The sequence below is a fragment of the Arachis stenosperma genome, chromosome 9 (genome assembly GCF_014773155.1).
Source record: "Arachis stenosperma cultivar V10309 chromosome 9, arast.V10309.gnm1.PFL2, whole genome shotgun sequence".
In the NCBI taxonomy this organism is placed as follows: domain Eukaryota; kingdom Viridiplantae; phylum Streptophyta; class Magnoliopsida; order Fabales; family Fabaceae; genus Arachis; species Arachis stenosperma.
In genome coordinates, this window is record NC_080385.1 from 42,761,204 (window position 1) to 42,833,292 (window position 72,089).

The 72,089-nt window shown below is 40.4% G+C and overlaps 2 non-coding genes across 2 annotated transcripts; one reads left to right on the top strand and one right to left on the bottom strand.

Moving 5' to 3' along the window:
- Nucleotides 1-22,471: 22,471 nt before the first annotated feature.
- LOC130953699 (small nucleolar RNA R71) lies at nt 22,472-22,579 on the bottom strand. The gene has a single exon (XR_009075860.1). It is a non-coding gene; the product is annotated as a small nucleolar RNA R71 (small nucleolar RNA).
- An 8,225-nt stretch (nt 22,580-30,804) lies between these two features.
- On the top strand, nt 30,805-30,908 carry LOC130953718 (small nucleolar RNA R71). The gene has a single exon (XR_009075879.1). It is a non-coding gene; the product is annotated as a small nucleolar RNA R71 (small nucleolar RNA).
- Nucleotides 30,909-72,089: the final 41,181 nt, after the last annotated feature.

A 72,089-nucleotide genomic window follows, 5' to 3' on the forward strand; every position in this document is an offset into this window, starting at 1 on the left:
CCAAGTAATACCTTACGTGAGTAAGGGTCGATCCCACGGAGATTGTCGGCTTGAAGCAAGCTATGGTTATCTTGTAACTCTTAGTCAGGATATCAATAATTATCAAGGTTGATTGTAAAAAGTAAAAGAACATGAAATAAGTACTTTGTTTTGCAGTAATGGGAACATGTTGAGGTTTTGGAGATGCTCTATCTTCTGAACCTCTGCTTTCCTACTGTCTTCTTCTTCAAACACGCAAGGCTCCTTCCATGGCAAGCTGTATGTAGGGTTTCACTGTTGTCAATGGCTACCTCCCATCCTCTCAGTGAAAATGTTCAACGCGCTCTGTCACAGCACGGCTAATCATCTGTCGGTTCTCAATCGGGTTGGAATAGAATCCAGTGATTCTTTTGCGTCTGTCACTAACGCCCAGCCCTCAGGAGTTTGAAGCTCATCACAGTCATTCAATCCTTGAATCCTACTCAGAATACCACAGACAAGGTTTAGACCTTCCAGATTCTCTTGAATGCCGCCATCAATTCTAGCTTATACCACGAAGATTTTGATTAAGGAATCCAAGAGATATCTACTCAATCTAAGGTAGAACGGAGGTGGTTGTCAGGCACACGTTCATAGTTAAGAATGATGATGAGTGTCACGGATCATCACATTCATCAGGTTTGAGAACAAGTGATATCTTAGAACGGAAGCAAGCATGATTGAATGAAAAACAGTAGTAATTGCATTAATCCATCAAGACACAGCAGAGCTCCTCACCCCCAATCATGGGGTTTAGGGACTCATTCTGTAGAAGATACAATGAGAAACGTGTAAAGTGTCATGAGGTATGGGTACAATGTCAAAAGATTCTATTAATAGTGAACTAGTAACCTAGGGTATACAGAAATGAGTAAATAACTAAAAAATCCACTTCCGGGGTCCACTTGGTGTGTGCTTGGGCTGAGCATTGAAGCTTTTATGTGTAAAGACTTTTTCTGGAGTTAAACGCCAGCTTTCATGCCAGTTTGGGCGTTTAACTCCAATTCTTATGCCAGTTCCGGCGTTAAACGTTGGGAATTCTGAAGCTGATTTGCAACGCCGGTTTGGGCCATCAAATCTCGGGCAAAGTATGAACTATTATACATTACTGGAAAGCCCAGGATGTCTACTTTCCAACGCCGTTGAGAGCGCGCCAATTGAGATTCTGTAGCTCCAAAACATCCACTTCGAGTGCAGGGAGGTCAGAATCCAACAGCATCTGCAGTCCTTTTCAGCCTCTGAATCAGATTTTTGCTCAGGACCCTCAATTTCAGCCAGAAAATACCTGAAATCACAGAAAAACACAAAAACTCATAGTAAAGTCCAGAAAAGTGAATTTTAACTAAAAACTAATAAAAATATAATAAAAACTAACTAAAATATACTAAAAACATACTAAAAACAATGCCAAAAAGCATATAAATTATCCGCTCATCATAGTGTATATCATTCTAACTCTCAAGTGTCTATGGTCAATTCTCTCAATTCTCTACTAATCTTGCTTTTTATAGCTTGCTCTTCATCTAACAATCAACAAAAATTTAATGCACCAATACACAAATCAAGAGGTCTTTTAAGGGTTGTAATGGGGTTAGGGTCAAGGTAGGATTGTATTTGGCCATGTGGACTAAAATCTGAATCCTTAATTAACATAAACTTTCCACCTAACTCAAGACAATCCATTTAATTAAAATACAAAATCTAACTTCCCATCAACTGTGTTTACTACATATTTATGCATTCTAAGTTTTGAGTACAGCTCATATGCATTAATTTCACTTATTTATTTTGGGGCATTTTGTCCCCTTTTATTAATTACTCTTTTCTTTTTCTTTTTCATTTTTTTTCTCAATGCATATAATTAAAGTATTGAATGGCAAATGTGTGCCTTATTATTGGTTATTGTAAATATTTAAAAAAAATATTTCAGATTTTTATTTTAAAATTTTTATCTTATCTTATCTTATTTTTCAAAATTTAATTTTTTTAAAAATCATCTCTTTTTCAAAATATTTTCTTTTTGTTAATTTCTGTTTTTATTTTTCTCTCACTACTATGAACTCTCAACCCTTTGGCTATGAGTCTGGTTACAACTATGTTGCAGGAAGATGAGATTATAATGAAAACCAGCATCAAGGTTGGAACAATCAAAGATGGGAGGAGCCACAAGGATTTAATCAACCCTCATGGCAACAACCACCTCCAATGGACTATCAACAACCGTTCTGTGATGCATATCAAGGCAATGGCTATGGTGAGCATTCTTCTGATTATCAACAACCACGACCATACGCCTATGAGCCCCCTCAACATAGCTTTGGACCACCATACTCATGAGCCCCTTACTACCAAACACCCTCATACGATCCTAACCCGTACCCACCATACCAACCACCTTATGAGCCAAATGAACCATACAAAGAACCACCACCTCAATAAACACCATCTCCTATTCATTATCAAGATGAACCACCTTCCTACCATGAACCCTTTCTCCCAACAAATGAACCCTTTTATCCACCCCAAACCTCCATGGAGAAAGCATTTACCGATCTAAACTCTACTATACAAGCTCTCGCCGCCCGAATCGGACCACCAAATACCTTCAACAATCAACCCTCAAACTCTAGTGCACTTCCTTTTCAACCACATAATGATCCACCCATCCTATCACCACCATCCATGGAAGAGCACCCACATCCATCAATCCAAGAGCAAGATGATCCCGATAATGCTATTGATATGGAACAAGAGAGAGAGGATCATCTTCGCAAATCCATACTTCATAAGGAGCTAGAGGAGGCACTAAAGATGAAGGTAGGAGAGACCCTTGAAGATGAAGGAGTAATTGAAGGGAGTTGTCACGAAAAGGTAATCATCAAGGAGGAACAAGAGTCAAGGGATCATTTCCCGGAAATAGTAGATCAATTTCATGCAACCCTTCAGCAATTGGAGCAAGCAATATATCAATTAGCTTCCCGACGTTCGAACACTCAAGGAACCCCCACGGCTTCATGTGGACAATCTAATGAAGAATGTAGCATGAAGGAGACATTAGAAACTCCGGTGGACAGTAAAGAGCATGAATTTGTACTGGAACAAGTGGAGGAAGCCGAAATTATTGAAGAAGAAGAAGTGGTTGAAGACTTAGGAGATGCGGAACCTCCATGGGAATGTCAAGGCATAGAGCTTCCTTCCAAGGCGATTGAAATTGATGCTGAGGAGGGTGTACAACCTCCAAGGCATATCACAGTCGAAGACTTGGAAGAGGTTGATCAAGAGATGGAGATTCAAGAAGAAGAAGCACAACCTCCCATGCCCTTGGAAAGCAATGAAGAGGAGATTAAATTGGAAAAAAGCTACCAAGAGGAAGAGGTTGTAATTGAAGAAGCTTGCAAAGAGGTGGTAATTATCAGAGAAGAGCACAAGGGAGTGGAGCTTGCAATTTCATTAAAAATACCTCCCCCTAAGTTGCCATCATCCTTCACAATATTTGTTCATACCCTGACCGGGCTCCTCCAACTCGGAGAATCCATAAAAGGTCCGACCTCGTCCTAAGGCTCACGCCTCAAGGTCGGACCTCGGACAATAAAGCAAGGAAGGCCCATCAAAAGGAACGCAGCCCAAAGCCTAAAGGCCGAAAAGGCCTAGAAAAGGCGGTTCCACAAAGATAGAGATAAAACTCCCAAAAAGATAAGATAAGATAAGAATATCTTATCTAGGGAAGATCACGGCCAACTACTATAAATACACTGGAGCACCCAGGTATGGCATTCATTCACGTTCTACACATATCTGCTTGGACCCATGCTAACTTAAGCATCGGAGTGTCATTGCAGGTACAACCACCAACCGCTCTGTATATCAAGCTCGGGCCACTGACCCCCCACCTCGGGTCTCTCCAGACGACCGAGCTACACGTTTCAGGTAACCCTCGGAACATTGGCGCCGTTGCCGGGGACCTGGAAGTCATCCCCCTACCATGGCGGACGATCCTCTCAACAATGACCACGCAACATCTGAGCAAGAGGACGAAATCGATACCGGAGAACGACCGGACAGCCCTCTATCACCACGCACTCCAGGAGGAAACAAACAGAATCGCCCAAAGACATCACTCCCAAACAAAGATCCACAAAATTCCGAAAAGAGAAGAACTCGGAGATTCTAGAAACAGTCCGGGCACAACAAGACCGACTAAAACAACTCGAAGAGGACATAAAGAAGCAGAAAGAAACTGAACAAGATCTGAGAAGGGAGGCTCGAAAGCGCAGAGAATTAGAAGAAAAACTACGGAAAATAGAGGCCAACCTGAAAGACCGGACGGAACGCGGCACCACCACCGAGGGCAACCACGATCCCTTCACACAAGAGATCATGAAGGAGAAGGTACCGCGAAACTTCAAACCACCCGATATGGACCTCTACGACGGCACCACCGATCCAAGTCATCACCTCAGCAACTTCAGAAGCAGAATGTACCTAGTCGACGCCTTCGACGCGATTCGGTGCAAAGCCTTCCCCACCACTCTCACCAAATCAGCCATGAAGTGGTTCGACAACCTGCCACCAAGATCAATCACCAGCTTCGAAGACCTAACCAAAAAATTCCTAACAAGATTCTCTATTCAAAAGGACAAGACAAAACATGCCCCCAGTCTACTCGGGATCAAACAAGGTAACCAAGAAACTCTCCGAGAATACATGGAGCGATTCAACAAAGCCTGCCTGGACATACAACACTTGCCCACTGAAGCAGCCATCATGGGACTAGCAAACGGCCTAAAAGAGGGACCGTTTAGCCAATCCCTATCCAAACGATACCCGACCTCCCTATACGAGGTGCAGGAGCGGGCAGAAAAATATATCAACATGGAGGAAACCTCCCGGCTAAGAGACTCTTCTAGGAAGGAATCAACCTACCCACCCCGAGATCGGGATCGGGAACAGAAGAAAAAAGAAGAACCCAACTCGGACAAGCCACGGAAGTACCACAACTACACCCCCCTCCGAGTCTCGCTGGTAGACGTCTACAGAGAAGTATGCCACACCGAAAAGATCCCACCGCCCCGACCGCTAAAACACAAGAAAGCGGGGAGAGATCGGTCCGAGTACTGTGAATATCACAAGCTCTACGGTCATTCTACTAACGACTGCTACGACCTAAAAAATGTGATAGAAAAGCTAGCCAGAGAAGGAAAACTCGACAGATACATAGCAGAGAAAGGAGAAGAGACCAGGAAGAGAAGGCGGGGAGACAACGAAGATCGGGCCGAACAAACCCCGCGAACCCCTGAAAGACATGTTCACATGATAAACGGAGGTTTTGCAGGCGGAGGAACATCTAAATCTTCGCGAAAAAGACACCTCAAAGAAGTCTATCACGTCCGAGAAGACAGTCCCCTGCCCGAATTACCTACTATCTCATTTACCCGAGAAGATGCTCAAGGGATAATTCCCGGACACGACGATCCAATGGTAATCACCATTATCCTAGCAAACGCCAACTTACATCGAACCCTGATTGACCAGGGAAGCTCAGCAGATATCCTGTTCAAAACGGCCTTCGACAAGCTTGGACTTGAAGAAAAAGAACTAAAGGCCTATCCCACCGACCTATTTGGACTAGGGGATACCCCGATCCATCCCTTAGGATACATCTCGCTACACACTACCTTTGGAAGAGGCGAGCAATCCAAAACATTAAGCATCGACTACATCATAGTCGACGTCACTTCAGCATACAATGCCCTCATTGGGCGACCAACCCTAAACAGGCTGACAGCTATAGTCTCGACCCCACACCTCTGTATGAAGTTCCCTACCGCAAAAGGAATCGCTACCCTAAAAGGCGACCAAAAACTAGCGCGACGATGCTACAACGAAAGCCTAAGCCTAAAAGGGAAAGAGGTCAACACAATCGAACTCGGACGAGTTCAAGCCCGAGAAGATCTTCGACCACAACCAGAGGGAGAAACCGAAAAGGTCCAGATTGGGAACACACCTGAAAAAATAACAAACATAGGAGCAAACCTGGAAGCAGGCCTAAAAGAGGAACTCATAACCCTCTTAAAGGAGAATTCCGACCTCTTCGCCTGGAAAGCCTCCGACATGCCAGGCATAAGCCCCGATCTGATGTGCCATAAGCTATCAGTGTACCCGGGATCCCGACCTGTCCAACAAAGATGCCGGAAGCTCGGACCTGAGCGCATGCAAGCAATAGAAGAACAAGTACAAGCACTGCTAGATGCAGGGTTCATTAGGGAAGTAAAATACCCCCTATGGCTCGCAAACGTGGTCCTGGTAAAAAAGCCCAACGGAAAATGGAGGATGTGCGTCGATTACACGGATCTCAACAAAGCCTGCCCCAAAGACCCATATCCACTACCAAACATCGACGCCTTAGTAGACACAGCCTCAGGCTATAGATATCTCTCCTTCATGGACGCATACCCGGGATACAATCAAATCCCGATGTACGGACCCGACCAAGAAAAGACCTCGTTCATAACCCCAAGGGCAAACTACTGCTACGTAGTAATGCCCTTCGGGCTGAAGAACGCAGGGGCAACCTACCAGAGGCTGATGAACAAAGTGTTCTCAGAGCACATCGGATTACAGCTGGAGGTGTATGTCGACGACATGCTGGTAAAGACACAAGAAGACAAAAACTTGCTGACCGACCTCACCAGTATCTTCGGTACCCTCAGAAAACACAACATGAGACTCAACCCGACAAAGTGCACCTTCGCCGCATAAGCCGGAAAGTTCTTAGGCTTCATGCTTACTCAAAGGGGCATCGAAGCAAACCCGGACAAATGCCAAGCGATACTCAATATGAAGAGCCCGACGTGTGTCAAAGAAGTACAACAACTGAATGGAAGGCTAGCCGCCCTATCAAGATTCTTGGCAGGATCAGCAATAAAGTCACTACCTCTCTACTCACTCCTAAAGAAAGGGAAACCCTTCTCATGGACCCCGGAGTGCGAGAAAGCCTTTCAAGAATTCAAGGAATTCCTTGGGCAGCCACCAATCCTAACTCGACCTTTAAAAGGAGAAGAACTCGTACTATACCTCTCGGTCGGAAATCGAGCAGTCGCCTCAGCGTTAATACGAGAAAATGACCAAGGACAACACCCCATATACTTTGTAAGCAAGGCACTACAAGGGGCCGAATTAAACTATCAGAAGATAGAAAAATTCGCCTACGCCCTAGTATTCACAGCTCGGAGACTCCGTCCCTACTTTCAAGCCCACACCATCAAAGTTCGGACGAACCAACCCATGAGACACATCCTCCAAAAAACAGACCTGGCAGGACGAATACTGCAATGGGCGGTGGAACTGTCCGAGTTCGACCTCCACTATGAAACCCGGACTGCCATAAAATCTCAGTATCTAGCCGACTTCATCGCAGAATACACTGAGACCCCTGGAACCCCACTCTCATGGAACCTATATGTCGACGGGTCCTCAAACAAAACTGGAAGCGGAGCCGGGGTTATACTCGAAAGCGACCAAGGAACGCGGATAGAACTGTCCCTAAAATTCGAGTTCCAGGCTTCGAACAACCAAGCCGAATACGAGGCCCTACTAGCAGGTCTAAAGCTAGCCGAAGAGGTCGGAGCCCAGAAAGTCACGATCTTCAGCGACTCCCAGGTCGTCACATCACAAGTAAATGGAAGCTACCAGGCCAAAGACCCAACTATGAAAAAATACCTGGACCAAACACAGGCCCAATTACGCCACTTTTCAGAGATACAGATTCAGCACATACCTCGGGAACAAAACGCCCGGGCAGACGCCCTCTCAAAACTTGCCAGCACCAAGCCCGGAGGCAACAACAGAAGTCTCCTCCAGGAAACCTTACAATCCCCCTCCGTGCTAAGAGAGGAAGAAACGCTAAATATATCCAACCAACAGCAAGGATGGATGACCCCCATACTCAACTACCTGAAGTCAGGAACTCTCCCCGCCGAAAGAAAGGAAGCTAAAAGACTCACGAAAGACGCCCAGAATTATACACTAATTCACGACGTATTATACAGAAGAGGATTCTCAAAACCCCTCCTTAGGTGCGTCCCGACCTCAGAAACAAAAAGCGTCCTTGAAGAAGTCCACGGAGGCATGTGTGGAAACAACCTCGGAGCTCGGGCATTATCCAAGAAAGTAGTCCGAGCCGGGTTCTACTGGCCGACCTTGCAAAGAGACGCAACGGAATTCGTGAAAATATGCCCCCCTGCCAAAAACACGCCAATTTTCACAAGGCACCACCCGAAGACCTTATCAGCATCACCGCACCATGGCCCTTCGCAAAATGGGGACTTGACCTACTCGGCCCGTTCCCCCAAGGACCGGGGCAAGTCAAATACCTCATAGTAGGGGTCGACTACTTCACAAAATGGATCGAAGCTGAACCCTTAGCCACCATCACGGCTCAGAAAAGCCGCAAATTCCTATACAAAAACATCGTCACAAGGTTCGGAGTCCCCTACTCCATCACAACAGACAATGGAACACAGTTCACGGATACAAGTTTTCAGAACTTGGTGGCCGAACTAAAAATCAAACAGCTATTCACCTCAGTCGAGCACCCACAAGCCAATGGACAAGCAGAGGCTGCAAATAAAGTCATCTTGGCCGGGTTAAAACGAAGACTCCAAGAGGCCAAAGGGGCATGGGCCGAGGAGCTCCCCCAGGTACTATGGGCATATCGGACAACTCCACACTCTACAACGGGAGAATCGCCATTCCGACTAGCTTACGGGATGGAGGCAATGATTCCTGTCGAAATAGATGAAGGGTCACCCAGAGTCATCCTTTACAACGAAGAAGGTAACCCGCAGGCACAAAAGGAAGAACTCGACCTCCTCCCCGAGGTCCGAGAAAGAGCTCGGATCCGAGAAGAAGCCTTAAAACGGCGAACAGCCCTCAGATACAATCAGAAAGTAATAAAACGAAGCTTCTCCATTCACGACCTGATTCTAATCCGAAATGACATCGGAACACAAAAGTCGGGAGAAGAAAAGCTAGCTGCAAATTGGAAGGGACCCTACAAGGTAACGGAAGTCTTAGGAACAGGCTATTACAAAATATCCGACCTAGAAGGCAATGAGTTACCCAGGGCCTGGCACGCCTGTAATCTAAGACGATACTACAGCTAGAAAAACTTGACCCGAGGTGTACTCTTTTTCCCTACAAGGGTTTTTTAATGAGACACCCGGACAAGAAAAACACCCGACCTAGCCAAGGGTAAACACTCTGTAAATATTCTTTTCTTTTTTAATACTAATCGAATTTTTCTTTTTCTTTTCTTTTTCCCTTCTCGTGATAAAACAAATCCTGAAAAGTATTCCGCCAAGGCGCATTAATTTATGCTCGGCAAAACGCAAAAAATCATTTGCCAAGAGACCACACAAGGTCGGCAAAGATAAAAGCGACGAGGTTCAAATTAATGTGAGAAGTTATAAAGCAACTCTGAAAAGGCTCAAAAAGCCAAAATAAAAGAAGTTGCAAAAATAACTTAAAGAACCGACCAATAACAAGGTCGGACCCAACAAAGGGAATACACCGAGGTCCAAGTAAAAGCCCGGATACAAGAAGAAGCCTTAAAACGGCGAAAAGGCCAAAGAAAACAAGGATTTCGAAAAACGCTTACTAAAAGGTTGCTATACAAAAACAACTAAAAAGTACAAGCGAAAAAACGAAATCAATTGGTAAAACAAAGTTTCAAAAAGCGCTAGCTAAAAGGTTGTTATCCAAAAAACAACTAAAAAGCATAAAGCGGAACTACAAGCCAAAACGCAAACAAAACACCACATAATAAGCTAAAAAGTTACTACAAGTAGCTAATAGCAAAAAAGTGTTCAAAGTATTTAAACCATCCAAAAAGAGCCCACAGGCCGGGCACAAAACCAAAGACAAAGGATTACAGAGAATCAAGATCCTTTCCGGACTCCACATCAGTAGGAGGCTGCGGAGGAAGAACCATAGAAATCGGGACAGCCTTGACAGCACCGTCATCTCGGTTTAAAACCTCCACACCAGATCCATCCCCGGCCAAAAGTGAAGTCGGGTTCGCAACCGGAACTTTGGGGTCGGACACCGGAACCTCATCCTCGTTGGGAGCAGGAACAATCTTTCCCTCCACAACAACGTTATCCGTACTAAATAAGCTCAGATCCAGGTCAGGAGCAAGAACCCGGACCTGAGCCTTCAAAATTTCAAACATAGCATCCATACCCTTAGCCACATGACCTTCTAGCTCGTAAAAGTCATCCTGAGCAGATTGTAATCTCTCCTTTGTCTCCACAAGCTCGGCATATGTCCGAGTATAATTCTCCGTCGCCGCCTTCGCCATCTCCTCAGATGCTTTCGCTGCCGCCACAGCCGCGGTAGCTTTAGCTTTCTCCTTCTCCAGAGACGCCTCCAGCTCAGTAATCCTAGCAGCCTTCAGTTCACTAATCCTCTCGAACTCAGACTGAGCCTTCTCAAGCCGGGAGCTGGTCGCACCAAGGGGGGATTTCTTAAACTCCCGGGCAATAGCGGCATGAAGACTAGCCATCCGGACACAACTCCGCGCCATATACTGAAAATGATGCTCCATAGACACATCATCAGTAGAAATAAAGGTCTGAGGGAGAATATGCTGTTCAATCCAACCAAGAGCATCAAAATCCTTGTCATTAAAACCCGCAAGCTCTTGAGAGGTCTTCTGTTTCTTGGGAGGAGGACCCGAGGACGAAAGCGGGGAAGAGTGACCGGGTCCAGAGGTCGGATGATCTTGATTTATAGCTCGGAACTGGGGAGTCGGAATAGCCTTCGACCGAGTAGTGACACCCACGGTAGTCTTCTTCGGAGAAGATCGGGCAGAAGCCTCAGCCTCAATATTCCGAGCAGCCACGGACTTCTTCGTCCGACGAAGGAACTTCATAGAATCCGTCTGAGAAGACATCTCTGCAAAAATAAAAAGAAAAGGATTACCACAACAGAAAAATCCACCAAAACAAAGCAAAGCCAAAATACTGAAAAAGATGAGTCTCGGAGAGGTCGGGAACTACCTAACTCGGAACGGAGAAGGCTTGGATCTCCCAACATTTTCTTCGTGTCCAAGTGAGGTGCCCGACCCCATAAACTGCTTACCACACCCACAAAAGCCTGCTCCACCTCATCTAGACTCTCAAAGGTATACTTAGTAGACACTACATTCTCCTGCCAACAAAGAGGAAAAGAAGGCTCCCCACTCTCATCCGGAAAGAAAGGTCGGACGTCTCCAGTAGCCCGGACCTTGAAATAAAAGTTCTTAAAATCGTGAAAGGACTCATCATACAGGGTACAAAACTTCCTTCCCTGGTTAGCCCTAAAAGAGACCCAAGATACCTTTCCTCCACCCGACCCCGGCTTCGTCAACACAAACAAATAGGAAAAAAGAGAAATAGAGGGAGCAACGCCCAAGAACTGACACAAAAGTTGAAACAGCTTTAAAAACGCCCAAGAATTTGGATGGAGCTGCGTAGGAGCAAGATTACAAGACCATAACACCTCAGACTCCAGATCGGTGAAAGGAAGTCGGACACTCAGCTTAGAGAAAAAACAATCATAAGCATAAAAGAAGAGCTTCTCGGAACTATCTAGGGGCGGGAAGCACACTCTCTCCTCAGAATCCGGGGCTACTAGTTCATAATCCCTCTCAGACTCTCTATTTTCACATATGCTACAATGCCTACGGAACCTAGCTAAATACTCAGAATCTACCACAGAAGGGACTTTTAGAGGAAGAGGGTCTACCCAATCAAGACCACATGGAATTTTAGTCGACATCGCTTGAAGAACCTTTCGAGACATAAAAATTCTTACCTACAAAGAAGAATACAACAGCAAGCAAAAATCACATAAAGAAGACAGCGAAAACCCATTCAGCAAAGCAAGAAACAAAAACCCACGAAGTAAATGCGGCAACCCGGAACAAAACATACCAGAGAACAAAAGAGCCCCCCCCATATACAAACAACAAGCAATGACGGCGCCTCTTTTCGGGGCAACCCAGGCATAAAGAAAAAGAAACAAACAAGAGCCACACAAAGAACAGAAGCACATGTACACAAGAAAGGAGAAACATGGGAACAAACCTGGAAGAAAGAAACGAGGACGACGAGCTCTGAAGCAAGGAGAACGACGGCACAGAGGAAATCCCAGAAAGACACACGGAGAGATTCGGGGAAGTAGAGCAAAGAGAAAGAAGAAGCAATGCTCGAAAAGGTAGTAGAAAAACAAAAACGCAGAAAAGAAGAAAAGGGGCAAATAAATAAAGCCTTCACAAAACCCGAACGGAAATCGAGGAGAAACGGTAAAATGCAATAAATGCAGGAACGGCCATTTTTGAATTTTGAAAAACTACTATGCCCGAGCTCGACCTTCCAAAAAAGGACGAACTCGGGCAGGGGCACTGTTCATACCCTGACCGGGCTCCTCCAACTCGGAGAATCCATAAAAGGTCCGACCTCGTCCTAAGGCTCACGCCTCAAGGTCGGACCTCGGACAATAAAGCAAGGAAGGCCCATCAAAAGGAACGCAGCCCAAAGCCTAAAGGCCGAAAAGGCCTAGAAAAGGCGGTTCCACAAAGATAGAGATAAAACTCCCAAAAAGATAAGATAAGATAAGAATATCTTATCTAGGGAAGATCACGGCCAACTACTATAAATACACTGGAGCACCCAGGTATGGCATTCATTCACGTTCTACACATATCTGCTTGGACCCATGCTAACTTAAGCATCGGAGTGTCATTGCAGGTACAACCACCAACCGCTCTGTATATCAAGCTCGGGCCACTGACCCCCCACCTCGGGTCTCTCCAGACGACCGAGCTACACGTTTCAGGTAACCCTCGGAACAATATTCAAGTGGGTAAAATTCATATCCCTTAGCTTTCTAATTCCACTTGAATGTGGGCTACTGGAGACGGATGGTCAACCTAGAGCTCTTTGTGACATTAAGAGTAAGCGGAAGATGGCCAGTGGTAAGAATTGTCCTGCAAGGAAATATGCATATGAGAAACAACAAAACACACAAAACAAGAGAATTTAAAGATCAGAGCAAGGAAATCATCAAGAACATCTTGAAGATCACTTAAGACACATGAATGAATGCAAGAAGAAAAGAAACATGCAATTGAATCAAACTTAACATGAGACACTAGACTCAACAAGAAACATAAAATATTTTTGGTCTTTATGATTTTGTAATTTTTTTGGTTTTTTCGAAAATTAAGTGGAAAAGAAAATAAAGATATCAAAATTCTTAATGAGAATTCCAGGAATCATGCAATGTTAGTCTAAAGCTTCAGTCTAAAGAAATTAGACATGGCTAGCCAAGCTTCAGCAGGACATTGCATTCAAGAGCTAAATTGATGAAAATCAATCAGCTTTGGTGATGATAAGAACATCACCTTGAAACACTAGAATTCATTCTTAAGAACTCTGAAGAAAAATACCTAAGCTAAGCAACAAGATGAACCGTCAGTTGTCCATACTCGAAACAATCCCCGGCAACGGCGCCAAAAACTTGGTGCACGAAATTGTGATCTCTACTTTTCACAACTCAAATAGTCCCCGGTAATGGCTCCAAAAACTTGGTGCTCAATACCATGGTCTAAACATAATTTCACAACTTCGCACAACTAACCAGCAAGTGCACTGGGTCGTCCAAGTAATAAACTTTACGCGAGTAAGGGTCGATCCCACCGAGATTGTTGGTATGAAGCAAGCTATGGTCACCTTGTAAATCTCAGTCAGGAAGATTCAAATGGTTATGGATGATTTATGAATAAAGCATAAAATAAAGATAGAGATACTTATGTAATTCATTGGTGAGAATTTCAGATAAGCGTATGGAGATGCTTTGTCCCTTCCGTCTCTCTGCTTTCCTACTGTCTTCATCCAATCCTTCTTACTCCTTTCCATGGCAAGCTGTATGTTGGGCATCACCGTTGTCAGTGGCTACAATCCCGTACTCTCAGTGAAAATGTTCAACGCACCCTGTCACGGCACGGCTAATCATCTGTCGGTTCTCAATCAGGTTGGAATAGAATCCATTGATTCTTTTGCGTCTGTCACTAACGCCCAGCCTTCAGGAGTTTGAAGCTCGTCACAGTCATTCAATCATTGAATCCTACTCAGAATACCACAGACAAGGTTTAGACCTTCCGGATTCTCTTGAATGCCGCCATCAATTCTAGCTTATACCATGAAGATTCCGATTAAGGGATCCAAGAGATATCCACTCAATCTAAGGTAGAACGGAGGTGGTTGTCAGGCACACGTTCATAGGTGAGAATGATGATGAGTGTCACAGATCATCACATTCATCAAGTTGAGGAACAAGTGATATCTTAGAACAAGAACAAGCTGAATTGAATAGAAGAACAATAGTAATTGCATTAATACTCGAGGTACAACAGAGCTCCACACCTTAATCTATGGTGTGTAGAAACTCCACCGTTGAAAATACATAAGAACAAGGTCTAGGCATGGCTGTGAGGCCAGCCTCCCAATAATCTAAGAACTAGACGTCCAAAGATGATCCTATTTGTAGAGAACTAATAGCCTAGGGTTTACAAAGATGAGTAAATGACATAAAAATCCACTTCCGGGCCCACTTGGTGTGTGCTTGGGCTGAGCATTGAAGCATTTTCGTGTAGAGACTTCTCTTGGAGTTAAACGCCAGCTTTTGTGCCAGTTTGGGCATTTAACTCCCATTCTTGTGCCAGTTCCGGCGTTTAACGCCGGGCAGTTTTGAGCTGATTTAGAACGCCGGTTTGGGCCATCAAATCTCGGGCAAAGTATGAACTATTATACATTTCTGGAAAGCCCAGGATGTCTACTTTCCAACTCCGTTGAGAGCGAGCCAATTGGGCTTCTGTAGCTCCAGAAAATGCACTTCAAGTGTAGGGAGGTCAGAATCCAACAGCATCTGCAGTCCTTTTCAGTCTCTGAATCAGATTTTTGCTCAGGTCCCTCAATTTCAGCCAGAAAATATCTGAAATCACAGAAAAACACACAAACTCATAGTAAAGTCCAGAAAAGTGAATTTTAACTAAAAACTAATAAAATATACTAAAAACTAACTAAAACATACTAAAAACATACTAAAAACAATGCCAAAAAGGGTATAAATTATTCGCTCATCAACAAGCCACCATAACAGGGAGCTCACCAAATGTCTAACTTAAGGACTTTAACTAAAAGTGCTAGGTGGGAAACAACCCACCATGGTATGATCGTTCCTTTTTCAATTTTAATTTTATTTAGTTTTGTTTGTTTTTGAATTTTATTTTATTTTATTGAACCTGGAATCATGCATAGCATTCACATTAAGCATTGCATTCTGCATTTTACAAAAATAAAATTTTCATGCGACGCGACCGCCTCATTGACGCGTCCGCGTCGCATGTGTGGGAGAGAATAATAAAATGAACAGAGAGTCACGCGAGAGCGTGGCTGGAGGCGTGCCAATGGCACAAATCGTCCCACGCAACCGCGTCGCTGACGCGTCCGCGTCATATGGGAATAATGGCCTCCCACGCGACCGCGTGCCCCACGTGGCCGCGTGCCCTGGATTTCGACGTAAAAGGGTGCACAACCAATTTTGTGCTAGAGTGGTGCTGGATTGGTGCTGAACGCACAATTCTACCCACGCGGCCGCGTGACCCACGCGACCGCATCACATTCTTCTAAAGCCCACTAACGCGATCGCATGCTCCATGCGATCGCATCACTTAAAATTTGGCACTAATAATAATTTGAACAGAGAGTTGTGCGAGCGCGAGGCTGCCCTCGCGCCAGTAGCATGAATTGTGTCACGCGACCGCGTCAATCAGTATCAGCGCAAGTCGCGCGACCGCGTGCCCCACGCGATCGTGTCGCTTGCGCCGCACAACTTATCCTAATTTGCCAAATATCTTATCTTTTCTTTCCCAATCCTAATTTTTCCTCCCTCCTTTCTTACTTACTTCTTCTTCCCTTCTTTCCCTTCTCATTCTTCTTATCTCTTATTTTATTTTACTTAATTTATTTACATATTTCATTCATTGCATCTTCATTTTGTGCATAATTTTTATTTTCTTTTCTAAATTCATTATTTTTCCTTTGGTGTTTGATTTTCTTATTTAACTGTGCATCTTCTGTTGAACTATTTTGGGTGCTTAGTGACTTGTGTTATTCTGGTTAGGTAATATTATCAATGCCAATCTTTTTTTTTCTTTGTATTACTTTTGCATTGACATGAATTTATATTAACTCTCCTCTTCCACTCTCTTCCCCATTGTTGTACATTTTGTACCACTGGCATGCCATGACTTCTATTGTTTTCTCACTTGCATGTTGTAGCTACCATGTAATTGAGACCCTCATTATTTGGCATTAACCCACCCATACTTCATTTATTTTCTTATCTTTACTTCTGGGTATTACTGTTCTTCTTTTTCTCTTCTTCCAGGCTGGCCACCGAAGACAGAAAAAGGGAGAAACTTCTAAAAGTGGAGACAAACAAGTCCATCTGCATAATCTTTGAAGGAAAGCATCAGTTGGAATAACCCGTCCACCTGCACATCTCAGCATGCATCGAGGACGGTGCAATCTTTAAGTGTGGGGAGGTCGATACCGATCTCCATGGGTTAGTCACTCTTCTATCTAATACTTGCTTGTCCCTAAGCAAGTTCTGAGTTATTTGAGAAGAAAGTATGAAACAGAAAGCAATTACATTGGCTATATTAGCAAGCATTTGAAGTTCATCAAAAGGGTTTTATGCAGAAAGTTGCAGCATCACTTTTTCATTCTTATCAGGCAAGATTATCACTTTTTCACTGCATCCATTAAACACTGCTATGGCCTCTTGTTATTCTTATGTCCTTGGCACTTTTCCCTTCTTTGTTTTTCTTTTTCTTAGAGCTCCTTTGCTCCTTGTTTGCTCAGTGTCATGTGTTGCACAAGCCTTTGGCATTTTCTTTTTCTTATCAGTGCACTACACATATCCACTACAGGCATTTTAGTTCACATTTCTTCTTGAGACATTGGTGCCCAGCACCTCTTTGTGTGACTAAATGTTTTGTATTTAGGTTGCTCTTGATAATGGACTTTTGGTTGATAATCCCGGGTTAGTTAACCCAAGTTACCAAGTGTTGAAACACTCCTCAGAACCTATTCATCCAAGCATATCCTTAATACATAAACACCACAGGCATTTGTCTCAGAAGTTCAAACCATTGGTGCCTAGCTTATTTTCTCAATTTTTTTTTTGCTTTTTGGTTGCCCTTTTTCAGTGGCTTTTTCTTCTTCTTTTTCTTTCTTTTTCATGGCCAAAGACATTTATTCATCAAGATCCATAGACAGTATTCAAACTTCTACACAAAAATGATAATTCTACACTCAATTTCCAGTGATCTGACTAAACAATCAAGCATGCATACCACCACTTAATTCTACTTGATTTGTCACTAATTGAGCCAAGTTACTTTTGTTCAAACTTTTCTTTTATTTTTGGAAACAGAACAAGCATGGCAAGCATTTGTTTAAGAAGGTGAAGTTATATCCAAACATCTAGACATTCACTTTATTCAAAGCAGTAAACCAACACTCATACTAAAAACTTCACATTCCAGAAAGATTCAACAATTACAGTTTAAACCAGAACAAGCATGCTTTTGTTTGCCTTTTAAAGAATGGTCAAGGAACAACACCACCTTGTGAAATTTCTTGTTTTCTCTTTGTTGCCAGGAAACAATTTGATTTCTCCTTCTTCTCCTAGTTGTTGCTTCATGTTCTTTCTAAGATCCTTGTTTCCTTTCCTGCAAAGAGTGATGAAGTTGCTTGCTTCTGAAGCACTTGAGTGGTTAGCTCAACTATGTATGGGCAAGTGTCTGAGTCTTAAGTTGGTGTGTGAACACCAAACTTAGTCTCCTACTTACTCCTCTGCTCTTTGAATCTTTGAATTCTCCTTGGAATGAAGTTGCTGCTAAGGATTTTAAGCATTTCTGTGATTGCTTAGAATGGTTGTTCCTTTCATATAATTCAAAGGTTGTTGTGTTCAGTTGATCTGTATGGTGAAACACCAAACTTAGAGTCACACATTCCCCTTTGAATTATTGATCCACGAATTCATTGTTTGGTGTGAAACACCAAACTTAATTCTTTGCAATGCACAGAAACTACTTCCTCTTTTTATTGAAACAAATAAAAGAAACAGCAAAGGAGTATTACCTCACGTTGGGTTGCCTCCCAACAAGCGCTTCTTTAACGTCATTAGCTTGACGGTTGTCCCTTGTTAGGGTGGATTGTAGTGCTTGATGTCCTCTCCTCTCACTATGAAAACGTCCCCATTTGATTCCTTCATGATTTCCAAATGTTCCATAGAAAGAACTTTCCTGATTGTGAACACTTGAGGGAGCTGGGAAGGAATGGTTTTTAGGCCAGGTGGGATTGGCAGATAATGACTTGATATCACTGATGAGCGGATAATTTGTATACTTTTTGGCATTATTTTTAGTATGTTTTTAGTATGATATAGTTAGTTTTTAGTATATTTTTATTAGTTTTTAATTAAAATTCACTTTTCTGGACTTTACTATGAGTTTGTGTGTTTTTCTGTGATTTCAGGTATTTTCTGGCTGAAATTGAGGGACCTGAGCAAAAATCTGATTCTGAGACTCAAAAGGACTGCAGATGCTGTTGGATTCTGACCTCCCTGCACTCGAAGTGGATTTTCTGGAGCTACAGAAGCCCAATTGGCGCGCTCTCAACGGCGTTGGAAAGTAGACATCCTGGGCTTTCCAGCAATATATAATAGTCCATACTTTGCCCAAGATTTGATGGCCCAAACCGGCGTTCAAAGTCACCTCAAGAAATTCCAGCGTTAAACGCCGGAACTGGCACCTAATTGGGAGTTAAACGCCCAAACTGGCACTAAAGCTGGCGTTTAACTCCAAGGAGAGTCTCTACACGAAATTTCTTCATTGCTCAGCCCAATCACACACCAAGTGGGCCCGGAAGTGGATTTTTATGTCATTTACTCACTCATGTATTAGTTTCTTATATATAGGACCTTTCACTATTGTATTAGAAATCTTTATATCATCTGATCTTTGGAATCCTTTGTTTTTAGATCTTTTGATCACTTTGGGAGGCTGGCCATTCGGCCATGCCTAGACCTTGTGCTTATGTATTTTCAACGGTGGAGTTTCTACACACCATAGATTAAGGTGTGGAGCTCTGCTGTACCTCGAGTATTAATGCAATTACTATTGTTCTTCCATTCAATTCCACTTGTTCTTTTACCAAGATATCACTTGTTCTTCACCTATGAACAAGGTGACTGACAACCATTCTTGTTCTACAAGCATCTTAGGCTTAGTGAATATCTCTTGGATTTCTGATTGCATGATGCATGGTTGATCGCCTGACAACCGAGTGCTCGCCTGACAAACGAGCCAACCATTCCATGAGATCAGAGTCTTCGTGGTATAGGCAAGAACTGATGGCAGCATTCAAGAGAATCCGGAAGGTCTAACCTTGTCTGTGGTATTCTGAGTAGGATTCAATGACTGAATGACTGTGACGTGCTTCAAACCTGTAACCTACTGGGCGTTAGTGACAGACGCAAAAGAGTTATTCTATTCCGGTAGGGGAGGGAACCAAACCGGTGATTGGCAGCACTGTGACAGAGTGTTTGCATTAGCTTTCACTGCGCGGATGGGAGGTAGCTGCTGACAACAGTGAGACCCTACACGAGCTTGCCATGGAAAGGAGTAAGAAGGATTGGATGAAGACTGTAGGAAAGCAGAGAGACGGAAGGGAAGGCATCTTCATACACTTGTCTGAAGCTCATACACCTATGATATACATAAGTATCACTATCCTTATTTTCTATGTTATTTTCGTTCATCACCATATATATCTGAGTTTGCCTGACTAAGATTTACAAGATGACCATAGCTTGCTTCATTACTAACAATCTCCGTGGGATCGACCCTTACTCACGTAAGGTTTATTACTTGGACGACCCAGTGCACTTGCTGGTTAGTCGTGCGAAGTTGTGTAATGCCATGGTATTAGGCGCACCAAGTTTTTGGAGCCATTACCAGGGATTATGAGAGTTGTGAAAAAGTATAGTTCACAATTTCGCATGTCAAGTTTTTGGCGCCGTTGCCGGGGATTGTTCATGTTTTGAGCAAGCTTTTGGTAACATCAGAGCCAAGATCCGGCAACAACATCAAATTTTTGGTGTTATTGCCCGAGATTGTTTAGGCTGGACAACTGACGGTTCATCTTGTTGCTTAGATTAGGTATTTTTTTTCGAAATTCTTGAAGGTGAATTCTAGAGTTTCATGATGATTTGTTGAAATCTGGCTGGCTGAGAAGCCATGTCTAATCTTATTGGACCGAGGTTTCAACTTATCACCACAAGAGCTTGTTGATTTCGTATCAATCTTGCTTTTGGAGCAGTGATTTGCTAAGGCTTGGCTGACCTTTGGTCATGTCTAGTGTTTTGGACCGAAGCTTTCTTTGAAAGCTTGGCTGGCTGTGAAGCCATGTCTAATTCCTGGACCGGAGCCTTAGACTAGCATTGCACTGATTCCTGGAATTCTCATTAAGAATTTTGATACCTTTTTTCACCTAATTTTCGAAAAGTACAAAAAAAAAAATTACAAATTCATAAAAATCCAAAAATATTTCTTGTTTGAGTCTAGAGTCTCATCTTAAGTTGGTGTCAAATGCATGTTTTTGTTATAATTTTCGAATCCATGCATATATTTTGTGTTCTAATCTTTGAATTCTATTGACTTGAAGTATTTTTTGTGTCTCATATGCATTCTCATATTGTTAGTGTCAGTAGTATACAAACTGCTAAGTTTGGTGTCTTGCATGCATTGTTAATTGATTCCTTTTTGCATTTTGATTATTAAAAATCCAAAAATATTTTTAATTTGTGTCTTTTCAAGTCAATGATACAAAGAATTGAAGATTCAGAACATACTGCAGAGGAATTATACAGAAAAAGCTGAGCATTCAAAAATGCCCAGTGAAGAAGGCAGACTGGCGTTTAAACGCCAGCCAGGGTACCTGGTTGGGCGTTTAACGCCCAAAGAGGTAGCATTTTGGGCGTTAAACGCCAGAATGTATACCATTCTGGGCGTTTAACGCCAGGATGGTGCCAGGGGGAAGATTTTGTTTTCAAATCAATTTTTTTTCAAGTTTTCAAAGTTTTTCAAAATCAAATCTTTTTCAAATCATATCTTTTCAATCAAATGTTTTCAAAATCAATTTCTTTCCTTTTTAAAAGATACTTACTAACAATTAATGATTTGATTGAACATTTTTTGCCTTTTCTATTAAGGAAGGTTTTATGTTTGAATCATATCTTTTCTTGTTAGGCAAGTCATTAGTTTTTAAAATCAAATCTTTTCAAATTGTTTTCAAATCATATCTTTTAAAATTGTTTTCAAATCATATCTTTTCAATCATATCTTTTAAAAACCATAACTTTTCAATCAAATCTTTTTAATCACATCTTTTTCAAAACAAGTTTCAATCAAATCTTTTTGACATCTAATTTCAAACTCTTTTTCAAAAATCACTTGATTTCTTTCTCACTTTGAATTTTCGAAAATTATCAATCAAATTTTCAAAATGTTTTCAAAATCCTTTGATTGAATTTTCGAAAATTCTCTTCCCTCCGTCCCACATCCTTCTCTTTATGGAGTACTACTCCTTCTAAATGCACAATTCGAATTTTATCAATTAAAATTCGAATTCTCCTTCTCCTTCTTCTTTCTATTTCTGTTTTCCTCTGACATTTCAAGGAATCTCTATACTGTGACATAGAGGATTCCACATTCTCTTTTTCTCTTCTCTTTTATATGAGCAGGAGCAGAGACAAAGGCATTCTTGTTGAAGCTGATCCTGAACCTGAGAGGACCCTGAAGAGAAAGCTAAGAGAAGCCAAAGCACAACTCTCTTTAGAGGACCTGACCGAATTCTTCAAGGAAAAAGAACACATGGCAGCCGAAAACAACAACAATGCCAACAATGCAAGGAAGGTGCTGGGTGACTTTACTGCACCTACTCCTGATTTTTATGGGAGAAGCATCTCTATCCCTGCCATTGGAGCAAATAACTTTGAGCTTAAGCCTCAATTAGTTTCTCTAATGCAACAGAATTGCAAGTTCCATGGACTTCCAATGGAAGATCCTCATCAGTTTTTAGCTGAATTCTTGCAAATCTGTGACACAGTCAAGACTAATGGGGTTAACCCTGAGGTCTATAGACTGATGCTATTCCCTTTTGCTGTAAGAGACAGAGCTAGAATATGGTTGGATTCTCAACCTAAAGAAAGCCTGGACTCTTGGGAAAAGCTAGTCAATGCCTTCTTGGCAAAGTTCTTTCCACCACAAAGATGGAGTAAGCTTAGAGTGGAAGTCCAAACCTTCAGACAGAAGGATGGAGAATCCCTCTATGAAGCTTGGGAAAGATACAAACAATTAATCAGAAAATGTCCTTCTGACATGCTTTCTGAATGGAGCATCATAGGTATTTTCTATGATGGTCTCTCTGAACTATCTAAGATGTCCTTGGATAGCTCTGCAGGAGGATCTCTTCATCTGAAGAAGACGCCTACAGAAGCTCAGGAACTAATTGAAATGGTTGCAAATAACCAATTCATGTACACTTCTGAAAGGAATCCTGTGAACAATGGGACTAGTCAGAAGAAAGGAGTTCTTGAGATTGACACTCTGAATGCCATATTGGCTCAGAATAAAATATTGACTCAACAAGTCAATTTGATTTCTCAAAATCTGTCTGGATTGCAAAATGCACCAAACAGTACTAAGGAGGCTTCATCTGAGGAAGAAGCCTATGATCCTGAGAACCCTTCAATGGAAGAGGTGAATTACCTAGGAGAACCCTATGGAAACACCTATAATTCTTCATGGAGAAATCACCCAAATTTCTCATGGAAGAATCAAGAGAGACCTCAACAAGGTTTCAATAATAATAATGGTGGCAAAAACAGGCTTAGCAATGGCAAGCCTTTTCCATCACCTTCTCAGCAACAGACAGAGAGTTCTAAGCAGAATACTTCTGACTTAGCAACAATGGTCTCTGATCTAATAAAGACCACTCAAAGTTTCATGAATGAAACAAGGTCCTCTATCAGAAATCTGGAAGGACAAGTGGGTCAGCTGAGCAAGAAAATTACTGAACTCCCTCCTAGCACTCTCCCAAGTAATACAGAAGAAAATCCAAAAGGAGAGTGCAAAGCCATTAACATGGCCGAATTCTGGGAGGAAAGAAAGGAGGTGGACGCCACTGAGGAAGACCTCAGTGGGCGTGTACCAACCTCCTCTGAGTTCCTCAATGAGGAACAATGGGAATCTGAGGTTCAAATTGAGACCATAGAGATTCCATTGGACTTACTTCTGCCATTCATGAGCTCTGATGAATATCCTTCCTCTGAAGAGGATGAGTATGTCACTGAAGAGCAAGTTGCTAAATACCTTGGAGCAATCATGAAGCTAAATGACAAGTTATTTGGAAATGAGACTTGGGAAGATGAACCTCCCTTGCTCACCAAAGAACTGGATGACTTGTCTAGGCAGAAACTGCCTCAAAAGAGGCAGGATCCTGGGAAGTTTTCTATACCTTGTACCATAGGCACCATGACCTTCAAGAAGGCCTTGTGTGACTTAGGGTCAAGTGTGAACCTCATGCCCCTCTCTGTAATGGAGAAATTAGGGATACTTGAGGTGCAAGCTGCAAGAATCTCACTAGAGATGGCAGACAACTCAAGAAAACAAGCCTATGGACTTGTAGAGAATGTTTTGGTGAAGATTGAAGACCATTACATTCCTACTGATTTCATAGTCCTAGAGACTGGGAAGTGCATGGATGAATCCATCATCCTTGGCAGACCCTTCCTAGCCACAGCAAAGGCTGTGATTGATGTTGATAGAGGAGAGTTGATCATTCAAGTGAATGAAGAATCCTTGGTGTTTAAGGCCCAAGGACATCCCTCTATCATCATGGAGAAGAAGCATGAAGAGCTTCTCTCAAAACAGAGCCAAACAGAGCCCCCACAGTCAAACTCTAAGTTTGGTGTTGGGAGGCCACAACCAAACTCTAAGTTTGGTGTTGAAACCCCACATTCAAACTCTAAGTTTGGTGTTGGGAGGTTTCAACAAGGTTCTGAGTGTTTCTGAGGCTCCATGGGAGTCCCCTGTCAAGCTAATGACACTAAAGAAGCGCTTGTTGGGAGGCAACCCAATGTTTTATAATTAATTATTTTCTTTTGTTATTTTATCTTTTTTGTAGGTTGATGATCATAAGAAGTCACAAAAATAATGAAAAAAGCAAAAACAGAATGAAAAACAGGAAGAAAAACAGCACACCCTGGAGGAAGAAGCTGCTGGCGTTCAAACGCCAGTAAGCCTTGCTGTTGGGCGTTTAACGCCCAGTCTGGCACCCTTCTGGGCGTTTAACGCCAGAAAGGGGCACCAGACTGGCGTTAAATGCCAGTAAAGGGCAAAAACCTGGCGTTAAACGCCAGGAATGGGCACCAGCCCGGCGTTTAACGCCAGAAATGCCTCAAAACGTGATTTTGAGCAACATATGGTGCAGGGATGACTTTTCCTTGACACTACAGGATCTGTGGACCCCACAGGACCCTACCATCACTCTCTCTCTTCTTCCCCCATTCACCAATCACCTCAATACCTCTTTCCCAAAAACCCTTCACCTATCAAATCCCATCTTTCTCTTCACCACTCACATCCATCCTTCATAAATCCCCACCAACCTCACCCTTCAAATTCAAACCACTTTCCCTCCCAAACCCACCCATAATGGCCGAACCTTTACCCCCCTCTCTCTTATAAATACCCTTCTTCAACTCTTCATTTTCACACAACCTAAACACCCTTTCTTACCCTTCTTGGCCGAACACACTACCATCTCCCTTCTTCCTCATTTCTTCTTCTTCTACCCTCTTCTTTCTTCTTTTGCTCGAGGACGAGCAAACATTTTAAGTTTGGTGTGGTAAAAGCATTGCTTTTTGTTTTTCCATAACCATTTATGGCATCCAAGGCCGGAGAAACCTCTAAAAAGAGGAAAGGGAAGGCAAAAGCTTCCACCTCCGAGTCATGGGAGATGGATAGATTCCTCTCAAGGGTGCATCAAGACCACTCCTATGAAGTTGTGGCCTTGAAGAAGGTGATCCCCGAAGTCCCCTTTTCACTCAAAAAGGGTGAATATCCGGAGATCCGCCATGAGATCCGAAGAAGAGGTTGGGAAGTTCTTACCAACCCCATTCAACAAGTCGGAATCTTGATGGTTCAAGAGTTCTATGCCAATGCATGGATCACAAAGAACCATGACCAAAGTGTGAACCCGAATCCAAAGAATTATATCACTATGGTTCGGGGGAAATACTTGGATTTTAGTCCGGAGAGTGTGAGGGTGGCGTTCAACTTGCCTATGATGCAAGGAGATGAGCATCCTTACACTAGAAGGGTCAACTTTGATCAAAGGTTGGACCAAGTCCTCACAGTCATATGTGAAGAGGGCGCACAATGGAGGCAAGACTCAAGAGGAAAGCCGGTTCAATTGAGAAGGCATGACCTCAAGCCCGTGGCTAGAGGATGGTTAGAGTTCATACAACGCTCAATCATCCCCACTAGCAACCGGTCCGAAGTTACCATAGACCGGGTCATCATGATCCATAGTATCATGGTTGGAGAAGAAATAGAGGTTCATGAGGTTATAGCCCAAGAACTCTATAAGGTGGCGGACAAGACCTCCACCTTGGCAAGGTTAGCCTTTCCTCATCTCATTTGTCACCTCTGTTATTCAGTTGGAGTTGACATAGAGGGAGACATTCCCATTGATGAGGACAAGCCCATCACCAAGAAAAGGATGGAGTACACAAGAGATCTCACTCATCATGAGATTCCTAAGATTCCTCAAGGAATGAATTTTCCTCCACAAAACTATTGGGAGCAACTAAACACCTCCCTAGGAGAGTTAAGTTCCAACATGGGACAACTGAGGGTGGAGCATCAAGAACACTCCATCATCCTTCATGAAATTAGAGAAGATCAAAGAATCATAAGGGAGGAGCAACAAAGACAAGGAAGAGACATTGAGGAGCTCAAGCACTCCATAGGATCTTCAAGAGCAAGAAAGAGCCGCCATCACTAAGGTGGACCCGTTCTTTGATTTCCTTGTTATTGTTCTTCTGTTTTTCGATTTTTTTTTATGCTTATGGTTATCTATGTTTGTGTCTTGTGATCATTAGTGTCTTAGTAGTTATGAATGTCCTATGAATCCATCACCTTTCTTCAATAAAAATGTGCTTAATTGAAAAGGAAAGAATTGCATGAATTCTGAATTTTATAGTAGTTTAATTAGTTTGATGTGGTGGCAATATTTTCGTTCTCTGAATGTATGCTTAAACAGTGCATATGTCTTTTGAATTTGTGGTTCATGAATGTTGGCTCTTGAAAGAATGATGAAAAAGGAGACATGTTACTGAGGATCTGAAAAATCAATAAAATGATTCTTGAAGCAAGAAAAAGCATTTCAAAAAAAAAAAAAGCCGAAAAAAAAAAAGAGAGAAGCAAACGAAAAAAAAAAAGAAAAGAAAGAAAAAAAAAGAAAGAATAAAGTTGTGATCCAAGGCAAATAAGAGTGTGCTTAAGAACCCTGGACACCTCTAATTGGGGACTTTAGCAAAGCTGAGTCACAATCTGAAAAGGTTCACCCAATCATGTGTCTGTGGCATGTATGTATCCGGTGGTAATACTGGAAGACAGAGTGCTTTGGGCCACAGCCAAGACTCAATAAGTAGCTGTGTTCAAGAATCATCATACTTAACTAGGAGAATCAATAACACTATCTGGATTCTAAGTTCCTAAAGAAGCCAACCATTCTGGATTACAAGGGATAGAGTGAGATGCCAAAACTATTCAGAGGCAAAAAGATAAAAGCCCCGCTCATCTAGTTAATACTGATCTTCATAGATGTTTTTGGAATTCATTGCATATTCTCTTCTTTTTATCTTATTTGATCTTCAGTTGCTTGGGGACAAGCAACAATTTAAGTTTGGTGTTGTGATGAGCGGATAATTTGTATACTTTTTGGCATTGTTTTTAGTATGTTTTTAGTATGATATAGTTAGTTTTTAGTATATTTTTATTAGTTTTTAATTAAAATTCACTTTTCTGGACTTTACTATGAGTTTGTGTGTTTTTCTGTGATTTCAGGTATTTTCTGGCTGAAATTGAGGGACCTGAGCAAAAATCTGATTGAGACTCAAAAGGACTGCAGATGCTGTTGGATTCTGACCTCCCTGCACTCGAAGTGGATTTTCTGGAGCTACAGAAGCCCAATTGGCGCGCTCTCAACGGCGTTGGAAAGTAGACATCCTGGGCTTTCCAGCAATATATAATAGTCCATACTTTGCCCAAGATTTGATGGCCCAAACCGGCGTTCAAAGTCACCTCAAGAAATTCCAGCGTTAAACGCCGGAACTGGCACCTAATTGGGAGTTAAACGCCCAAACTGGCACTAAAGCTGGCGTTTAACTCCAAGGAGAGTCTCTACACGAAATTTCTTCATTGCTCAGCCCAAGCACACACCAAGTGGGCCCGGAAGTGGATTTTTATGTCATTTACTCACTCATGTATTAGTTTCTTATATATAGGACCTTTCACTATTGTATTAGAAATCTTTATATCATCTGATCTTTGGAATCCTTTGTTTTTAGATCTTTTGATCACTTTGGGAGGCTGGCCATTCGGCCATGCCTAGACCTTGTGCTTATGTATTTTCAACGGTGGAGTTTCTACACACCATAGATTAAGGTGTGGAGCTCTGCTGTACCTCGAGTATTAATGCAATTACTATTGTTCTTCCATTCAATTCCACTTGTTCTTTTACCAAGATATCACTTGTTCTTCACCTATGAACAAGGTGACTGACAACCATTCTTGTTCTACAAGCATCTGAGGCTTAGTGAATATCTCTTGGATTTCTGATTGCATGATGCATGGTTGATCGCCTGACAACCGAGTGCTCGCCTGACAAACGAGCCAACCATTCCATGAGATCAGAGTCTTCGTGGTATAGGCAAGAACTGATGGCAGCATTCAAGAGAATCCGAAAGGTCTAACCTTGTCTGTGGTATTTTGAGTAGGATTCAATGACTGAATGACTGTGACGTGCTTCAAACCTGTAACCTACTGGGCGTTAGTGACAGACGCAAAAGAGTTATTCTATTCCGGTAGGGGAGGGAACCAAACCGGTGATTGGCAGCACTGTGACAGAGTGTTTGCATTAGCTTTCACTGCGCGGATGGGAGGTAGCTGCTGACAACAGTGAGACCCTACACGAGCTTGCCATGGAAAGGAGTAAGAAGGATTGGATGAAGACTGTAGGAAAGCAGAGAGACGGAAGGGAAGGCATCTTCATACACTTGTCTGAAGCTCATACACCTATGATATACATAAGTATCACTATCCTTATTTTCTATGTTATTTTCGTTCATCACCATATATATCTGAGTTTGCCTGACTAAGATTTACAAGATGACCATAGCTTGCTTCATTACTAACAATCTCCGTGGGATCGACCCTTACTCACGTAAGGTTTATTACTTGGACGACCCAGTGCACTTGCTGGTTAGTCGTGCGAAGTTGTGTAATGCCATGGTATTAGGCGCACCAAGTTTTTGGAGCCATTACCAGGGATTATGAGAGTTGTGAAAAAGTATAGTTCACAATTTCGCATGTCAATCACTTTATCTCCCGGAGAGAAACATTCAGTGGGAATTTTCTTGTTTCTCCACCCTCTTGGCAATTTCTTTACAATTCTTCCCTCTCTCTTGAGGATTTCTTCATTGACCCTTATGCCAGGAGGATCCTTCTGAGCTGTTTCTATTGATTCTTGTGGCTTTAACTCTTGCAATTATTGTTTGCCTTCCAAGGACTGTTTCAGAGTTTCAGCTGCTGGGTTGCTTTCCTCCAAACACAGATGGCTACTATCATCCTTAGGCTTTTCAGGTTCTGGTTCAGGCTCAGATGCAGGTTTGAAAACATGGAAAATGAGCTGTTCATCATGTATTCTCAAAATTAGCTCTCCTTGTTCTACATCTATGAGCGCTCTAGCAGTGGCTAGAAATGGCCTTCCCAGAATGATAGGGTGTAGGTAGCTTTCCTCCATGTACAAAATGACAAAGTCTGTGGGGAAGAAATAATTTCCCACTTTCACCAGCACATTCTCAACTACCCCTTCAGCTTGCTTCTGAGTTTTGTCAGCCAGTTGTATGATTACATCAGTGGATCTTACCTCATTCAGTTGTAGCATCTTCATAAGAGTCAGAGGCATCACATTTATGCTAGCTCCTAGATCACAGAATCCTCTGTCAATTTTTGTTTCCCCTATGATGCAGGGGATATGAAAACTTCCTGGGTCTGTTTTCTTAGAGACTATGTCCTTCTTGATGAGGGCACTGCATTCTTTGTTCATTATTACAGTTTGTCCTCCCTTCAAAACTCTTTTCTTGCTCAGCAATTCCTTCAAATACTTGATATGTGTAGGCATCTGCTGGAGAATCTCAAGAAAGGGAATATTGATATGGAGAGACTTAAATGTCTCTAAAAACCTTGAATATGTTTTCCCTTTTTCACCTCCTCCTAACCTCTGAGGAAATGGTGCTTTTGGTTGGTATGTTTCCAGCATGCCTTTATTTTGCAGTTCCTTGGCTTGCTCAGTTTCACTTTCCTGCTTAGCTTCTTCCACACCTTCCTTCAAGATTTCTGGCTCCTGTTCTGAGGGTCTGATTCCTTCTTCTTCTGAGACTTCCTTCAATGTGGTGATGGCCTTGCATTCTTCCCATCTCACTCCCTTTTGTTCCCCTTTAGGATTCTTTTCTGTGTCACTAGGGAACACTACAGTTGACTTGGGGGCCTGTTGAGATAGCTCTCCTACTCGAGACTCCATCCTCTTGAGTTTTTCACCATGGTTCCTTAAGGTAGATCTCACATCATCCCTAAAGCTTTTCAACTCACTTATGTCCTGACCCATGTTTGCAAGCATTCCTTCTATCCTGTTTAATTGATCTTGAAATTGTTGGTTCGGATTAGGTTGGGCAGGTTGATTATTTTGGCCATGACATGGTGGTTGGGAGTAAGTGTTTTGTGTGGCTTGGTATGATCTTTGGTTGGAGTTTTGGTATGTGGAATTGTTATGTTGGTTGGGGTTGTAAGGTTTGTGGTTTTGTGGTTGGGTTTGCTGGTTTCCCCACCCAAAGTTTGGGTGGTTTTTCCAGCTTGGGTTGTAAGTGTTGGAATGTGGATCATATGGTTGCCTTTGTTGATTTCCCACATAGTTGGCCTCTTCCCAATCACCTCCTTCAGTGCTTACCTCCTCTTGATCTTGTGTGTGTATTGCAGCCACTTGATTTGTTTCTAATTTCCTGGTGAGCTCTGCTAGTTTCTTGGCAAACACCTTGTTTTGGGCTAGAATTGTATCAACATGGTTCAGCTCCATGACTCCCTTAGTGTTGTGTCTCTCTGAAGCATAGTAGTACTCATTCTCAGCCACTGTCTCAATCACTTCAATGGCTTCTTCCACAGTCTTTTTCTTGTTCAATGAACCTCCTGATGAATGGTCTACAGCCTTCCTTGATTCATAAGAAAGTCCATCATAGAAAATATGCAATTGCACCCAGTCATGGAACATGTCTGGTGGGCATTTCCTTGTCAAATCCTTGAACCTCTCCCATGCCTCGTAGAGAGTTTCACCATCTTGTTGTCTAAAAGTCTGAACCTCAGATCGAAGCCTATTGACCTTTTGTGGGGGGTAGAAACGTGCCAGAAACTTGCTTTCCACCTCATCCCAGGTTGTTAGGCTCCCCATTGGGAATGATTCCAGCCACTTAGCTGCCTTGTCCCTAAGTGAAAATGGGAACAAGAGCAGTTTATAGGCATCTTCCTGGACTCCATTGGACTTCACAGTGTCGCAAATTCTCAGGAATTTTGTGAGATGTTGGTTTGGATCTTCATTAGCACTTCCACCAAATGAACAATGATTCTCCACCAGTGATATTAGCTGTGGTTTGAGTTCAAAATTGTTGGCCTGAATGGGTGGTTTCTGAATGCTGCTACCACAATTCCCAGAGGTTGGGTTTATGTATGAACCAAGAACCCTCCTCTCGGGAATGGCATTGTTTCCATCAGCTCTCTCATGGTTGTGAACTTCTCTATCCATGTTGAGATCTAGAGCTTCCTCAAAATTGTCCTCAGATTCTCCTTCAGATTCTTCTTCTCCCAGTACTCTCTTCCCTCTTGCTTCCCTTCTAAGTTTATGAAGGGTCCTCTCTGGTTCGGTATATGGATGAGTTGATGTCTCTCTTCTCCTACCTGTCATACAAGAACACCGCACAGGCAACAAACAAGTGAAATACTCTTGGTTAATGGAAGAGTATGGTTAGAGCAGTTGAGGAATTAATTCAAATAGTTAGTGAGTCAGTGAGTTAGTTGCTTGAATTTAAAGGCATAAAGAAAGAAAGCAAGTAACAGAGTGCAGAAATTAAAATTCAACAAGTAACTTGAACTGAATTAACAAAACAAGAAAAATGCTCAATCTAGTTAACTTCCAATTTGAGAATTGTCAATCGAAAACCAATCCCCGGCAACGGCGCCATAAACTTGATGCTACGATTTTAGGAAATTGCACGATCGGCAAAAATTCCTTCCGGCAAGTGCACCGGTTATCGTCAAGTAAAAACTCACAATAGAGTGAGGTCGAATCCCACAAGGATTGGTTGAGTGAGCAATTCGGATTAGAGGTGTGTTCTAGTTGAGCGGAATCAAGATTTAGATGAGAATTGCGGAATGTAAAATTGGCGGGAAACGTAAATGGCAAGAAATTGAAATTGCGGAATCTTAAATTGCATGAATTAAAGAGCGAGAAGCTAAATTGCTGAAATTAAAAAGGGATCGGGGTGATTGCATGAATTTAATTGCAGAATGTAAAGAGAAAGTGGTAGATCAGAAATGGGGAATTCATTGGGTTTCAAGAGATATTGAGATCTCCGAATCAAAACATTTTTATCCCTTCCTCAACCAATGCGTTCATTGAATTTTGCTTGGCAATCTTATATGATTGGATCCCAATCCCTTGGCTCACCAATTCTCTCTAAAAACAAACAAATTCCCAATCCCTTGGTTTAAATGTTCATAAGAAGAGATGACGCTCGATCACTGATTATACCACACAGTTTCATGAACCACAATTTGGTAGGATTACATGTCACAATATCCATCCAAACCCCAATCCAATTCACTGTGAGAAAGCTTCTCTAGCATGAATCCTCCATTCCTTTCCCAAGGTTCCGAAGGATTCCAATTATGGATAGTTTCTTTCCCAAGACAACTAACCAATGGAATTAGATCGAGAAGCTTTCTAACAAAAATTCAAGAGAAAAGATTGAAGAAGAAGATAAAAACTATTATTGATTCATTGAATTACAATAGAGCTCCCTAACCCAATGAAAGGGGGTTTAGTGAGTCATAGCTCTGAATTCAATTACAAAAAGTATGAAAACTAGAAAAATGATCCAAAAGTCCTCAAAAATCCCCTAACTAACTTAAATTCTATCCTATTTATACACTTTCTAAATTAAGCTTCTGTTGTGTTTCTTGGGCTTTGAGGCCTTTCCCTGATTTCCTTTTGCTTTGGGTTTATGATCCATAATCCTGATAAGGCTGCTGATCCAATTCTGTAACATTCATTGAGTCAACTTAGTGATAATCAAGTAATGACACATGACTCAACAAATTGAAATTCCAGACTCATCAATTCTTCAGGCCCAATCCCATAAACCATGATATTCAATTGGGTTTCATACCAGAGTACGTTTAAGTTAATGTTTGTGCTCAAATGCTAACTTAAAACTGTAATATCTTTGGCCCAGAAACCTTTTCAAATAGTGGCGTTTAAGTTGCAGTTTAAGCTTAAACTGCAATTTAAACGCCAAACACTTCCAGTGATGCCTTTTGTGGAAGCACGTTTAAGTTCCAGTTTAAGCTTAAACTGGAACTTAAACGTTGGACACTCCTGGAGGTGGTATAACTCAAGCACGTTTAAGCTTCAGTTTAAGGTTAAACTGAAGCTTAAACGTGGAAATGGAAGAAAGCAACCCTGGAGGAGAATTTTTGTCAAACACGTTTAAGCTTCAGTTTAAGGTTAAACTGAAGCTTAAACGTGGAAATGGAAGAAAGCAACCCTGGAGGAGAATTTTGGTCGAACACGTTTAAGCTCCAGTTTAAGGTTAAACTGGAGCTTAAACGTGGAAATGGCTCCCTGGTGCATTTCGCATTTCTGGCGTTTAACTTCCAGTTTAAGGTTAAACTGGATGTTAAACGCCACTTTCAGCTTTTCCTCAGCTTTCATGATTTTGGCGTTTAAGCTCCAGTTTAAGCTTAAACTGGAGCTTAAACGCCACTGATAGTTCCCAGCATTATATGGCTTGGCAGTTTAAGTTCCAGTTTAAGCTTAAACTGGAACTTAAACTCCACATGTGATATTCAAGCTTCCTTTATTGATTTTGTTGCTTCCTTGCCTAACCTCTTCTTCCCTGAAATCATCCAAACAACTGCATCAAAGTCTTGCAAAATTTCATGAGAAATCTTCCATTCATAGCATTCAAGTAATATAACTAAAAACTCATGGAATTTGCATCAAAATCATACTGTTTGGATGGTTCATTGCTTTGTTATTCATTTAACCATTCTTGGTTACTTTAAGCTCAAGAAAATGCATAAAACAACTAAAACTAACAGAAAAATGCTAGTGAAACTAGCCTAAGATGCCTTGGCATCACAATCTCAACACCAATGGTTTATTTTTCTTGTTAGTTGTTGCATTTGCATGTTTGATTGCATATTTATTTGATTTTGTGCATTTAGTTACTACTTGGTTGAAGTAATATTTTCTTTTTCAAGAAATCTTTATAGTATTTCACTAATTTAAATTGAAATTTTTTTTAAATTTGTTTGAAGTTGTATTTGGAACATGGTTTTTGAGCCAAAGAACACACAACCTGTGAGACTTTGAGCTTATTTATATGGTTACATTATTTAACCATAAATATTTTATTCCTGTGTGTTCCCTTCTCTATGATTGTAATCTATATTTTGTTCCAATCTATATGTCCATTATTTAGTATATTTACATGCTTGCATATGATTGAGGCCATTGTTTTATTTTAGCTCACTTATCCCAAATAAACCTACCCTTTAAATCACCCTTGTCAAGCCACTTTGAGCCTTTTAATCCCCATTTGTTCTGTATTTTACCACATCACTAGCCTTAAAGCAGAAAAACAATTAAATATCCCAATTGAATCTTTGGTTAGCTTAAGATAGGGATTGTGTAACAATTAAGTGTGGGGAAACTGTGGGAACATGGGTTAATAAGGAAATGTATCATGTTTCTAAATTATTTGAATATTGGGAATTTGGGAACCTACTCATGAAAAACCAAAATAGAAAAATAATGGAGAATCCATGTGCATTGATAAGTTATGTTTGCTTTTATGATTCAAAAAAAAAAAAGAAAAAAAGAGAAAAAGAAAATATATATATATATATATATAATATAAATAAATAAATAAATAAGGGGACAAAATTACCCCAATACTAAGTTAATGAAAATATCAATGCACATGTGACAAAAATAAAGAAATATAAAAAAAATTTTGGTACATGAGTATGGGAATCATACAAAAGTGGGAATTTTGGGTAGCTAGGCATGATTCTAGAGTTATATAGAGTGTATGTATGCTAGGCGAGAGCTTGGTTAGTCAAAGATTCAATTTATAGCTCACTTAACCATATATATATATATATACCCTCACCCTTACCTTAGCCCAATTACAACCTTGAAAAGACCTCATGATGTTTGCATTGGTATACTAAATTTTGTTGATTGATTAGATGAAGAACAAGGTTTAGAAAGCATGATTAGAGAAGAGTAGAGTGAATTACCCTATACACTTGAGAGATTAGAGTGCATATACACTACCAGTAAGGGTTCAGTGCTTAATTCTATGTTCCCTGCTTTCATGAGCTATCTTCTTACAAGTTTACTTGCTTTTTATTGTATGATTTGAATTAGTGAAATCTGATTTATGTTTGTCTTGCAGAGTTTATTTACTTTTAACTAAGTAGGTAGAAACATTTTGCATGTAGTTGCATTCATATAGATAGGTTGCATTTCATACATTCTACCATTCCTCTTCACCCCTTTATAGCTTCTCTTGAGCTTAGCATGAGGACATGCTATTATTTAAGTGTGGGAAGGTTGATAAACCACTATTTTATGGTTTATCTTGTGCTCAATTGAGTGGATTTTATCAACTCTTTACCCACTTATTCATACTATTTGCATGGTTTTACATTTGCCTTCCTAATTATGTGCTTTGATTGAAAACATGCTTCTTTGGCCTTAAGTTCCCTATATTTAATCCTCTCTTATTCCCATTAGATGCCTTGATATGTGTGTTAAGTGATTTCAGAGATTACAGGGCAGGAATGGCTTAGAGGATAGAAAGGAAGCATGCAAAAGTGGAAGGTATACAAGAAGTTGGAGAAATTGCTAAGCTATCCAGCCAGACCTCTTCGCACTCAAACAGCTATAACTTTAGCTACAGAGATCCAAACGACACGGTTTCAGTTGCGTTAGAAAGCTAACGTCCGGGGTTTTGATTTGATATATAAAATGCCATAGTTACTCTAACGATAGGCGACGTGAACGCGTCATCCACGCGGCCATGTTGCAGTGGCAAAAATCAGCGTGTTTGAATTCGCAACCAGCGAATTCTGGGCTGTTTCTGACCCAGTTCTCTGCCCAGAAAACACAAATTAGAGGCTATGTGGAGGTGCTTGTCCCTGTTGGATCTCTGCTTTCCTACTGCCTTCCTTCAATCCTTCTTATTCTTTTCCATGGCTAGCTGTATGTAGGGCATCACTGTTGTCAATGGCTATATCCCATCCTCTCAGTGAAAAAGGTCCAAATGCTCTGTCACGGCACGGCTAATCATCTGTTGGTTCTCGATCATGTTGGAATAGAATTCCTTGATTCTTTTGCGTTTGTCATCACGCCCAACAATCGCGAGTTTGAAGCTCGTCACAGTCATTCAATCCTTGAATCCTACTCGGAATACCACAGACAAGGTTTAGACTTTCCGGATTCTCATGAATGCCGCCATCAATCTAGCTTATACCACGAAGATTCTGATTAAGGAATCCAAGAGATATGCGCCTGGTCTAAGGTAGAACGGAAGTGGTTGTCAGTCACGCGTTCATAGGTGAGAATGATGATGAGTGTCACGGATCATCACATTCATCATGTTGAAGTGCAACGAATATCTTAGAAGAAGAATAAGCGAAATTGAATAGAAAATAGTAGTAATTGCATTAAAACTTGAGGTACAATAGAGCTCCACACCCTTAATCTATGGTGTGTAGAAACACCACCGTTGAAAATACATAAGTGATGAAGGTTCAGGCATGGCCGAATGGCCAGCCCCCATGAAAGACCGAATGGTCAAAAGAACTAGATAGTCCATGACGATAGGATTTTTACTAGTAAAGAATTTTATAAAAATAGTCGCGTTGTAGATATAGATTCTAAACCAACAGAAATCCCTTCGTGCAAACGTTTTGGTTGTCACAAGTAACAAACCCCTTTAAAATTGATAACCGAGTATTTAAACCTCGGGTCGTCTTCTCAAGGAATTGCAGGGAGGTATGTTCTTATTATTAGTTATGAGTTTGAAAATTGGGGGTTTTAAGAATGAGGAACAATTCTGATGAATGACAAGTAAAATAAATAATTGACTGTAAAATAAACACTTGGCAAGGTATGAGAACTAGAAGTCCGGTCCTAGTTATCCTTATCAATTTTGATGAGAATTGGATTTTTCTCTCACTTTGTTAACCTCTAACTATGAAGGTAAGTCAAGTGAATGAATTAATTCGAATCCTCAAGTCCCAGTCTTTCCTTAGGAAAAGTTAGAGTTATTGGATCTCGAATCAATTCTTGAAGAATTTCAATTTTCAGTCAACAATGAGTTTGATAACTCAAGAGTTACCAATTAATTAACCAAAGCCTAAAGGGAATAAAACCTACTTGAATGAAAATAATTTGGATGGAGCACAAGCATCAATAACATAAATTAGAGAAAACAATCATAAATCTAAAATACCTCAATTGCATTAATAAAATAAAATCAATCCAAATATGAAGAGTCATAAGCCAAATAAGCAACATCAATAATCAACAATTAAGAGGAGTCGAAATAAAAAGATATTGAACCTGATGAAGAGTTGAAATAAATCCTAATTTCTAAAAATCCTACCTAAATCCTAAGAGAGAGGCTAAAAACTACATCTAAAACTAAAATTATGAATTATGAGAGCATCCTGAGTCTCTGCAAGTTCCTTGACTTCAATCTGTGTTTCTGGGCCAAAACCTGGGTTGAAATGCGGCCCAGAATCTCTGCCAGCGACTTTTGTAATTCTGCAGATCGCGCATGTCACGCGATCGCGTCATCCATGCGGACGCGTCATTCGCGTTTTTCCCTGCCACGCATTCGCATCATCCACGCTTCCGCGTCACTTGTGCTTTTCCAATCCGCGCGGTCGCGTGAGCCATGCGACCGCGTCACTGCGGATTCCTTTCTTCCGCACGGTCGCGTCGCTGACGCGTACGCGTCACTTCTCGCTGGTCATCTCCTCAATTTCTTGTGTTCCTTCCATTTTTGCAAGCTTCCTTCCCAATCTCTCACTCATTCATGCCCTATAAAGCCTAAAACACTTAACACACAGATCAAGGCATCGAATGGTAATAAGAGAGGATTAAGATTAGCTAAATTAAGACCAAAGAAGCATGTTTTCAATCATGTAATAATTTTAGGAAGGAAATATAAATGCATGCTAATTATATGAATAAGTGGGTAAAGTCCATGATAAAACCACACAATTAAACACATTGTAAACCATAAAATAGTGGTTTATCAACCTCCCCAAACTTAAACATTAGCATGTCCTCATGCTAAACTCAAGGAGACCAAATAAATGAGTAAGGAAATGCAAGACTCATGCAAAGCAACCTATGAATGTGAATGCAACTACATGCTAAAATGATTCTACCTACTTGATGAAAAAGTAAATAAATCTTTCAAGAATAAATATGAACTGGATTTCACTAATTCAAATCACAAAATACAATATAAATAACTTGCAAGAAGAAGATAGCTCATAAATGCAGGGATCATAGAATTAAGCACTGAACCCTTACTAGTAGTGTATATCATTCTAACTCTCAAGTGTCTAGGGTCAATTCTCTCAGTTCTCTACTAATCTTGCTTTCTATAACTTGCTCTTCATCTAACAATCAACAAAAATTTAATGCACCAATACACAAATCAAGAGGTCTTTTAAGGGTTGTAATGGGGTTAGGGTCAAGGTAGGATTGTATTTGGCCAAGTGGACTAAAATCTGAATCCTTAATTAACATAAACTTTCCACCTAACTCAAGACAATCCATTTAATTAAAATACAAAATCTAACTTCCCATCAACTGTGTTTACTACATATTTATGCATTCTAAGTTTTGAGTGTAACACCCTAACTACCAAAGCTCACGCTTCCGGCTGCGCAACTCTGATAGCTCGGACATTACGACGACACTTATACTATTTAATACTAAAATATGAGCCTATTTAAAATTTTTTACCACAATATCGTTCCCAAGATACTCCATTCGATAACGTACATCCATAGGTATCATACAACTTATAATAACTGTCATAGTAACTTTTGTGAAAATCTCAAAATTAGCTGTAATCACTGTCAAATAAGAGGAAAACTGAATCAACCAGTTCTTTAAGAATGAATTCGGAACCTGGAGTTAAAAGTCACAGCACGTCAAGACAAGTTCAAAGCTATATCAAAGAATACGTGAATCAAGAAGAACTCAAACCGAAGAAGATAGATGCAACAAGGATTCCAAACAAGCATATGCAATTAAGTTCAAACAGGAATGCATATGGATGGAGGAATAAAGTTAAAAAATCAAGCTACTTTTCAAAAGGATTAGTAACCAAGAACATCAAGTTAGGATACGAAAGAATAGGTCGACTCGAACAGAATTCAAGACACATAACTGAGCAGCCTCGAGAAAAGTTTTTCAACGTTCCCAGAACCCGCGATTCGCTTAACTCAAAACTCGGATTTCATCTATGATAACTCATTAGTGCTTTCATATACAAAATTCACTAGTATTAAGCGGGCCAAACTTAATACCAAGAATTATGCAATGCAAGACTAACAGCGTTAATCAATAGATCGTCATGTGCATAAATCTCTAATTCTCGTCATCCGACAAGACCTAATACATGACAAAAGCTCAGAGTATGCAATTGAAGCATAGTCGGTCCATTCCTCAGGCTCTACAGGAAGGACTGCTCTGATACCATAATGTAACACCCTAACTACCAAAGCTCACGCTTCCGGCTGCGCAACTCTGATAGCTCGGACATTACGACGACACTTATACTATTTAATACTAAAATATGAGCCTGTTTAAAACTTTTTACCACAATATCGTTCCCAAGATACTCCATTCGATAACGTACATCCATAGGTATCATACAACTTATAATAAACTCGTAAAGAGTACATCCATGTATATACATACACATATATATATAAATAATACTACAAACATTAACCAATACAATCCCTATCCCTCTTACAAAATATATCAAGATAAAGGCGAGGGTACAAAAATAATAATCTAAAGCAATACAGAGCATCTCAATAACAAATAATTAAACTCTTCATAACTTCTGCGCCCAAATCCTGAAAGGGGAAAAATGTAGGGGGTGAGAACATCATCCTCGAAAAGGTTCTCAGTAGAGGGTTTTTGGGAATTACTGTAATAGGATACATGAAGATAAACCGTACCAATGATTATTAACCATCTTATGCCTCTTTTCAAAAACAACAGTTTACAATAAAAGTAAGGTCAGAAATCTTTTCTGAAAGAGGAACCGTTCAATTCTCAAAACATCAAAGCATTTCAGAAAGGTTTATCTATACTGAACCAAAATAACCTTTCATATCTTATTCCAAACCAGAACCACAAAACCGAAATCAACCATCGGTCCATCTAATTCAACCACGGCCCTAGGCCCAAACAATCCAACCACAACCAATCCACCACAATCCAATATAGTTCCAGAAGCAAACACAAGTAGGAAGATGCAAAGACAAACAAACAGTTATTGCAAGTAGAACAATTAGCAGTTAATCACATAGGCAAACCAAGTACAATATGCATACCCAAACAATGTCACATAGATGCATATGATGCATGCCTGTCCCTAGTGGCTGATGATATCATCTGTCGGTTATAGAGCCAACCCGACAAGTCCTGGTAGCTAACCATTGGACTGTCCCTCTGTCGCACATCCCCAACTCGAGTTATACTCAACATAAACTTGATCATAAACATGATCCATATCCATCACCCTCACTGGTGAATATTTCGGGGGCGAGCTCATCCGGGACATTCACAGTGCCCGGCCACACTTACGACATAGGGTCAACAGAGTATCAAGTCTCAACCTGGAGCACGTGGTGGCTAGCCACTGCTACTACCCAGGGAAACTCGTATCTCAGATAGTGGAAGTGCAAATCACAATTATCAATAATTCAGCATATACATGCATTCATTCTCATCAGTGGATCAACATCCATATCAGCCATCCGGCTCACGGTTCAGTCCAGAACCAGCCAATATTCATAGCATACACAGCCATTCCGGCTCACGGTTCAATCCAGAACCAGCCAATATCCATGACATACACAGTCATTCCGGCTCACGGTTCAATCCAAAACCAGCCAATATTCATAACATACACAGCCATTCCGGCTCACAACAAAACAGCACTTCCACATTCAACATCATCAACTCGTAAAATCGGCATTTAAGCCATAATTCACTTTTTTCTCAAATCATTTCACTTTGAAATCAAGTTTCAACTCTTTTTAGCCTTGGCTTTTAGAAATCTCATTTCTCAAATCATCTCAGGCTCATAAGCCAAATTTACTCAAAGTGAGTTTCTTTTTTAAAACAGAGCCACTCTCGACATTCTCTTTCCAAACTTTCAAACCATGGAAAGTTAAGGATTTATTTCAAAGCATTCAAAATCACCCATCCAACAATGGGATTTTATAACAAAAGTTTCTCGGCAGAGTCCCAAGTCTCTAGGGAAGGTCAACCTATATCAATTCCTTAAAATTCATTGAAACTCTTAAAATCATAGATTCTCGGTTCAAGTAAATAAAACTGAATTTACTATAAAACCGGCCATACAAAATCACAAGTTCCAACCCGGTCCAAAAATCAACTCATTTGAAACGGAACCGGTTCATTTGAATCAAATCACTTTCAGGTTTCTTTTTAGAACCCATTTTTCTAACTCTTCCAAAATGCCTCAAACTTGATTAATCAATCAAAAGTCTAGATTCCTTTGAAATCACTAAAAACTCCTTTTTATATTAAAATCAATATTAGAGCATCATTCTTTCCTTCTGTGATTCAAACGGTAAAAATAGTTCAGTTCTAAATAAGCCGAACTCAACGTATAAGGTTCATTAAATAAATTAAGCTTGAAAACATAAATATCCTCTTAATAAATCAAATAATACAATTTCTCAAATCTAACCCCTTTTTAATTAACTTTTCAAACAAGACTAGGATTTTGCAGAAATTTTGGCAGCACCTCCCCTAAAACTTGGACTTTTGCCACCCGGTTCGGGTCCCAACTAAACCGTTTCTCATTCCTTTTCAACATCTCAAAACCAGAAATCAATTTAAAGCAAGCTAAATCCAACAATCGCCTCAGTGGCGTATCTCAAGGATACCATTTCAAAATCAACTCAATATCAATCGATATAACTCATTTCCAAAGCTTTAAAGAAACGGTTCAATAACAAATCATTTGTCCAAAACCAAATCAATTAAAGTAAACCAGGCTGAATTCAAAAGTGCATTCGACTTTTCATATCATCAAAATAATTAACTCAATTCAAATCAATCCTCAACGGATTAAACTCAGATATCAAAGCTTCAAAAGAATCAACTACAAAAGCATTTTATTTTACAAATCCACACAACAACCCATTCATCGAAACCAAATTATGGTTACATTCATCCAGGACAATCAACAACACATAAGGATTATACAATCACCAAATACATTATCTCACATCAGTATCCATATGTAATAATTCCAATAATAAACTATAGTTTTCGGAAAGCGCCCCTACCTCAAAACACAAATTCCATAGCCCAAATGCGTCACCAAAACTCTCAAACAACTCGAATTTACTGGCAGCTTACATCACAGCTTTGTTTACTCTCACAGCAGCAAGGACAACCCTTACGCGCCACATGTGGCTCCGATAACTTAATCCTAGAAAACATTATCATTGCGAAAGCCTTAAAATACATAACGGGATATGAACGAGGAAGGTTTCGAGGCAGAGATACTTACGGTAACTAAAGAATACTGACTGAACCAAAGGACAGAAGCTTTGGCGGTGTTTCCAATAGCCACAGAACCGCCCTTGGCAGCCGGAATCGCCACGACTCAGCCTGCTCCGTTAGTAGTTCCTAGCACCTATTCTCAGCATTGGTGGTGACCCAGCAGCAAAAGGGCAAGCTAACAGAGATTCCAGCAACAGATAAAATAGTCCCAAAGTGAAATACTAGCTGAAATCACAACCTCCACACCGAGCCAGCAACCATCTCTAGAAATGGCAGCGGCGATGCAACTTACTATAACCATTTAATAAACACAAACAGTTTCACTGACAGCTTCAAAATAAGAGTGAATTGGCAGAGCTAGGGAGAACCAGAAACAGGGCAAGGCTCACCAAATCAGTAGCGGTTCCCGGCGGTAGCAGCGGTGGGTGAGCGGCGGTCCTTGGGCAGTGACGCACGCTACTGAACGCACGACCTCCCTCTCCTCGCAGCTCTCTCCCAACTCGGCGATGACAGTGACGTGGTGGTGCGACGGCCGGACGGCGACAGATCCGACCGGAACGGGACCCTTGGAGGCATAGGATACGGCGGGGCTAGCAGCGGCAGAGCGCAATGGCTCCCTTTCTCCCTCGCGTCGTCTCTATCTCTCTCTTACTCAGGCTGGACGGCGCCTCCATGGTGGCAGTAAATCAATGGCGACGTGGTGGTGCGATGGCGAGCTCCCCCCCTCTACTCCGCCGCGACTCAGTCTCCCTCTCCTTCTGTTGGCGACGGCGGCGACGGTGGCAATGACACCCACCGCGCCGCCTCCCTCTTCTGTCAGACGGCGACGTGATGGTGGTGCAACCCAGTACACCGGCGCGACTGCTTCCTCTCCTCTTCCCCTTCTCCGCGGCCAACAGTGCCTCGTGGGTGTGTGTGTTGTGTTTATCACAGGGCTGCGCAGCAAAGAGGATGAAGGAGAGACTGTTGGCTGCGCAGCATGAAGAGAAGGATTTTTGGGGGTGGTGTATCAAAATTAGGTTTAGGGTTAAGCTAAGGGTAGTTTTGTAATTTCAATTAAAAATTGGGATTAATATAGTAATTGAAATCTAATTTAAATCCAACACTATTTGTATATAGAAAAATACTATTTACTCATCACTTTTACAAATTATTTTCAACAAAATGCCCAAATCAAATAATTAGAAATAATATACTTAATTTCTCTATTTTTCAAAATAGCAGTACTAATATTTAAAATATTAGTTGCTTAGTCCAAAACATATGAAATCCTTATTATTTCACAACTATCAACCTTATAATTCAAATATAGAAAATAATCCAATAAATTATAAAATTGGATAATAACTAAAACTTATTTCAAATTCAATAAATCAAAACTTGCCTTAATTACCTTTAATAAAATAATTTCTGAAATAAGGCTATAAATAACCATATGATTTGAGACATGATCATAATAAGACTTTTCAAAAGTTTTGGGTCTTACATTCTACCCACCTTATAAAAATTTTCGTCCTCGAAAATTGATACAAAACAAAAGAAATTTCATAATAGTTCACCCTTGAACACATTTAAGGAAGAAGCAAAAATATCTCATCATATAAACATATATACAGTTTTCAAATACTTTGTTTGTCATATGCATAAGGGTGCAAAGGTAGGAGTGTGATTGCAAGGCAAACGTTCCAAGGTAGGCTCAATACAAAAGATAACATGGGTCAAACAGGTGATAGTAAAGCAAGACATCGAGGCTATAAAACAGGCTAGGGTTAAAACGACGTGCTTAACATCCGCACACTAAACTCATATCAACCTCGAAGTTTCAACTTTTCAACTCCATTAAGCACCTTTCAATCCCCATATCCGATCATAAGTCTAACAACCGCAAACCCGTTCGCAGGGAACAAAACACCCACAACTCATAACGTGGTACACCTACCGTTTCATCTTCTATATACACATATCACGTCTTAAAGAACTAACGCATCGCGTTACTACGTCTACAAGTCGCACGTGATATCAAGACAATTCTCGAGTCTACTCAGAAGGACACAAGATTCTAGCAAGGAGAAACAATATCAAGGATAATGCCCATAGATTTAAGAGAATGTATCCAATTCCCAGATAAACAAAGTCGTTCAAGCAATGAAGTTTGCTAGAAATAAATCAATTGACAACTCCAAAGATAACCCTTGGATCCAAGAAATTCAATAGGACCAATAAGAAGAGAACCAGCGCCTTAGTTCAAAACAAATTCAAATTGAGTCGAAGAAGTAGGAGGTTTACAGGAAAGAATATCTCAGACTCAAGACAATGCTCATAGAACTCAAGAGCACGATTAAAAATACTCACGGATACATTGTTCCTAAAAGAATCGAAAACTTGCGAAAAAAATCACTTCGCAGTTCTAAAAGAAAGTTGAATAACAAACATCCTTCAAGAGAGTAGCAAAAGCATAAACGTGGCTTTGCTCTAAACCAATTTCACGTGGAAGTAGGTTATGTAGAGCTTTAAAAACAGAATGCACACAAGTTTGGCTAAGAGGCAAAATATTTCCTTAAATATGTTAGAAAGATAATTAGGTGCACAACTTAACCAAAAGCAATCATAAAACTCAGAAGAGAAATCAAATGCTTGTTCAAAAATTCTCAAAGTTCATATTCAAACAAGCGTGTATAACATTCATAGCAAGGACGAAAGAGGAAGTTAAACTCTTTTTAGAAAAGAAATTCCGAGGTAAAAATTTTGCTTACAATCTGGTAAGGAAACAAGTGGTGCGTTACAAACGAACAGGTTTCCATTAAACAAGAAAACTTTTCAAAACCTCATTTAAAATAGCACATGTCAACTTTAAATCATCTTTGTCAAAATTGAACAATGGCTTCAATTTCAATCAAGCAACAGAAAAATAAATTCAGTTTAGAACCTTTTCAAAGAGAATTCAAAAGTTCAAAAAGTCCGAAACAAGAATCCAAAGTATACTTGAAATCACCATCTCAGAAAGATATTCAAGAAAATTAGGATGTACTTAAAAAGAGTCAAGCCATGCAAGAGAGGGTTTTAAATCAAGGTAGTTCAAACAAGATTCACCAGTCGTGAAACATCCAACAAACTTCCAATTGACCCAAAAGAAAAGTCGTAGGGAAAGACAACTCAATCATTAGTAATTTCTCAAGGATAAATCTTTGACTAAAAACTCCTGTAAAGATAATGAGAGGATATATAAATGATGCACTATTTTGAAACGAATCAAACTAACTCACATAAGAATGAGATTCACAAGATTGAAAAAACCAAGATCAATGGTAATGTTCACAAATTGTAAAAGATTAGTTAAAAATAAGGTCAAGTATGATATTCATATAGATGGAAGGTTTAGTAGAGAATTTAGTCCGTTCATAGGAAGAAAGCTATGAGTCCAACACTCTCAAAAGAACAACAATGGCATAAATCATATAGCATGCTAAATCAAACTCAATTCAAAATAAGTTAAGTAAAGCTTATCAAATGAGACTCAACTGGGATAAAAGTGAAAAAGCTTTCCTTTCCAAAATTTTGAAAAATATCCAAATACCTAATCAAATGAAGATGTGCGTTGGAACCATAGTAAAATTACTAGAAAGTCAAATTGTACTTTAAAGTAAATGTAGTTCCGTAAACCAGTAAAAGCACAGGCGATGTATTAGAAATAAATAATCATTAAACTGTATGAGAAATCTTCAAGTTCCACATGTGTAGATAAGTATATATCAAATCAACAGCAACTTTTGTGAAAATCTCAAAATTAGCTGTAATCACTGTCAAATAAGAGGAAAACTGAATCAACCAGTTCTTTAAGAATGAATTCGGAACCCGGAGTTAAAAGTCACAGCACGTCAAGACAAGTTCAAAGCTATATCAAAGAATACGTGAATCAAGAAGAACTCAAACCGAGGAAGATAGATGCAACAAGGATTCCAAACAAGCATATGCAATTAAGTTCAAACAGGAATGCATATGGATGGAGGAATAAAGTTGAAAAATCAAGCTACTTTTCAAAAGGATTAGTAACCAAGAACATCAAGTTAGGATACGAAAGAATAGGTCGACTCGAACAGAATTCAAGACACATAACTGAGCAGCCTCGAGAAAAGTTTTTCAACGTTCCCAGAACCCGCGATTCGCTTAACTCAAAACTCGGATTTCATCTATGATAACTCATTAGTGCTTTCATATACAAAATTCACTAGTATTAAGCGGGCCAAACTTAATACCAAGAATTATGCAATGCAAGACTAACAGCGTTAATCAATAGATCGTCATGTGCATAAATCTCTAATTCTCGTCATCCGACAAGACCTAATACATGACAAAAGCTCAGAGTATGCAATTGAAGCATAGTCGGTCCATTCCTCAAGCTCTACAGGAAGGACTGCTCTGATACCATAATGTAACACCCTAACTACCAAGGCTCACGCTTCCGGCTGCGCAACTCTGATAGCTCGGACATTACGACGACACTTATACTATTTAATACTAAAATATGAGCCTGTTTAAAACTTTTTACCACAATATCGTTCCCAAGATACTCCATTCGATAACGTACATCCATAGGTATCATACAACTTATAATAAACTCGTAAAGAGTACATCCATGTATATACATACACATATATATATAAATAATACTACAAACATTAACCAATAAAATCCCTATCCCTCTTACAAAATATATCAAGATAAAGGCGAGGGTACAAAAATAATAATCTAAAGCAATACAGAGCATCTCAATAACAAATAATTAAACTCTTCATAACTTCTGCGCCCAAATCCTGAAAGGGGAAAAATGTAGGGGGTGAGAACATCATCCTCGAAAAGGTTCTCAGTAGAGGGTTTTTGGGAATTACTGTAATAGGATACATGAAGATAAACCGTACCAGTGATTATTAACCATCTTATGCCTCTTTTCAAAAACAACAGTTTACAATAAAAGTAAGGTCAGAAATCTTTTCTGAAAGAGGAACCGTTCAATTCTCAAAACATCAAAGCATTTCAGAAAGGTTTATCTATACTGAACCAAAATAACCTTTCATATCTTATTCCAAACCAGAACCACAAAACCGAAATCAACCATCGGTCCATCTCATTCAACCACGGCCCTAGGCCCAAACAATCCAACCACAACCAATCCACCACAATCCAACATAGTTCCAGAAGCAAACACAAGTAGGAAGATGCAAACACAAACAAACAGTTATTTCAAGTAGAACAATTAGCAGTTAATCACATAGGCAAACCAAGTACAATATGCATACCCAAACAATGTCACATAGATGCATATGATGCATGCCTGTCCCTAGTGGCTGATGATATCATCTGTCGGTTATAGAGCCAACCCGACAAGTCCTGGTAGCTAACCATTGGACTGTCCCTCTGTCGCGCATCCCCAACTCGAGTTATACTCAACATAAACTTGATCATAAACATGATCCATATCCATCACCCCCACTGGTGAATATTTCGGGGGCGAGCTCATCCGGGACTTTCACAGTGCCCGGCCACACTTACGACATAGGGTCAATAGAGTATCAAGTCTCAACCTGGAGCACGTGGTGGCTAGCCACTGCTACTACCCAGGGAAACTCGTATCTCAGATAGTGGAAGTGCAAATCACAATTATCAATAATTCAGCATATACATGCATTCATTCTCATCAGTGGATCAACATCCATATCAGCCATCCGGCTCACGGTTCAGTCCAGAACCAGCCAATATTCATAGCATACACAGCCATTCCGGCTCACGGTTCAATCCAGAACCAGCCAATATCCATGACATACACAGTCATTCCGGCTCACGGTTCAATCCAAAACCAGCCAATATTCATAACATACACAGCCATTCCGGCTCACAACAAAACAGCACTTCCACATTCAACATCATCAACTCGTAAAATCGGCATTTAAGCCATAATTCACTTTTTTCTCAAATCATTTCACTTTGAAATCAAGTTTCAACTCTTTTTAGCCTTGGCGTTTAGAAATCTCATTTCTCAAATCATCTCAGGCTCATAAGCCAAATTTACTCAAAGTGAGTTTCCTTTTTAAAACAGAGCCACTCTCGGCATTCTCTTTCCAAACTTTCAAATCATGGAAAGTTAAGGATTTATTTCAAAGCATTCAAAATCACCCATCCAACAATGGGATTTTATAACAAAAGTTTCTCGGCAGAGTCCCAAGTCTCTAGGGAAGGTCAACCTATATCAATTCCTTAAAATTCATTGAAACTCTTAAAATCATAGATTCTCGGTTCAAGTAAATAAAACTGAATTTACTATAAAACCGGCCATACAAAATCACAAGTTCTAACCCGGTCCAAAAATCAACTCATTTGAAACGGAACCGGTTCATTTGAATCAAATCACTTTCAGGTTTCTTTTTAGAACCCATTTTTCTAACTCTTCCAAAATGCCTCAAACTTGATTAATCAATCAAAAGTCTAGATTCCTTTGAAATCACTAAAAACTCCTTTTTATATTAAAATCAATATTAGAGCATCATTCTTTCCTTCAGTGATTCAAACGGTAAAAATAGTTCAGTTCTAAATAAGCCGAACTCAACGTATAAGGTTCATTAAATAAATTAAGCTTGAAAACATAAATATCCTCTTAATAAATCAAATAATACAATTTCTCAAATCTAACCCCTTTTTAATTAACTTTTCAAACAAGACTAGGATTTTGCAGAAATTTTGGCAGCACCTCCCCTAAAACTTGGACTTTTGCCACCCGGTTCGGGTCCCAACTAAACCGTTTCTCATTCCTTTTCAACAGCTCAAAACCAGAAATTAATTTAAAGCAAGCTAAATCCAACAATCGCCTCAGTGGCGTATCTCAAGGATACCATTTCAAAATCAACTCAATATCAATCGATATAACTCATTTCCAAAGCTTTAAAGAAACGGTTCAATAACAAATCATTTGTCCAAAACCAAATCAATTAAAGTAAACCAGGCTGAATTCAAAAGTGCATTCGACTTTTCATATCATCAAAATAATTAACTCAATTCAAATCAATCCTCAACGGATTAAACTCAGATATCAAAGCTTCAAAAGAATCAACTCCAAAAGCATTTCATTTTACAAATCCACACAACAACCCATTCATCAAAACCAAATTATGGTTACATTCATCCAGGACAATCAACAACACATAAGGATTATACAATCACCAAATACATTATCTCACATCAGTATACATATGTAATAATTCCAATAATAAACTATAGTTTTTGGAAAGCGCCCCTACCTCAAAACGCAAATTCCATAGCCCAAATGCGTCACCAAAACTCTCAAACAACTCGAATTTACTGGCAGCTTACATCACAGCTTTGTTTACTCTCACAGCAGCAAGGACAACCCTTATGCGCCACATGTGGCTCCGATAACTTAATCCTAGAAAACATTATCATTGCGAAAGCCTTAAAATACAAAACGGGATATGAACGAGGAAGGTTTCGAGGCAGAGATACTTACGGTAACTAAAGAATACTGACTGAACCAAAGGACAGAAGCTTTGGCGGTGTTTTCGATAGCCACAGAACCGCCCTTGGCAGCCGGAATCGCCGCGACTCAACCTGCTCCGTTAGTAGTTCCCAACACCTATTCGCAGCATCGGTGGTGATCCAGTAGCAAACGGGCAAGCTAACAGAGATTCCAGCAACTGATAAAACAGTCCTAAAGTAAAATACTAGCTGCAATCGTAACCTCCACACCGAGCCAGCAACCATCTCCAGAAATGGCAGCGGCGATGCAACTTACTATAACCATTTAATAAACACAAATAGTTTCACTGACAGCTTCAAAATAAGAGTGAATTGGCAGAGCTAGGGAGAACCAGAAACAGGGCAAGGCTCACCAAATCAGTAGCGGTTCCCGGCGGTAGCAGCGGCGGGTGAGCAGCGGTCCTTGGGCGGTGACGCACGCTACTGAACGCACGGCCTCCCTCTCCTCGCAGCTCTCTCCCAACTCGGCGATGACAGTGACGCGGTGGTGCGACAGCCGGACGGCGACAGATCCGACCGGAACGGGACCCTTGGAGGCATAGGATACGGCGGGGCTAGCAGCGGCAGAGCGCAATGGCTCCCTTTCTCCCTCGCGTCGTCTCTATCTCTCTCTTACTCAGGCTGGACGGCGCCTCCATGGTGGCAGCAAATCGGTGGCGACGTGGTGGTGCGATGGCGAGCTCCCCCCTCTACTCCGCCGCGACTCAGTCTCCCTCTCCTTCTGTTGACGACGGCGGCGACGGTGGCAATGACACTCACCGCGCCGCCTCCCTCTTCTGTCAGACGGCGACGTGATGGTGGTGCAACCCAGTACACCGGCGCGACTGCTTCCTCTCCTCTTCCCCTTCTCCGCGACCAACAGTGCCTCGTGGGTGTGTGTGTTATGTTTATCACAGGGCTGCGCAGCAAAGAGGATGAAGGAGAGACTGTTGGCTGCGCAGCATGAAGAGAAGGATTTTTGGGGGTGGTGTATCAAAATTAGGTTTAGGGTTAAGCTAAGGGTAGTTTTGTAATTTCAATTAAAAATTGGGATTAATATAGTAATTGAAATCTAATTTAAATCCAACACTTTTTGTATATAGAAAAATACTATTTACTCATCACTTTTACAAATTATTTTCAACAAAATGCCCAAATCAAATAATTAGAAATAATATACTTAATTTCTCTATTTTTCAAAATAGCAGTACTAATATTTAAAATATTAGTTGCTTAGTCCAAAACATATGAAATCCTTATTATTTCACAACTATCAACCTTATAATTCAAATATAGAAAATAATCCAATAAATTATAAAATTGAATAATAACTAAAACTTATTTCAAATTCAATAAATCAAAACTTGCCTTAATTACATTTAATAAAATAATTTCTGAAATTAAGGCTATAAATAAGCATATGATTTGAGACTTGATCATAATAAGACTTTTCAAAAGTTCTGGGTCTTACATTGAGTACAACTCATATGCATTGACTTCACTTATTTATTTTGGGGCATTTTGTCCCCTTTTATTAATTGCTCTTTTCTTTTTCTTTTTCACTTTTTTTTCTCAATGCATATAATTAAAGTATTGAATGCAATAACATGTGCTCAACCATTATTTTGCACATTTTCACTAAAATATACAACACCTAATTATTCAAACCAAATATTTTCAAACCCAACTTCCCCACACTTAAATCATAAGCACTTTTACTAATCTAAGCTAACCAAGGATTCAAATTAAGGACATTATTGTTTTCCGCTTAGAGTCAGTAATGAGCTAGAGTAAAGAACAAATAGGTATATTAGGCTCAAATTGGTTTGCAAAGGATAATGAAAGGGTAAGGCCATATGGGTATGTAGTGAAACAAAGGCCTCAATCATATAAGTGCATGCATACATCAAACAATGGAAATATAGAATTAAGCAAGACAAAGATCACAATTTTAGAGAAAAAAACACACACCAAAAATAAAATATTGGTTGATAAAATGCAACCAATCAAATGGGCTCAAAATCTCACTGGTTTTGTGTGTTCGAGCTCTAAACTATGTTCCAAAATAATATTTCTTCAAACAAGTTTTTCAAAAAGTTTAATTCAAATTAGTGAAATACTATAAAAATTTCTTGAAAAAGAAAATATTACTTTAACCAAGTGGTAAAATATGCACAAAAAAACAAACATGCAATCAAACATGCAAATGCAACAATGAAAAACAAAAATTGGTGTTGAGAAGGGACTAACTAACCCGTGGAGATCGGTATCGACCTCCCAACACTTAAAGATTGCACCGTCCTCGGTGCATGCTGAGATGTACAGGTGGGTGGGTGTTGTGGTTCCTCAGCTGTTGCTCGTTGTAGAAGCTTTCTCTTTACCCGTTCTGGTGGCCAGCCTGAAAAAGGGAGAAGAGAAAGGGACATGAAGTCAAAGGGATGGAGCAAAGAGGAGGGCGGTACGAGTGATAATCATGCCAAATGAAAAATAGTGAATGAAAGACATGGTCGCTGATGAGTGGAGAATTTATACGCTTTTTGACATTGTTTTTAGGTAGTTTTTAGTAAGTTCAAGCTACTTTTAGGGATGTTTTCCTTAGTTTTTATGTTAAATTCACATTTCTGGACTTTACTATGAGTTTGTGTGTTTTTCTGTAATTTCAGGTAAATTCTGGCTGAAATTGAGGGACTTGAGCAAAACTCTGAAAAAGGCTGACAAAAGGACTGCTGATGCTGTTGGAATCTGACCTCCCTGCACTCGAAATGGATTTTCTAGAGCTAAAGAACTCCAATTGGCGCGCTCTCAACGGCGTTGGAAAGTATACATCCAGAGCTTTCCAGCAATATATAATAGTCCATACTTTATTCGGAAATTGACGACGTAACTTGGCGTTGAACGCCAAGTACATGCTGCTGTCTGGAGTTAAACGCCAGAAAAACGTCATGATCCGGAGTTGAACGCCCAAAACACGTCATAACTCGGAGTTCAACTCCAAGAGAAGCCTCAGCTCGTGGATTGATCAAGCTCAGCCCAAGCATACACCAAGTGGGCCCCGGAAGTGGATTTATGCATCAATTACTTACTCATGTAAACCCTAGGAGCTAGTTTATTATAAATAGGATGATTAACTATTGTATTAGACATCTTTTGACAGTTTAATCTCTTGACTGTTTAGCCTTTGATTATTCGGTCTTTTGATCACTCAGGGGGCTGGCCATTCGGCCATGCCTGAACCTTTCACTTATGTATTTTCAACGGTGGAGTTTCTGTACACCATAGATTAAAGGTGTGGAGCTCTGCTGTACCTCAAGTTTCAATACAATTACTATTACATTTTATTTAATTCTATCTTATTCTTATTCCAAGATATTCATTCGCACCCAAGAACATGATGAATGTGATGATTATCTGACGCTCATCATCATTCTCACCTATGAACGCGCGTGATTGACAACCACTTCCGTTCTACATGCAACCGAGCTTGAATGTGTATCTCTTAGATTCCCCAACAGAATCTTCGTGGTATAAGCTAGATAGATGGCGGCATTCATGAGGATCCGGAAAGTCTCACCTTGTCTGTGGTATTCCGAGTAGGATCCGGGGAATTTGGAAAGTCTAACCTTGTCTGTGGTATTCCGAGTAGGATTCCGGAAATGAATGACTGTGACGTGCTTCAGACTCGCAAGTGCTGGGCGTTAGTGACAGATGCAAAAGAATCAAGGGATTTTATTCCAGCAGGAGCGGGAACCAACCAGTGATTAGCCGTGCTGTGACAGAGCGCGTGAGCGTAGTTTTCACTGCGAGGATGGGATGTAGCCTTCGGCCAGTGTGATGCCTCCAGACGATTAGCCATGCGAGTGACAGCGCAGAGGACCATTTTCCAAAGAGGATACAAAGTAGCCATCGTCGAACGGTGAACCCCTATATACAGCTTGCCATGGAAAAAAGTAAGAAGGATTGAGTTGAAGCAGTAGGAAAGCAGGCGTTCTTGAGCCATACAGCATCTCCATTCGCCTATCTGAAATTCCTACCAATGAATCTGCATAAGTATTCTATCCCTTTTATTTTCTTTTTATTATTAATTTTCGAAACCATAAACAAATTTAATCTGCCTAACTGAGATTTACAAGGTGACCAAAGCTTGCTTCATACCAACAATCTCTGTGGGATCGACCCTTACCCGCGTAAGGTTTATTACTTGGACGACCCAGTACACTTGCTGGTTAGTTGAACGGAGTTGTGAATTCAAATAGAGCCAATTATTAAATTTCATACAAGTACAAAGACAATAGATCACAATTTCGTCCACCAGTCGTGATTCCATGTGATCAGTTCATCAATGGAAATATAGCAAGGCATGGGGAGTATTGGATGCAAGATGTTTATTAGCATGCCGGCAAGGGCATGAGTAGCATAGATCAAGCATCAAAAGCTTTAATGTATTGTTAGTCGTGAGAAACTAACAATAACGTTTGTATTAATAATTATATTTAATTAATAAAATAGTAAAGGAAATTTGTGAAAAGCAAGCATTGAATAGTAGAAGAAAATAATTTAAAATAATGCACAATGCCATACGGGCTTCTTCACAAATATTAATTAGAACATACAAGAACCCTATAAAAATAATATATAATTGTCAAACAATTCTTTGAATAACCCACAAGCAAAATAAATAAATTTCTATCACCAATGAAAATAATGCAATGAATAAAACTATGTAAATAAATTAAATAGAAGGGAAAGAAGGGAAGAAGAAGTAAGTAAGAAAGGAGGGAGGAAAAATTAGGATTGGGGAAGAAAAGATAAGATATTTGGCAAATTAGGATAAGCTGTGCGGCGCAAGCGATGCGATCGCGTGGGGCACGCGGTCGCGCGACTTGCGCTGATACTGATTGACGCGGTCGCGTCGGTCACGCGGTCGCGTGACACAATTCATACTACTGGCGCGAGGGCAGCCTCGCGCTCGCACAACTCTCTGTTCAAATTATTATTAGGGCCAAATTTTAAGTGACGCGATCGCATGGGGCATGCGATCGCGTGAGTGGGCTTTAGAAGAATGTGACGCGGCCGCGTGGGTAGAATTGTGCGTTCAGCACCAATCCAGCACCACTCTAGCACAATAATTGGTTGTGCACCCTTTTACGTCGAAATCCAGGGCACGCGGCCGCGTGGAGCACGCGGTCGCGTGGGAGGCCATTATTCCCATATGACGCGGTCGCGTCAGCGACGCGGTTGCGTGGGACGATTTGTGCCATTGGCACGCCTCCAGCCACGCTCTCGCATGACCCTCTGTTCAATTCTTTTCTTCCCAATGCAATAGTGATGTGGACGCGTCAGCGACGCTGCTGCGTCGCGTGCGTGTTTTCCCTTTTTTTTTCTTATGCAGTATGCAAAATGCAATGAATGTCATGCAAAAATTTCAGGTACAACAAAAAATTAAAAAACATACTAAAATTAAAACTAAAAAGAGAACAATCATACCATGGTGGGTTGTCTCCCACCTAGCACTTTTAGTTAAAGTCCTTAAGTTGGACATTGGATGAGCTTCCTGCTATGGTGGCTTATGCTTGTACTGATCCAGGAATCCCCACCAATGTTTGTACTTCCAGTAGCCGCCGGGGTCCCAAAATAAGCATGTAAAGCCCTTAAGAAGCTTCAAACAGATTCTTAGGCTCCCGGAGTGACAAATGTCAGAACAGATTCCAGGATCCCAAACCGTACTTTTACACCCGTTTTTGTCTCGATCTGCATTTTTTCAGCCGGGTGAAAGGTGATCTAAATTCTCACTGCAGCGACCAAACAGCTTCCTAGACCCATTCAGTTGAGCTTTACACCAACCTTTGCGTTTAAACTTAAAGCTTCCAACCATAATGAACCTTGCAGGACAATTCTTACCACTGGCCATCTTCCGCTTACTCTTAATGTCACAAAGAGCTCTAAGTTGACCATCCGTCTCCAGTAGCCCATATTCAAGTGGAATTAGAAAGCTAAGGGATATGAATTTTACCCACTTGAATGTTGTGAAGGATGATGACAACTTAGGGGGAGGGGTTTCCAACAACTTTGGTAAGGTAATTTCAAGCTCCACTCCCTTGTGCTCTTTGACAACTTCCACCTCCTTGTAAGCTTCTTCAATTTCGATCTCTTCCTCTTGGTAGCTTTCTTTCAATTCAATCTTCTCTTCTTCATTGCTTACCAAGGGCATGGGAGGTTGTGCTTCTGCTTCTTTAGTCTCCATCTCTTGATCGACCTCTTCCAAGTTCTTAATCATGACATGCCTTGGAGGTTGTACACCTTCGTCAACATCAAATGCAACTGTCTTGGAAGGAGGCTCTATGTCTTGACTTTCCCATGGAGGTTCAGCATCTCCTAAATCTTCCACCACTACTTCCTCTTCCTCTTCAATAATTCCGGCTTCCTCTACTTGTTCCAGTACAAATTCATGCTTCTTACTGTCCACCGGAGTTTCTAATGTCTCCTTCATGCTACGTTCTTCATTAGATTATCCACATGAAGCCATGGTGGTTCCTTGAGTGTCCGAACATTGCGAAGCTAATTGTTTTATTGCCTGCTCCAGTTGTTGAAGGGTTACATGAAATTGATCTACTGATTCCTTGAGGCGAGCCTGTGATTCTTGGGTCGATCCAAAAATTGGCAGTGGTGGTTCTTGGGAGTAATTGGGGTGGAATTTAGGTGGTTCTACATATGGTTCATATGGTTCATAGGGTGGTTGGTATGGTGGATATGGGTTAGGGTCATATGGAGGTGAGTGGCGAAAAGGGGCTTGTGAGTATGGTGATCCAAAGTCATGTTGAGGAGATAGTTCATAGGCATATGGTGGTGGTTGTTGATAATCAAGAGAGTGCTCACCATAGCCCTTGCCTTGATATGCATCACAGAATGGTTGTTGATAGTCCATTGGATGTGGTTGTTGCCATGAGGGTTTATCAAATCCTTGTGGCTCCTCCCATCTTTGATTGTTCCAACCTTGATGTCTGTTCTCATTGTAATATCCTCTACCTGCAACATAATTGTAACCAGACTCACAGCCAAAGGGGTGAGAGTTCATAGTAGTGACAGAAAATAAAAACAAAAACTAACAAAAAGAAAATATTTTGAAAAGCATATAATTTTTGAAAAAAAAAATAAGATAGGATTTTGAAAAAAATATGATTTTCTAAAAAAAAAGATAAGATAAGATAAAAATTTTTAAAATCTGAAAAAAATTTTTTTTTAAAAATATTTACAATAACCAATAATAAGGCACACGTTTGCAATTCCCCCGCAACGACGCCATTTTGACGTTAGGATTTTTGCTAGTAAAAAATTTTATAAAAATAGTCGCGTTGTAGATATAGATTTTAAACCAAAAGAAATCCCTTCGTGCAAACGTTTTGGTTGTCACAAGTAACAAACCCCTTTAAAATTGATAACCGAGTATTTAAACCTCGGGTCGTCTTCTCAAGGAATTGCAGGGAGGTATGTTCTTATTATTGGTTATGAGTTTGAAAATTGGGGGTTTTAAGAATGAGGAACAATTCTGATGAATGACAAGTAAAATAAATAATTGACTGTAAAATAAACTCTTGGCAAGGTATGAGAACTGGAAGTCCGGTCCTAGTTATCCTTATCAATTGTGATGAGAATTGAATTTTTCTCCCACTTTGTTAACCTCTAACTATGAAGGTAAGTCAAGTGAATGAATTAATTCGAATCCTCAAGTCCCAGTCTTTCCTTAGGAAAAGTTAGAGTTATTGGATCTCGAATCAATTCTTGAAGAATTCCAATTTTCAGTCAACAATGAGTTTGATAACTCAAGAGTTACCAATTAATCAACCAAAGCCAAAAGGGAATAAAACCTACTTGAATGAAAATAATTTGGATGGAGCACAAGCATCAATAACATAAATTAGAGAAAACAATCATAAATCTGAAATATCTCAATTGCATTAATAAAATAAAATCAATCCAAATATGAAGAGTCATAAGCCAAATAAGCAACATCAATAATCAACAATTAAGAGGAGTCGAAATAAAAAGATATTGAACCTGATGAAGAGTTGAAATAAATCCTAATTTCTAAAAATCCTACCTAAATCCTAAGAGAGAGGAGAGAACCTCTCTCTCTCTAAAAACTACATCTAAAACTAAAATTATGAATTATGAGAGCATCCTTAATCTCTGCAAGTTCCCTGACTTTAATCTGTGTTTCTGGGCCGAAAACTGGGTTTAAATGCGGCCCAGAATCTCTGCCAGCAACTTTTGTAATTCTGCAGATCGCGCACGTCACGCGATCGAGTCATCCATGCGGACGCGTCATTCGCATTTTTCCCTGCCATGCGTTCGCGTCGTCCACGCTTCCGCGTCACTTGTGCTTTTCCAATCCGCGCGGTCGCGTGAGTCATGCGACCGCGTCACTGCGGATTCCTTTCTTCCGTGCGGTCGCGTCGCTAACGTGTACGCGTCACTTCTTGCTGGTCATCTCCTCAATTTCTTGTGTTCCTTCCATTTTTGCAAGCTTCCTTCCCAATCTCTCACTCATTCATGCCCTATAAAGCCTGAAACACTTAACACACAGATCAAGGCATCGAATGGTAATAAGAGAGGATTAAGATTAGCTAAATTAAGACCAAAGAAGCATGTTTTCAATCATGTAATAATTTTAGGAAGGAAATATAAATGCATGCTAATTATATGAATAAGTGGGTAAAGACTATGATAAAACCACACAATTAAACACATTGTAAACCATAAAATAGTGTAAATTCACTTGCAAACGTGTGCCTTATTATTGGTTATTGTAAATATTTTTCAAAAAAAAATTATTTTTTTTCAAAATCTTACCTTATCCTTTTTCAAAAATCATATCTTTTTTCAAAATCCTATCATATCTTTTTCAAAAATCTTATTCAAAATATTTTTTTTGTTAGTTTTTGTTTTTATTTTCTTCTACTACTATGAACTCTCAGTCCTTTGGCTATGAGTCTGGTTACCACTATGTTGCAGGAAGAGGAGATTATAATGGGAACAGGCATCAAGGTTGGAACAATCAAAGATGGGAAGAGCCACAAGGATTTAATCAACCCTCATGGCAACAACCACCTCCATACGCCTATGAACCCCCTCCTCAATATAGCTTTGGACCACCATACTCACGAGCCTCTTACCACCAAACACCCTCATACGATCGTAACCCGTACCCACCATACCAACCACCTTATAAGCCAAATGAACCATACACAGAACCACCATCTCAATATACACCATCTTCTATTCATTTTCAAGATGAACCACCTTCCTACCATGAACCCTTTCTCCCAATAAATGAACCCTCCTATCCACCCCAAACCTCCACGGAGAAAGCATTTACCGATCTAAACTCTACTATACAAGCTCTTGCCGCCCAAATCGGACCACCAAATACCTTCAACAATCCACCCTCAAGCTCTAGTGCACTTCCTTTTCAACCACATAATGATCCACCCATTCCATCACCACCGTCCATGGAAGAGCACCCACATCCATCAATCCAAGAGCAAGATGATCCCAATGATGCTATTGATATGGAACAAGAGAGAGAGGATCATCTTCACGAATCCATACTTCATAAGGAGCTAGAGGAGGCACTAAAGGTGAATGTAGGAGAGACCCTTGAAGATGAAGGAGTAATTGAAGGGAGTTGTCATGGAAAGGTAATCATCAAGGAGGAACAAGAGTCAAGGGATCATTTCCCGGAAACAGTAGATCAATTTCGTGCAACCCTTCATCAATTGGAGCAAGCAATATATCAATTAGCTTCCCGACGTTTGAACACTCAAGGAACCCCCATGGCTTCATGTAGAAAATCTAATGAAGAACGTAGCATGAAGGAGACATTAGAAACTCCAGTGGACAGTAAGGAGCATGAATTTGTACTGGAACAAGTGGAGGAAGCCAGAATTATTGAAGAGGAAGAAGTGGTTGAAGACCTAGGAGATGCAGAACCTCCATGGGAAATTCAAGTCATAAAGCCTCCTTCTAAGGTATTTGAAATTGATGTTGAGGAGGGTGTACAACGTCTAAGGCATGTCATAATAGAAGACTTGGAAGAGATTAATCAAGAGATGGAGATTCAAGAAGAAGAGGCACAACCTCCCATGCCATTGGTGAGCAATAAAGAAGAGATTAAATTGGAAGACAGCTACCAAAAGGAAGAGGTTGAAATTGAAGAAGCTTGCAAAGAGGTGGAAGATGTCAAAGAAGAGCACAAGGGAGTGGAGCTTGCAATTTCATTAAAAATACCTCCCCCTAAGTTGCCATCATCCTTCACAACATTCAAGTGGGTAAAATTCATATCCCTTATCTTTCTAATTCCACTTGAATATGGGCTACTAGAGACGGATGGTCAACTTAGAGCTCTTTGTGACATTAAGAGTAAGCTGAAGATGGCCAGTGGTAAGAATTGTCCTGCAAGGTTCATTATGGTTGGAAGCTTTAAGTTTAAACGCAAAGGTTGGTGTAAAGCTCATCTGAATAGGTCTAGGAAGCTGTTTGGTCACTGCAGTGAGAATTCAGATCACCTTTCACCCGGTTGGAAAAATACAGATCGAGACAAAAATGGGTGTAAAAGTACGGTTTGGGATCCTGGAATCTGTTCTGACATTTGTCACCCCGGGAGCCTAAGAATCTATTTGAAGCTTCTTAAGGGCTTTACATGCTTAGTTTGGGACCCCGGCGGCTACTGGAAGTACAAACATTGGTGGGGATTCCTGGATCAGTACAAGCATAAGCCACCATAGTAGGAGGCTTATCCAATGTCCAACTTAAGGACTTTAACTAAAAGTGCTAGGTGGGAGACAACCCACCATGGTATGATCATTCTCTTTTTAGTTTTAATTTTAGTCTGTTTTTGAATTTTTTATTGAACCTGAAATTTTTGCATGACATTCATTGCATTTTGCATACTACATACGAAAAAAATAAGGGAAAACACGCACGCGACGCGTCCGCGTCACTAGTGCGTTGGGAAGAAAAGAATTGAACAGAGAGTCACGCGAGAGCGTGGCTGGAGGCGCGCCTTTAGCATAATTTGACCCCACGCGACCGCGTCATGTGGAACTTTGGCCTTCCACGCGACCGCGTCACCCACGCGGCCGCGTGCCATGAAAATCGACGTCAAACAGGTGCATGGCCAAAAGTTGTGCTGGAATTAGGCTGGACTCGTGCTAGAAGCCCAAGTCCTTCCACGCGAACGCATCCCCCACGCGGCCGTGTCGTCTTTCAAAAATGGCCATCCACGCGATCGCATCACCCATGCGACCGCGTCACCCAGATTTTTGGCAAAATGCAATTCCAACAGAGAGTTGTGCGAATGCGAGGCTGCACTCGCGCCACTAGCACAAATCAAGTGACGCGATCGCATGACCCACGCGTCTGTGTCGCCTGACCTTATTGCACACCACGCAGCTGTGTCACCCACGCGACCGCGTCGCCAGCGTCGCACACCTTAACCTAATATGCCAAAATATTTTATCTTTTCTTCCCCAATCTTAATTTTTCCTCCCTCATTTCTTACTTACTTCTTCTTCCCTTCTTCCCTTTCTCATTCTTCTTATCTTTCATTTTCTTTTACTTAATTGCATACTTTCTTTCATTGCATTATTTTCATTGGTGTTGGAATTTTATTTGGGTCATTGTTTTTTCTATATTTTTGTGGATTATTTGACAATTATATATTATTTTTTAAAGGGTTGCTTTCATGTTCAAATTAATACTTTCAAATAGCTTATTTACCATGCATGCTATGTGTTTGTGAAAACGGCCGTATGGCATTGTGCACTATTTTTAAGATTTCTTTCAATCTACTACTATAAATGCCTGCTTTTCATGAATTCCCTTTACTATTTTATTAATTAAATATAATTGTTAATACAAACGTTATTGTTAGTTTCTCACGACTAACAATACATTAAAGCTTTTGATGCTTGATCTATGCTACTCATGCCCTTGCCGGCATGCTAATAAACATCTTGCATCCAATACTCCCCCTGCCTTGCTATATTTCCATTGATGAACTGATCACATGGAATCGCGACCATGTCTTTCATTCACTATTTTTTACTTGGCACGATTATCACTCGTACCGCCCTCCTCTTTGCTCCATCCCTTTGACTTCAAGTCCCTTTCTCTTCTCCCTTTTTTAGGCTGGCCACCAGAACGGGTAAAGAGAAAGCTTCTACAACAAGCAACAGCTGAGGAACCACAACACCCACCCACCTGTACATCTCAGCATGCACCGAGGACGGTGCAATCTTTAAGTGTGGGGAGGTCGATACCGATCTCCACGGGTTAGTTAGTCCCTTCTCAACACCAATTTTTGTTTTTCAATGTTGCATTTGCATGTTTGATTGCATGTTTGTTTTTTGTGCATATTTTACCACTTGGTTAGTGACACCCTATATACAGCTTGCCATGGAAGGAGCCTTGCATGTTTGAAAGTAAGAAAGCAGTATGTTGCAGGGATTCAGAAGACAAAGCATCTCCAAAACTCCAACATATTCTCCATTATTGCGTAACAATTACTTATTTTATGCCCTTTCACTTTTTACAATTGAAACTAAAGAACCCTATTGGTATCCTGACTAAGAATAATAAGATAACCATAGCTTGCTTCAAGCCAACAATCTCCGTGGGGTTCGACCCTTACTCACGTAAGGTATTACTTGGACGACCCAGTGCACTTGCTGGTTAGTTGTGCGGAATTACATATTGTGAGTGTAATTTTCGTGCACCAGGAGTACATAGGCGTATGGTGGTGGTTGTTGATAATCAAAAGAGTGCTCACCATAGCCATTATCTTGATATGCTTCTTGGAATGGCTCTTGGTCATAGTATGTTGGTGGAGGCTGTTGCCAAATACTATACTTGCAACGAGAATTTACTGTAAAATTCTAGACCACGCAAGAATTAGTTCGTCAAAATGGCGCCGTTGCTGGAGAATTGCAAACGTGTGCCTTATTATTGGTTATTGTAAATATTTGCTTTTTGCTTTTTGTTAGTTTTAGGACTTAGTTGCTTATTCTTACTAGTTTTTGTTTTTATTTTCTACTATGAATTCTCACTCCTTTGGCTATGAGTTTGGTTATAATCATATTGCTAGAAGAGGATATTACAATAAGAACATGCATCAAGGATGGGAGAATCAAAGGTGGGAGGAGCCACAGGGATCCAACAAAAATCCTTTTGTACAAAACTTGGTTGTCACTTAACCAAACCTAATAAAATTAAACCGAAGTATTCAAACCTCGGGTCATCTCTCAAGGAATTGCAGGGAAGTGTGCTTATAATTGGTTATGGAAAAGTGTGTTTTTGGGGATTTTGAAATAAGGAATAAAGAAAGTAAATGGCAAGAAAGTAAACTAATAGCTAAGAAGGCTCTTGGCAAGGTATGAGAGTTAGAAGTCCTATCCTAGTTATCCTTATCAATTGTGATGAGAATTATCCATTGCTCCCACTTAGTCACCCTCTAACTATAAAGGTGCATCAAGTGGATAAATCAATATGAATCCTTAAGTCCTAGTCAACTCCCAAAGAAAGACTAGAATTAGTATAATTCAAATCAATTAGCAACTTCCGATTATCAAGCAACAAAAGAGTTTGATAACTCATAAATCTCTAATTACTCCACCAAAGGCAAGAGATTCAATAACGACAAATGGAGCAGCAAGCAATAAACATGAAATACCTCAAATTGCATTAATAAAAGAAATCAATACTAAAATGAGAATTCATAAATTAAAGTAATAGGATAAATAAAAGTAAAAGTGAAACTAAATTAAAGGAGCATTGAACCTAGAATTGGGAAGAAATAAATCTAAACCTAAGAGAAATCCTAAATATTAAAACCTAGAGAGAGGAGAGAGTCTCTCTCTAGAAAACTACATCTAAAACTTAAAAATTATGTGAATGAGAAATTGTGTGATTAAATGAATGAATGAATTCCCCCACTCTGTAGCCTCTAATCTGTGTTTTCTGGGCAGAAAATTGGGTCAAAAATAGCCCCCAGCGATTTCTGATAAGTATAGGTCGCGGCTCTGTCACGCGTACGCGTGGATTGAACTTTCGCCAGGTCACGCGTACGCGTGATCCACGCGTACGCGTGATCCACGCGTGCGCGTAGCCTAACAGCATGACAACTATAGCAAATTATATATCATTGTGAAGCCCTGAATATTAGGTTTCCAACGCAACTAAAACCGCCTCATTTAGACTTTTGTAGCTCTAGTTATGATCGATTGAGTGCAAAGAGGTCAGGTTGGACAGCTCAGCAATTCCTTCAATTTCTTGTATTCCTTCCACTTTTGCATGCTTCTTTTCCATCCTCTAAGCCATTCTTGCCCTGTAATCTCTGAAACACTTAACACACATATCAAGGCATTGAACGGTAATAAGAGAGAATTAAAATTAGCAAAATTAAGGCCAAAGAAGCATGTTTCCAATCATAGCACAAAATCAGGAAGAAAAATTACATGCGATTTCTATGAATAACTGTGAGATTAGTGGATAAAATCCACTCAATTAAGCACAAGATGTACCACGAAATAGTGGTGCATCACTCATTCCAGTCGATGTCTTGTATGTTGTCCGGTAAGCCCACATCGTATCTCCAAGCCTGGAACTCCAGTCTTTCCGATGAGGCTTGACGATCTTCTCCAAGATACGCTTTATCTCTTTGTTAGACACCTCAGCTTGTCTATTGGTCTGGGTTGGTAAGCTGTTGCTACCTTGTGAACAATTCCAGGTCTCTTCAGTAGACTTGTTAATCTCTTGTTACAGACGTGAGTGCCTTGATCACTCACGATTGCTCATGGTGATCCAAAGCGACAAATAATATTATTTCGAACAAAGGAGACAATAGTGTTAGCGTCATCAGTACGGGTAGGATTTGCTTCCACCCATTTAGAAACATAATCAACAACTAACAGTACATATAAGAAACCATTAGAGTTTGGAAATGGACCCATAAAGTCAATACCCCAAACATAAAAAATCCCACAGAACAACATAGGTTGTTGGGGGCATCTCATCCCTCTTGGATATATTGCCAAACCTCTGGCATGGTGAACAAGATTCACAAAAAGTGGTGGCATCCTTAAATAGTGTGGACCACCAGAATCTACAATCTAAAATCTTTCTAGCTATTCTTTGAGGACCAAAATATCCACCATTCTCAGAAGAGTGGCAGGCCTCTAAAATGGACTGGAATTCTGACTGTGGCACACACCTTCTAATAATTTGGTTAGCACCACATCTCCAAAAGTATGGGTCATCCCATATATAATATTTGGACTCACTTTTAAGCTTGTCCTTTTGATGTTTAGTAAAATTAGGAGGAAAGATACGACTAACCAAATAATTAGCCATAGGTGCGTACCAAGGAACTACTTCAGATATTGTGTAAGCTATCAAATGGAAAAGCATCATTGATAAGAGTGGAGTCATCCTTAATGTGCTCTAGGCGACTCAAGTGGTCCGCCACTATATTCTGTAAACCACTCCTATCTTTAATTTCTAAATCAAATTCTTGCAGCAACAATATCCAACATATTAGCCTTGGTTTGGACTCTTTTTTAGCTAATAAATATTTTAGAGCTGCATGGTTTGAGTATACTACCACCTTAGTACCAAGTAAATGGGCTCGAAATTTATCCAGAGCAAAAACAATAGCTAGAAGCTCTTTTTCCGTGGTAGTATAATTAGATTGAGCAGCATCCAAGGTCTTAGAAGCATATGCAATTACAAAAGGGTCCTTACCGTTGCATTGAGCCAGCACCGCTCCTACTGTGTAATTGGAGGCGTCACATATAATCTTAAACGGTTGACTCCAGTCTGGCCCTCTCACGATAGGGGCTTGGGTCAAGGCAGTCTTAAGCTTATCAAACGCTCTCATGCAGTCTGCGCTTAGCTCGAACTCAACATCCTTCTGCAGTAGTCGGGATAAAGGCAGTGCTACCTTACTGAAGTCCTTGATGAATCGCCGGTAGAAACTTGTGTGACCAAGAAACGAACGGACTTCCCTCACAGAGGAGGGGTAAGGTAAACCAGAAATATCATCTACCTTTGCTAGATCAACTGAAATACCAGATTAGAGACAACATGTCCTAGAACAATACCTTGTTTTACCATAAAGTGACATTTTTCAAAATTTAATACAAGGTTTGAACTAACACACCTGTCTAATACTCTAGCTAAACTATCAAAGAAAAGGTAAAACAAATCACCATACACACTAAAATCATCCATAAAAACTTCCATAAAGTCCTCAAGAAGGTCGGAGAAAAGGCTCATCATGCATCTTTGGAATGTAGTCGGTGCATTACACAAGCCAAAGGGCATTCTCTTATATGCATACATTCCGAAGGGGCATGTAAAAGTAGTTTTATCCTTATCCTCAGGAGCTATATGAATTTGAAAATAGCCAGCGTAACCATCTAGAAAATAGTAGTGTGATTTACCTGACAGGCAATCAAGCATTTGATCGATGAAGGGCAGTGGGTAGTGATCCTTGCGAGTAGCTTGGTTGAGACGCCTGTAGTCAATACAGACTCTCCAGGAGTTCTGCACTCTCTTTGCTATGAGTTCTCCATGCTCATTCTTCACTGTTGTGACACCAGGCTTCTTGGGTACCACTTGTACTGGACTAACCCATTCACTATCTGAGATTGGGTAGATGATATCAACCTCAAGCAGCCTGGTTACTTCCTTCTTGACCACCTCTATAATGGTGGGGTTCAGCCGCCTTTGAGGTTGATAGACAGGCCTTGTTCCTTCTTCTAAAAATATCCGGTGCTCACAGACTTGGGGGTTGATGCCTACTATATCCGCCAAGCTCCACCCAATGGCCTTCTTGTGTCTTCTTAGCACACTAAGTAGCTGCTCCTCCTGTTGGGAAGTGAGTTCCCTTAAAATGATAACTGGGAGCTTCTGATTATCCTCAAGATAAACATACTTGAGGTGGGGTGGAAGGGGCTTCAGCTCCATTTTCTGCTCATGACTAGGTTCTTGATCATCTGGAGCTAATTGTAGTGGCAAGGTATCTTCAGTAAGCTCAGGGGGTGTCCCCACACTTGCCTCTTGCTCCATAAGCGTTTCTTCTATCTCTTTTTGGTGAACTTCAGCCACGGTCTCGTCAATAATATTGCATTGGAAGATGGAGTGATCTTCTGGTGGGTGCTTCATAGCTTCATCCAGGTTGAAGCTCACTGTTCTGCCATCTATCCCAAAAGAGTAAGTTCCTGAGAAGGCATCAAATTTGAACCTTGAAGTCTTCAGAAATGGCCTTTCAAGCAGGATGGATGACGGTCTTCCTGATTCATTAGGGGGCATCTCCAGAATGTAGAAATCAATAGGGAATGTGAGCCCTTTAATGGCGCCACCTGTAGCGTCTGCGCCTCTTGGTGCTTCATTCCTTGGTGGGGTTGCTTCTTCTTCAACTGCTCCTTGTGCTGCATCCTCTCCTTCAGCATCTTCCACCTCAACAATGTCTTCAACTGGGATGTCTGCTTTTGAGCTCAGCTCCTCATGACTCCTCTCTGATAGTGTTGTCCTAGACCTCAAAGTAATGGTATTGATTCCTCCTTTAGGATTGGGTAAAGGTTGAGAAGGAAGTGTATTTGAGCTGGTAGGCTGATTGTTGAAAGTGGTCGATAATCCAATCTGGGAGATGAGAGCTTGTATAGCAAAAGTTAGACCATTAATTTGACTTTCCATAGTCGTTTGTCTTTGTGCAAGAGATTAAAGCAACTCATCATTGGGAGAGGAAGGCGGGCCTTGCTGTTGGTTGTTTAGAGACCCCTGGTTTTGCCTTTGGTGTGGTGCTCGATAAGGCTGGTTCTGGTTCTGTTGAGACCAGTTCTGTTGATTGTTGGTGTTGTTCCATCTATGATTTCCACCATCGTCTCTGCTTCCTTGATTGTAGTTGTCCCTCTAACTTTGGTTGGAATTACCTTTTCACCCTTGGTTGGAGTTATCTTGCCAACCTTGATTGTAGTTCCCACCTTGGCTGTAATTACCACCTTACTGATAGTAGCCTTGATTAGGGCGGTCATAGAAGTTATGGGTAGCTGCCACGGTGGTGTCTTCTTGTTGGAGTTGTGGACATTCATCAGTGTAATGGGTATTGCATGCACATATTATGCAAACTCTCTGAGGGGCCAACTGTTGATACTGTTTTTGTGGACGAGGTTGAGGTTGTTGTTGATTCAGATGTATCTGCTTCAGTAAGTTGGTCATCTCACATAGTGTCTTTGTGAGGGCAGTATTCTCATGCCCTGTGTGAAGTACCTGATCAACACCAACTTATCAATCATGTGGTGGGGGCAAGCCTCTAGGAGGTTCTTGAAGCGCTCCCAATACTCATACAGAGTCTCTGAGTTGCCTTGGATAATGCAGGAAATTTCTTTCCTCAGTCTATCAGTCACTTCAGCTGGAAAGTATTTTTCTAAGAATTCTCTCCTGAGCATATCCCAGTTAGTAACAACTGCTTTAGGTTGAGTGTAGTACCACTCCCTTGCCTTTTCTTCAAGAGAAAATGGGAAGGCGGTTAGCAGGATAGAGGTCTCATCTGCACCATGACGCCTAACAGTAAAATAGATTGTCTAAAAATCTCTGAGGTGCTTGAGAGGCTCTTGAGCAAGTAAGCCATGAAACTTTGGTAGTAGATTGATTAGTGCAGTCTTCAGTTCAACATCTGCACCCAGATTTGGATGACGCGCTTGAAATGGTTGCAGTGTAAAGTCTGGGGCTCCTGCTTCCTAGAGAGTAACGCTCCTGGGCACTGCCATGTTATCTGCACGTAAATCAACAAAGTCAGTAGAAGAGGGGCTTGTTTCTCCCTTAAATGACACTTCAGATTCATCTTCAGATAAGACTGGTGAATTGGTAGTAACCACTTTACCACCCTCAGAGGCTAACCGACGCCGAGCTCGCCTTATACGTGAAAGAGTTCTTTCAATTTTCGGATCAAATGCGGCTAAGCTCGGATCAGGTAGTGAACGCGTCGTTCAACGAAAGAAACATATAACTCATGGTAATGAGAATAAGGTATGTAAATATGTAAATATAAAAATATTTACACTAATCAATAACTTAGCACACTATTGAAACTCCCCGGCAACGGTGCCAAAAATTGACGTACGGAAAATTGTCGATTAAGAATTTATAATGAATGACGTTGCGAGTATAGTCGTTAACCAAAAAAGATTCTGCGTATCAATTTAAAAAAGGGTTTTTGTCACAATATAAGAATAAAATATTGGGAGTATGAATCCCAGGTCATCTCCCAACGAGTTGCTAAGAGATGGATATTTATTGATCATGAGGTTTCTGAGAAATTTGAAGTTGGAGAATAGAATTAAAATAAAGAAAATCAACGAGAGATTTAATTAATTATGATAAAAAGCCTTGACTGGGAGAAGATTAATCGAAAGTTCTATGCTTGTTGGCTTCCCCAAGGTTAATAATAATTGGTTGTTGTTCTACTCAGTTATCCCTTACCGAATAAGGGAAAGTTAAGTATTAAGCCAACTTCTATTCACAAGTCCTAATCCTCTCCCTTGGGAAGGATTAGCATTAGTAATTAGAGAGCCAGCCAACAACTTCCAATTACTAATTAACGCTTGAGTATTCCAACTCAAGGTTCTCCTCTTAATCAACTCCCAAGTCAAGTTGGGAATCTACTCCATTGACATGAATACTACGTTCACAGGCATATAAGGGGAATAAAGAGAAGACATGATAAATTGAATAACAACTGAAAATTGATTAAAGGTAAAGGTAGTTCTTTGCATTAATAAATCCTAAAATCATAAACATACGTATCTGAACAGGGTAAATGGGCAATTAAAATAGTAAAGGAATAAGCAAACAAACTAGGATAATGGAAACTTCAACGGAGGTAGTAACTCTTCTCAATATCCCAATCAAAAGCATAAAACTAGAAATCTATGAATGTGAAGAACCCTAGAGGAAGTAGTGATTTTCTCTCCAAGATTCCAAAACTAAAACTAAAAACTAAGAATGTGTGAATTGTGTGAATTTGTCTTGAGTCCCTGCTGTCCCCTGGCTCTAGTCTGTGTTTCTGGGCCGAAAACTGGGTCAAAACACGGCCCGAAATTGCCCCTAGCATTTTCTGCGTTTTCTGTACGTGGCACATGTCACGCGTACACATCGATGGTCTTCTTTGCGTGTCATGCGTATGCGTCAGGTATGCGCATGCGTCGCTGTGTGAATCTCCAAATCACGTGCACGCGTCAGTACGTGCACGCGTCGCTCCTCGCTAGTTATCTCCTTCAATTCTTGTGCTCCTTCCATTTATGCAAGCTTCCTCTCCATCCTCTAAGCCATTCCTGCCCTATATAGCCTGAAAACACTTAACGCACGGATCACGATATCGAATGGTATAAAGGGGGATTAAAAATACACAATTTAAAGGCTTAGGAAGCGAGTTTTTCAACCATAGAACCAAATTGGGAAGGAATTGTAAAATCATGCAATTCACATGAATAAGTGTAGGAAGAATCTGATAAAAACCACTCAATTCAACACAAGATGAACCATAAAATAGTGGTTTATCATCCATAAATCCTGTTTGCATGCTTTCCAACTATTCCACAACCTTCCAACATATAAATGTATTGATTCCATTCAACAATTCCCATAAACTCAACTTTTTAACAAAATTTACAAAACCTCTAACTTTCCAAATTCTCAATTCCAAAACCACATATTCATAACCAAAACAACTCCATTGTCCCAAAACATGTTCATACACTACTCTTTCACACCATATATGTCAACCCACAAAATTTACCCAATCCATTTCAAATCGATATCACAAAATCATCATGAATTCTCAACAACCCAACAATCAACATCATTGTCTTTATCTTATACTTCATAAACTCAAAACTCGACTCATACAAATTCATATACTCATCATACACAAATCATATCAATATCCCAAATACACAATTCAATCTCAATCCATTAAGTTCATTCTTATCTTAAGGTCTTCTAGCCTAAGTTTTCACGTGACATTAAATACTAACTATGAGAAACTAAAACCATACCTTGGCCAATTTCTCCCCAAACTCAAACTCCTCAATTCAAGCCTCCAAGGTTCCAAACCAAGTGTTATAAGGTCCAGCCACCAAAGTTTGATTTCAAGTGCTCTAATTCACCGATTAAATCTCTAATTTAACATAAATTCAATCTAATTCTATGAAATTCACCAAATTAATAACTAGAGTTCACATAATTGGATAACTGCAAGGATTTAGAGTTTCCTTACCTTATCCATAGATTAATTGGACAAAACCCAACAATTATTCACCACTAGAGTACTCCTAAACCATTGAAATCACAAAATCTCTTAATACCAAAATCCAAATTTGTGGAAAAGATGGAACAGAGAAATGGGCACAAAATATCAAATTCCTTACCAAAATTTTGGTATGATTTGAAAGAGAAATCTGAGACGAATGCATGGCTGCTACCGGATTGTCAATCGGAGTTTCGGATTGAAAATTACGTGGAATTGAATTTTTGGAGCAAGTGTTTTGTTCTTGATTCGTTCCCTTCCCCAAAACCAGTGTGTTTCACTTATGAAGAAGGGAAAGAAGAGCTGAATCTCTTAAAGGAGGTTGTAGGTTGGGCCTTGGGCCCATCGTGGACCCGATTCAGCCGGTTCGGCTCGACGACCTAATTTTGGGCAAATTCTTTAAAATTAGTGTTAAAATTCGTATTTTAATTATTTCTACTTTTCTAAAATATAAAATTTAATTTCCTAATTTTTTAAATAATGATTAATTTATTGGTTACTTATTTACTAATTAG